Below are 72,089 nucleotides of genomic sequence, written 5' to 3'. Positions count from 1 at the left end.
GTTGATGAATTTGATCGTTACTGTTTGAAGACTTTGACTGAAGACTCTCTCAATTTCCTCAATCCTATTTCTTCAGTCATCTTGTCTTCAGCCTGCTTATCCTGTTTACACGCGACCTGTGCTCTGTGTATGTTTCATTTCATCATGATGACTATGCTACCGTCTTGTTATGCATGCACCTGAGTACTTATTCCGCTGCTTGTAGTTCGTCACTTAGCAAATTCATCAAGTTGAATTTCCTCAGTGACAAATTTGTAAAAATCACCTATTCACCCCCCTCTAGTCGATATAACGCACTTTCACACCCACATATCAAATTATCAAAGTAGCGAACACAAATCAAACCAACGTGATGAAAGTGATGTGACGAGATTCCCGTGTACCCTCAAGAACGCTTTGCTTATTATAAGAGACCATTTCGACATGTCCTTTGCCACAAAAGGATTGGGCTACCTTGCTGCACTTTATTTACCGTTACCATTACTTGATCGTTACAAATTATCTTGCTATCAAACTACCTGTTACCGACTATTTCAGTGCTTGCAGACAATACCTTGCTGAAAACCACTTGTCATTTCCTTCTGCTCCTCGTTGGGTTAATGGGCTCGACACTCTTTACTTATTGAAAGGACTACAATTGATCCCCTATACTTGTGGGTCATCACGTATTACCGGTATATTATATTGGTGGAAAATGTTTCATGAGGTGTTAAAAATATATAAAATGGTGAAAGCACAAGTGCTCCCTTGGTGGTTTTGGTAATTAATGTCAACATATCTTTTGTTGGACTAATAGTTCTATTTAGTATATTTCAGACAAGTTCAACAGTGGCATGGCAAGGACGAGAGGATGTGGACCCCCTGTTACGTCTCCAACGTATCTATAACTTTTGATTGCTTCATGCTATATTATCTACTATTTTGGACTATATTGGGCTTTATTTTCCACTTTCATATTATTTTTGGGACTAACCTATTAACCGAAGGCCCAGCCCAGAATTGTTGTTTTTTTGCCTATTTCAGTGTTTCAGATAAACGGAATATCAAACGGAGTCCAAACGGAATAAAATCTTTAAGGACGTGATTTTCTCACCGAACGTGATCCGGGAGACTTGGACTCTACTGCAAGGAAGCAAAGAGGTGCTCACGGGGGTAGGGGGCGCCCCCCCTAGGGTTCGCCCCCTGCCTCGTGGGCCCCTCGGTGCTCCACCGATGTACTCCTTCCTCCTATATATACACACGTACCCCCCAAACGATCAGAACAGGAGCCAAAAACCTAATTCCACCGCCGCAACTTTCTGTATCCACGAGATCCCATCTTGGGCCTGTTCCGGAGCTCCGCCGGAAGAGGGCCGTCATCACGGAGGGCTTCTACATCATCATAGCCTCTCCGATGAAGTGTGAGTAGTTTACCTCAGACCTCCGGGTCCATAGTTAGTAGCTAGATGGCTTCTTCTCTGTCTTTGAATCTCAATACAAAGTTCTCCCCCTCTCTTGTGGAGATCTATTCGATGTAATCTTCTTTTTGCGGTGTGTTTGTTGAGACCGATGAATTGTGGGTTTATGATCAAGTCTATCTATGAATAATATTTGAATCTTCTCTGAATTCTTTTATGCATGATTGGTTATCTTTGCAAGTCTCTTTGAATTATCTGTTTGGTTTGGCCAACTAGATTGGTAGTTCTTGCCATGGGAGAAGTTCTTAGCTTTGGGTTCGATCTTGCGGTGTCCTTACCCAGTGACAGAAGGGGCAGCAAGGCACGTATTGTATCGTTGCCATCGAGGATAACAAGATGGGCTTTATTTCATATTGCATGAATCTATCTCTCTACATCATGTCATCTTGCTTAAGGCGTTACTCTGTTTTTAACTTAATACTCTAGATGCATGTTGGATAGCGGTCGATGAGTGGAGTAATAGTAGTAGATGCAGAGTCGTTTCGATCTACTTGTCACGGACGTGATGCCTATATACATGATCATGCCTAGATATTCTCATAATTATGCTCTATTCTATCAATTGCTCAACAGTAATTAGTTCACCCATCGTAGAATACTTATGCTCTTGAGAGAAGCCACTAGTGAAACGTATGGCCCCCGGGTCTATTCTCATCATATCAATCTCCATCACTTTTATATTGTTTTGCTATTTAATTTCTTTTACTTTTTACTTTGCATCTTTATATCAAAAATACCAAAAATATTCTATCTATCAGATCTCACTCTCGTAAGTGACCGTGAAGGGCTTGATAACCCCTAATCGCGTTGGTTGCGAGTAGCTATCGCTTTGTGCGGGTACGAGGGACTTGAGCATGGGCTCCTACTGGATTGATACCTTGGTTCTCAAAAACTGAGGGAAATACTTACGCTACTCTGCTGCATCATCCCTTCCTCTTCGGGGAAAACCAACGCAAGCTCTAGACGTAGCAAGAAGGATTTCTGGCGCCGTTGCCGGGGAGTCTACGCAAAAAGTCAATATACCAAGTACCCATCACAATCCCTATCTCTCGCATTACATTATTTTCCATTTGCCTCTCGTTTTCCTCTCCCCCCAATTCACCCTTGCCGTTTTATTCGCCCTCTCTCTCCCTATCCTCCCTCTCTATTTGCCTCTTTTTGCCCGTTTGCTTTTTGTTTGCTCGTGTGTTAGATTGCTTGCTTGTCGCGATGGCTCAAGATACTACTAAATTGTGTGACTTCACCAATACCAATAATAATGATTTCCTTAGCACTCCATTCCTCCTCTTACCGATGCTGAATCTTGTGAAATTAATACTGCTTTGTTGAATCTTGTTATGAAAGATCAATTCGCCGGCCTTCCTAGTGAAGATGCCGCTACTCATCTGAATAGCTTCGTTGATTTATGTGATATGCAAAAGAAAAAAGATGTCAATAATGATGTCGTTAAATTGAAGCTATTTCCTATTTTGCTTAGAGATCGTGCTAAAGCTTGGTTTTCGTCTTTGCCTAAGAATAGTATTGATTCATGGAACAAATGCAAAGATGCTTTTATCTCTAAGTATTTTCCTCCCATTAAGATCATCTCTCTTAGAAACGATATAATGAACTTTAAACAACTTGATCATGAACATGTTGCACAAGCTTGGGAGAGAATGAAATTAATGATACATAATTGCCCTACTCATGGTTCGAATTTGTGGATGATTATACAAAAAAATTATGCCGGATTGAATTTTGCTTCTAGAAATCTTTTAGATTCGGCCGCGGGAGGCACTTTTATGGAAATCACTTTAGGAGATGCTACTAAACTCCTAGATAATATTATGGTTAATTATTCTCAATGGCACACTGAAAGAACTTCTCATAAAAAAGTGCATGCGATAGAAATTAATGTGTTGAGTGGGAAGATGGATGAACTTATGAAATTATTTGCTACTAAGAGTGTTTCTTCTGATCCTAATGATATGCCTTTGTCTACTTTGATTGAGAATAATAATGAATCTATGGATGTGAATTTTGTTGGTAGGAACAATTTTGGTAACAACGCTTATAGAGGGAATTTTAATCCTAGGCCATATCCTAGTAATCCTTCTAATAATTATGGGAATTCCTACAACAACTATTATGGAAATTATAATAAGATGCCCTCTGATTTTGAATCTAATATTAAAGAATTTATTTCTTCACAAAATAATTTTAATGCTATGATTGAAGAAAAATTGCTTAAGATTGATGATTTGGCTAGGAACGTTGATAGAATTGCTCTTGATGTTGATACTTTGAAATTTAGATCTATTCCACCTAAGCATGATATTAATGAGTCTCTAAAAGCCATGAGAATTTCAATTGATGAGTGTAAGGAAAGAACCGCTAGGATGTGTGCTTCCAAAGATGCCTTTATTAAAGCGTGTTCTTTCAATTCCTATGAAAATCAAGATGAAGATCTAAAAGTTATTGATGTGTCTCCAATTAAATCTTTATTTGGCAATATGAATCTTGATGAAACTGAATATGATCTTCCTTTACCTAGAAGGCGTTTTACAAATTCGGAGTGTTTAGATCTTAATGATGAAATTGATGAAAGTGGGATAGAAAGAAATAAAAATCTAGATGTTGCTTAACACACCATATTGGATTTCAAGGAATTTAATTATGAAAATTGCTCTTTGATTGATTGTATTTCCTTGTTGCAATCCGTGCTAAATTCTTCACATGCTTATAGTCGAAATAAAGCCTTCACCGAACATATTGTTGATGCCTTGATGCAATCTTATGAAGAAAAACTTGAGTTGCAAGTTTCTATCCCTAGAAAACTATATGATGAGTGGGAACCAACTATTAAAATTAAAATTAAAGATCATGAGTTTTATGCTTTGTGTGATTTGGGTGCTAGTGTCTCTACTATTCCCAAGACTTTGTGCGATTTACTAGATTTACGTAATTTTCATGATTGCTCTCTAAACTTGCATCTTGCGGATTCCACTATTAAGAAACCTATGGGAAGAATTAATGATGTTCTTATTGTTGCAAATAGGAATTATGTGCCCGTAGATTTCATTGTTCTTGATATAGATTGCAATCCTTCTTGCCCTATTATTCTTGGTAGACCTTTCCTTAGAACGGTTGGTGCAATTATTGATATAAAGGAAGGGAATATTAGATTTCAATTTCCAGTAAAAAAGGGCATGGAACACTTTCCAAGAAAAAAAATAAAATTACCATATGAAACTATCATGAGAGCCACTTATGGATTGCCTACCAAAGATGGCAATACCTAGATCTATCCTTGCTTGTTATGCCTAGCTAGGGGCGTTAAACGATAGCGCTTGTTGGGAGGCAACCCAATTTTATTTTTATTCCTTGCTTTTTGCTCCTGTTTAGTAATAAATAAATTATTTATCCTCTGTTTTGGTTGTGTTTTTTGTGTTTAATTATTGTTTGTGCCAAGTAGAACCGTTGGGAAGACTTGGGGAAAGTCTTGTTGAACTTGCTGTAAAAAACAGAAACTTTAGCGCTCACGATAACTGCTGTCATTTGTATTTGAAGAGTGATATTTAGTTAATTGTTTTTGCAGATGATTAATATATAAATTCCTCACGTACAGAAATTTATTTTATAATTTTTGGGGTTCCATATCTTGCGCTAGCTACAGATTACTACAGGCTGTTCTGTTTTTGACAGATTCTGTTTTTCGTGTGTTGTTTGCTTATTTTGATGAATCTATGGCTAGTAAAATAGTTTATAATCCATAGAGAAGTTGGAATACAGTAGGTTTAACACCAATATAAATAAAGAATGAGTTCATTACAGTACCTTGAAGTGGTCTTTTGTTTTCTTTCGCTGACGGAGCTCACGAGTTTTCTATTTTGAGTTTTGTGTTGTGAAGTTTTCAAGTTTTGGGTGAATTCTTTTGATGGATCATGGAACAAGGAGTGGCAAGAGCCTAAGCTTGGGGATGGACGGCACCCCCAAGATAATCCAAGGACACCAAAAAGTCAAAGCTTGGGGATGCCCCGGAAGGCATCCCCTCTTTCGTCCACTTCCATCAGTAATTTACTTGGAGCTATATTTTTATTCACCAACATGATATGTGTTTTGCTTGGAGCGTCTTGTATTATTTGCGTCTTTGTTTGTTAGTATGACACAATCATCCTTGCTGAACACACATTTTGAGAGAGCCATACATGAATTAAAATTTGATAGAATACTCTATGTGCTTCACTTATATCTTTTGAGCTAGATAATTTTGCTCTATGTGCTTCACTTATATCTTTTGAGCGTTACAATTTTGCTCTATGTGCTTCACTTAGACCTTTTAGAGCATGGTGGTGGATATGTTTTAAAGAAACTATTGATCTCTCATGCTTCACTTAAATTAATTTGAGAGTCTCTTAATAGCATGGTAATTTTCCTAATAATAATATGCTTGGTATTCAAGATTTGTGAAACTTTCTTTTGAGTGTGTTGAATACTAAGAAAAGATTGAAGCATGATAATTGTTTTGAGATATGGAGGTGATAATATTAAAGTCATGCTAGTTGAGTAGTTGTGAATTTAAAGAATACTTGTGTTAAAGTTTGTGATTCCCGTAGCATGCACGTATGGTGAACCGTTATGTGATGAAGTCGGAGCATGATTTATTTATTGATTGTCTTCCTTATGAGTGGCCGTCGGGGACGAGCGATGGTCTTTTCCTACCAATCTATCCCCCTAGGATCATGCGTGTAATACTTTGCTTTGATAACTTCTAAATTTTTGCAATAAGTATATGAGTTCTTTATGACTAATGTTGAGTCCATGGATTATACGCACTCTCACCCTTCCACCCTTGCTAGCCTCTCTAATACCGCGCAACTTTCGCCGGTATCACACACCTACCATATACCTTCCTCAAAACAGCCACCATACCTACCTATTATGGAATTTCCATAGCCATTTCGAGATATATTGCCATGCAACTTTCCACCGTTCCGTTCATGACACATTCATCATTGTCATATTGCACATCCCGGTACACCGCCGGATGCATTCACATAGAGTCATATTTTGTTCTAAGTATCGAGTTGTAATTATTGAGTTATAAGAAAAATAAAAGTGTGATGATTATCATTATTAGAGCATTGTCCCAGTGAGGAAAGAATGATGGAGACTATGATTCCCCCATAAGTCGGGATGAGACTCCGGACGAAAAATAAAAAAAGAAACTAAAGAGGCAAAAGAAGCCCAAATAAAAAGAGGCCACAAAAAAAGGCCCAAATAAAAAAATGAGAGAAAAAGAGAGAAGGGACAATGCTACTATCCTTTTACCACACTTGTGCTTCAAAGTAGCACCATGATCTTCATAGTAGAGAGTCTCTCATGTAATCACTTTCATATACTAGTGGGAATTTTACATAATAGAACTTGGCTTGTATATTCCAATGATGGGCTTCCTCAAATTGCCCTAGGTCTTCATGAGCAAGCAAGTTGGATACACACCCACTTAGTTTCTTTTTGAGCTTTCATATACTTATAGCTCCTAGTTGATGTGAGACTATCTTCTCCTTTTTGTCTTCTCCACAACCACCATTCTATTCCACCTATACTGCTATATCCATGGCTCACGCTCATATATTGCGTGAAGATTGAAAAAGTTTTGAAAAAGTTAGAGTATGAAACAATTGCTTGGCTTGTCATCGGGGTTTTGCATAATTTAAATACTTTGTGTGGGGAAGATGGAGCATAGCCAGACTATATGATTTTGTAGGGATAACTTTCTTTGGCCATGTTATTTTGAGAAGACATAATTGCTTTGTTAGTATGCTTGGAGTATTATTATTTTCAATGTCAATATAAACTTTTGTCTTGAATCTTTCTAATCTGAATATTCATACCACAATTAAGAAGATTTACATTGAAATTATGCCAAGTAGCACTCCGCATCAAAAATTCTCTTTTTATCATTTACCTACTCGAGGACGAGCAGGAATTAAGCTTGGGGATGCCTGATACGTCTCCAACGTATCTATAATTTTTGATTGCTCCATGCTATATTATCTACTATTTTGGACTATATTGGGCTTTATTTTCCACTTTCATATTATTTTTGGGACTAACCTATTAACCGAAGGCCCAGCCCAGAATTGTTGTTTTTTTGCCTATTTCAGTGTTTCAGATAAACAGAATATCAAACGGAGTCCAAACGGAATAAAATCTTTAAGGACGTGATTTTCTCACCGAACGTGATCCGGGAGACTTGGACTCTACTGCAAGGAAGCAAAGAGGTGCTCACGGGGGTAGGGGGCGCCCCCCCTAGGGTTCGCCCCCTGCCTCGTGGGCCCCTCGGTGCTCCACCGATGTACTCCTTCCTCCTATATATACACACGTACCCCCAAACGATCAGAACAGGAGCCAAAAACCTAATTCCACCGCCGCAACTTTCTGTATCCACGAGATCCCATCTTGGGCCTGTTCCGGAGCTCCGCCGGAAGAGGGCCGTCATCACGGAGGGCTTCTACATCATCATAGCCTCTCCGATGAAGTGTGAGTAGTTTACCTCAGACCTCCGGGTCCATAGTTAGTAGCTAGATGGCTTCTTCTCTGTCTTTGAATCTCAATACAAAGTTCTCCCCCTCTCTTGTGGAGATCTATTCGATGTAATCTTCTTTTTGCGGTGTGTTTGTTGAGACCGATGAATTGTGGGTTTATGATCAAGTCTATCTATGAATAATATTTGAATCTTCTCTGAATTCTTTTATGCATGATTGGTTATCTTTGCAAGTCTCTTTGAATTATCCGTTTGGTTTGGCCAACTAGATTGGTAGTTCTTGCCATGGGAGAAGTTCTTAGCTTTGGGTTCGATCTTGCGGTGTCCTTACCCAGTGACAGAAGGGGCAGCAAGGCACGTATTGTATCGTTGCCATCGAGGATAACAAGATGGGCTTTATTTCATATTGCATGAATCTATCTCTGTACATCATGTCATCTTGCTTAAGGCGTTACTCTGTTTTTAACTTAATACTCTAGATGCATGTTGGATAGCGGTCGATGAGTGGAGTAATAGTAGTAGATGCAGAGTCGTTTCGATCTACTTGTCACGGACGTGATGCCTATATACATGATCATGCCTAGATATTCTCATAATTATGCTCTATTCTATCAATTGCTCAACAGTAATTAGTTCACCCATCGTAGAATACTTATGCTCTTGAGAGAAGCCACTAGTGAAACGTATGGCCCCCGGGTCTATTCTCATCATATCAATCTCCATCACTTTTATATTGTTTTGCTATTTAATTTCTTTTACTTTTTACTTTGCATCTTTATATCAAAAATACCAAAAATATTCTATCTATCAGATCTCACTCTCGTAAGTGACCGTGAAGGGCTTGATAACCCCTAATCGCGTTGGTTGCGAGTAGCTATCGCTTTGTGCGGGTACGAGGGACTTGAGCGTGGGCTCCTACTGGATTGATACCTTGGTTCTCAAAAACTGAGGGAAATACTTACGCTACTCTGCTGCATCATCCCTTCCTCTTCGGGGAAAACCAACGCAAGCTCTAGACGTAGCAAGAAGGATTTCTGGCGCCGTTGCCGGGGAGTCTACGCAAAAAGTCAATATACCAAGTACCCATCACAATCCCTATCTCTCGCATTACATTATTTTCCATTTGCCTCTCGTTTTCCTCTCCCCCCAATTCACCCTTGCCGTTTTATTCGCCCTCTCTCTCCCTATCCTCCCTCTCTATTTGCCTCTTTTTGCCCGTTTGCTTTTTGTTTGCTCGTGTGTTAGATTGCTTGCTTGTCGCGATGGCTCAAGATACTATTAAATTGTGTGACTTCACCAATACCAATAATAATGATTTCCTTAGCACTCCATTCCTCCTCTTACCGATGCTGAATCTTGTGAAATTAATACTGCTTTGTTGAATCTTGTTATGAAAGATCAATTCGCCGGCCTTCCTAGTGAAGATGCCGCTACTCATCTGAATAGCTTCGTTGATTTATGTGATATGCAAAAGAAAAAAGATGTCAATAATGATGTCGTTAAATTGAAGCTATTTCCTATTTTGCTTAGAGATCGTGCTAAAGCTTGGTTTTCGTCTTTGCCTAAGAATAGTATTGATTCATGGAACAAATGCAAAGATGCTTTTATCTCTAAGTATTTTCCTCCCATTAAGATCATCTCTCTTAGAAACGATATAATGAACTTTAAACAACTTGATCATGAACATGTTGCACAAGCTTGGGAGAGAATGAAATTAATGATACATAATTGCCCTACTCATGGTTCGAATTTGTGGATGATTATACAAAAAAATTATGCCGGATTGAATTTTGCTTCTAGAAATCTTTTAGATTCGGCCGCGGGAGGCACTTTTATGGAAATCACTTTAGGAGATGCTACTAAACTCCTAGATAATATTATGGTTAATTATTCTCAATGGCACACTGAAAGAACTTCTCATAAAAAAGTGCATGCGATAGAAATTAATGTGTTGAGTGGGAAGATGGATGAACTTATGAAATTATTTGCTACTAAGAGTGTTTCTTCTGATCCTAATGATATGCCTTTGTCTACTTTGATTGAGAATAATAATGAATCTATGGATGTGAATTTTGTTGGTAGGAACAATTTTGGTAACAACGCTTATAGAGGGAATTTTAATCCTAGGCCATATCCTAGTAATCCTTCTAATAATTATGGGAATTCCTACAACAACTATTATGGAAATTATAATAAGATGCCCTCTGATTTTGAATCTAATATTAAAGAATTTATTTCTTCGCAAAATAATTTTAATGCTATGATTGAAGAAAAATTGCTTAAGATTGATGATTTGGCTAGGAACGTTGATAGAATTGCTCTTGATGTTGATACTTTGAAATTTAGATCTATTCCACCTAAGCATGATATTAATGAGTCTCTAAAAGCCATGAGAATTTCAATTGATGAGTGTAAGGAAAGAACCGCTAGGATGTGTGCTTCCAAAGATGCCTTTATTAAAGCGTGTTCTTTCAATTCCTATGAAAATCAAGATGAAGATCTAAAAGTTATTGATGTGTCTCCAATTAAATCTTTATTTGGCAATATGAATCTTGATGAAACTGAATATGATCTTCCTTTACCTAGAAGGCGTTTTACAAATTCGGAGTGTTTAGATCTTAATGATGAAATTGATGAAAGTGGGATAGAAAGAAATAAAAATCTAGATGTTGCTTAACACACCATATTGGATTTCAAGGAATTTAATTATGAAAATTGCTCTTTGATTGATTGTATTTCCTTGTTGCAATCCGTGCTAAATTCTTCACATGCTTATAGTCGAAATAAAGCCTTCACCGAACATATTGTTGATGCCTTGATGCAATCTTATGAAGAAAAACTTGAGTTGCAAGTTTCTATCCCTAGAAAACTATATGATGAGTGGGAACCAACTATTAAAATTAAAATTAAAGATCATGAGTTTTATGCTTTGTGTGATTTGGGTGCTAGTGTCTCTACTATTCCCAAGACTTTGTGCGATTTACTAGATTTACGTAATTTTCATGATTGCTCTCTAAACTTGCATCTTGCGGATTCCACTATTAAGAAACCTATGGGAAGAATTAATGATGTTCTTATTGTTGCAAATAGGAATTATGTGCCCGTAGATTTCATTGTTCTTGATATAGATTGCAATCCTTCTTGCCCTATTATTCTTGGTAGACCTTTCCTTAGAACGGTTGGTGCAATTATTGATATAAAGGAAGGGAATATTAGATTTCAATTTCCAGTAAAAAAGGGCATGGAACACTTTCCAAGAAAAAAAATAAAATTACCATATGAAACTATCATGAGAGCCACTTATGGATTGCCTACCAAAGATGGCAATACCTAGATCTATCCTTGCTTGTTATGCCTAGCTAGGGGCGTTAAACGATAGCGCTTGTTGGGAGGCAACCCAATTTTATTTTTATTCCTTGCTTTTTGCTCCTGTTTAGTAATAAATAAATTATTTATCCTCTGTTTTGGTTGTGTTTTTTGTGTTTAATTATTGTTTGTGCCAAGTAGAACCGTTGGGAAGACTTGGGGAAAGTCTTGTTGAACTTGCTGTAAAAAACAGAAACTTTAGCGCTCACGATAACTGCTGTCATTTGTATTTGAAGAGTGATATTTAGTTAATTGTTTTTGCAGATGATTAATATATAAATTCCTCACGTACAGAAATTTATTTTATAATTTTTGGGGTTCCATATCTTGCGCTAGCTACAGATTACTACAGGCTGTTCTGTTTTTGACAGATTCTGTTTTTCGTGTGTTGTTTGCTTATTTTGATGAATCTATGGCTAGTAAAATAGTTTATAATCCATAGAGAAGTTGGAATACAGTAGGTTTAACACCAATATAAATAAAGAATGAGTTCATTACAGTACCTTGAAGTGGTCTTTTGTTTTCTTTCGCTGACGGAGCTCACGAGTTTTCTATTTTGAGTTTTGTGTTGTGAAGTTTTCAAGTTTTGGGTGAATTCTTTTGATGGATCATGGAACAAGGAGTGGCAAGAGCCTAAGCTTGGGGATGGACGGCACCCCCAAGATAATCCAAGGACACCAAAAAGTCAAAGCTTGGGGATGCCCCGGAAGGCATCCCCTCTTTCGTCCACTTCCATCAGTAATTTACTTGGAGCTATATTTTTATTCACCAACATGATATGTGTTTTGCTTGGAGCGTCTTGTATTATTTGCGTCTTTGTTTGTTAGTATGACACAATCATCCTTGCTGAACACACATTTTGAGAGAGCCATACATGAATTAAAATTTGATAGAATACTCTATGTGCTTCACTTATATCTTTTGAGCTAGATAATTTTGCTCTATGTGCTTCACTTATATCTTTTGAGCGTTACAATTTTGCTCTATGTGCTTCACTTAGACCTTTTAGAGCATGGTGGTGGATATGTTTTAAAGAAACTATTGATCTCTCATGCTTCACTTAAATTAATTTGAGAGTCTCTTAATAGCATGGTAATTTTCCTAATAATAATATGCTTGGTATTCAAGATTTGTGAAACTTTCTTTTGAGTGTGTTGAATACTAAGAAAAGATTGAAGCATGATAATTGTTTTGAGATATGGAGGTGATAATATTAAAGTCATGCTAGTTGAGTAGTTGTGAATTTAAAGAATACTTGTGTTAAAGTTTGTGATTCCCGTAGCATGCACGTATGGTGAACCGTTATGTGATGAAGTCGGAGCATGATTTATTTATTGATTGTCTTCCTTATGAGTGGCCGTCGGGGACGAGCGATGGTCTTTTCCTACCAATCTATCCCCCTAGGATCATGCGTGTAATACTTTGCTTTGATAACTTCTAAATTTTTGCAATAAGTATATGAGTTCTTTATGACTAATGTTGAGTCCATGGATTATACGCACTCTCACCCTTCCACCCTTGCTAGCCTCTCTAATACCGCGCAACTTTCGCCGGTATCACACACCTACCATATACCTTCCTCAAAACAGCCACCATACCTACCTATTATGGAATTTCCATAGCCATTTCGAGATATATTGCCATGCAACTTTCCACCGTTCCGTTCATGACACATTCATCATTGTCATATTGCACATCCCGGTACACCGCCGGATGCATTCACATAGAGTCATATTTTGTTCTAAGTATCGAGTTGTAATTATTGAGTTATAAGAAAAATAAAAGTGTGATGATTATCATTATTAGAGCATTGTCCCAGTGAGGAAAGAATGATGGAGACTATGATTCCCCCATAAGTCGGGATGAGACTCCGGACGAAAAATAAAAAAAGAAACTAAAGAGGCAAAAGAAGCCCAAATAAAAAGAGGCCACAAAAAAAGGCCCAAATAAAAAAATGAGAGAAAAAGAGAGAAGGGACAATGCTACTATCCTTTTACCACACTTGTGCTTCAAAGTAGCACCATGATCTTCATAGTAGAGAGTCTCTCATGTAATCACTTTCATATACTAGTGGGAATTTTACATAATAGAACTTGGCTTGTATATTCCAATGATGGGCTTCCTCAAATTGCCCTAGGTCTTCATGAGCAAGCAAGTTGGATACACACCCACTTAGTTTCTTTTTGAGCTTTCATATACTTATAGCTCCTAGTTGATGTGAGACTATCTTCTCCTTTTTGTCTTCTCCACAACCACCATTCTATTCCACCTATACTGCTATATCCATGGCTCACGCTCATATATTGCGTGAAGATTGAAAAAGTTTTGAAAAAGTTAGAGTATGAAACAATTGCTTGGCTTGTCATCGGGGTTTTGCATAATTTAAATACTTTGTGTGGGGAAGATGGAGCATAGCCAGACTATATGATTTTGTAGGGATAACTTTCTTTGGCCATGTTATTTTGAGAAGACATAATTGCTTTGTTAGTATGCTTGGAGTATTATTATTTTCAATGTCAATATAAACTTTTGTCTTGAATCTTTCTAATCTGAATATTCATACCACAATTAAGAAGATTTACATTGAAATTATGCCAAGTAGCACTCCGCATCAAAAATTCTCTTTTTATCATTTACCTACTCGAGGACGAGCAGGAATTAAGCTTGGGGATGCCTGATACGTCTCCAACGTATCTATAATTTTTGATTGCTCCATGCTATATTATCTACTATTTTGGACTATATTGGGCTTTATTTTCCACTTTTATATTATTTTTGGGACTAACCTATTAACTGGAGGCCCAGCCCAGAATTGCTATTTTTTTGCCTATTTCAGTGTTTCAGATAAACGGAATATCAAACAGAGTCCAAACGGAATAAAATCTTCGAGAACGTGATTTTCTCACCGAACGTGATCCAGGAGACTTGGACCCTACTGTAAGGAAGCAAAGAGGTGCTCACGAGGGTAGGGGGCCCCCCTAGGGCGCGCCCCTCTGCCTCGTGGGCCCCTCGGTGCTCCACCGACATACTCCTTCCTCATATATATACACGCGTACCCCCAAACGATCAGAACAGGAGCCAAAAACCTTATTCCACCGCTGCAACTTTCTGTATCCACGAGATCCCATCTTGGGGCCTGTTCCGGAGCTCCGCCGGAAGAGGGCCGTCATCACGGAGGGCTTCTACATCATCATAGCCTCTCCGATGAAGTGTGAGTAGTTTACCTCAGACCTTCAGGTCCATAGTTAGTAGCTAGATGGCTTCTTCTCTCTCTTTGAATCTCAATACAAAGTTCTCCCCCTCTCTTGTGGAGATTTATTCGATGTAATCTTCTTTTTGCGGTGTGTTTGTTGAGACCGATGAATTGTGGGTTTATGATCAAGTCTATCTATGAATAATATTTGAATCTTCTCTGAATTCTTTTATGCATGATTGGTTATCTTTGCAAGTCTCTTCGAATTATCCGTTTGGTTTGGCCAACTAGATTGGTAGTTCTTGCCATGGGAGAAGTGCTTAGCTTTGGGTTCGATCTTGCGGTGTCCTTACCCAGTGACAGAAGGGGCAGCAAGGCACGTATTGTATCGTTGCCATCGAGGATAACAAGATGGGATTTATTTCATATTGCATGAATCTATCTCTCTACATCATGTCATCTTGCTTAAGGCGTTACTCTGTTTTTAACTTAATACTCTAGATGCATGCTGGATAGCGGTCGATGAGTGGAGTAATAGTAGTAGATGCAGAGTCGTTTCGATCTACTTGTCACGGACGTGATGCCTATATACATGATCATGCCTAGATATTCTCATAATTATGCTCAATTCTATCAATTGCTCAACAGTAATTTGTTCACCCACCGTAGAATACTTATGCTCTTGAGAGAAGCCACTAGTGAAACCTATGGACCCCGGGTCTATTCTCATCATATCAATCTCCCTCACTTTTATATTGTTTTGCTATTTACTTTGCTTTTACTTTTTACTTTGCATCTTTATATCAAAAATACCAAAAATATTCTATCTATCAGATCTCACTCTCTTAAGTGACCGTGAAGGGCTTGACAACCCCTAATCGCGTTGGTTGCGAGTAGCTATCGCTTTGTGCAGGTACGAGGGACTTGAGTGTGGGCTCCTACTGGATTGATACCTTGGTTCTCAAAAACTGAGGGAAATACTTACGCTACTCTGCTGCATCATCCCTTCCTCTTCGGGGAAAACCAACGCAAGATCAAGACGTAGCACCCCCCTTCAAAATGCTAAGGACATGGATTGGCAAAAGCTCAAGACTCTACATTTTTGGTTAAGTGGTCCAAGATCAGATTGAGTCCATAGGAAAGCCAATACTGTTAAAAGGGAATCAAGTTTTGATTATGATCTGTTTACTCAAGTTCTTAGTGATATTGCTCCAAAACCTCAGCCACTTATGTCCAAATATGTCCAAAACCCTACACTCCAACTCGGTCCCACCGAAACTTCCCTATCCGGGCCCACCGAGTTCATCTGGACACTGTCACACCCAAACCCTAACAAATCGGATCCATCAATATGGATCTCTGTCTCACCGAGATGGCCTTGCCAACTCCCTGGAACATGTTCCAATTATTTCAATCCTACCAAGTTTTGCGATCGATGCTGCCAAGATGGCTTGCCAACTTTCTGTTGCCTTATTGCTTCACTTCATTCCTACCGAGTTGATGCAATCGGTACCACTAAAACGAGGTTTACCCTAACCATTGCACATCGGTCCATCCAAGTTGTTTCCCGTCAGTTCCACCGAGACCTCCAACGTTCATATCTTCTGCACAGGTCGGTGCCACCGAGATTTTTGATTGGTGCCAGCGAGTTGAGTCAAAAGTCTATAATGGTTGGATTTCGTGTGGAGGCTATATATACCTCTCCACCCCCTCTTACTCAATCAGAGAGCCAACAAAACGTGCCTACACTTCCACTACTCATTTTTTGAGAGAGAATCACCTACTCATGTGTTGAGATCAATAGATTCCATTCCTACCATTTGAATCTTGATCTCTAACCTTCCCCAAGTTGTTTTCCACTCAAATCCTTCTTCCACCATAGCCAAATATGTGAGAGAGAGTTGAGTGTTGGGGAGACTATCATTTGAAGCACAAGAGCAAGGAGTTCATCATCATCACACCGTCTATTACCTTTTGGAGAGTGGTGTCTCCTAGATTGGTTAGGTGTCACTTGGGAGCCTCCGTATGATGTGGAGTTGAACCAAGAAGTTTGTAAGCACAAGGAGATCGCCTACTTCAGGAAGATCTACCTGAGTGAGGCAAGTCCTTCGTGGACTGATGGCCATGGTGGAATAGACAGGGTTGCTTCTTCATGGACCATTCATGGGTGGAGCACTCCGTGGACTCATGTAGTCGTTACCCTTCGTGGGTTGAAGTCTCCATCAACGTGGACGTATGATAGCACTACCTATCGGAATCACGCCAAAAATCTCTGGGTCTCCATTGTGTTTGTACTTTCCAATTCCCGTCACTTACATTCTTGCACTTGCATGCTTTACTCTTTCGGCTGCCCATACTCTTGCTATGCTTGTCTAAAATGCATTGTGTGCCTATTAACATGTGCTAAACTCAACCCTAACTTGAAGAATTCTAAAAACTATCATTTTTACTTGTTAAGGGTCTAATCACCCCCCTAGACCCCACTTCTCGATCTTTCAATTGGTATTAGAGCTTTGGCTCCATTGCTTTGGTTTAATCACTATTGGAGGAAGATGGATGAGTCTACGATCGAGAGCATTAGATAGAGTACCTATTGTTGATGGGGAGTTTTATGGTTCTTGGAAAACTGAAATGCTTGAGATCTTCAATGAATATAATTTGAGCAAGTATATTCTTAGCCCGTATGTGCCTCCCATTGATCCTTTGCATCCTACCCCCGATGAGTATCTTGACATGGTTCTCAATCTTAGAACTGTTAATCCTATCATTAGAGGATTACCTATAAATATGCTTGTTTGCTTGCAAAACCTTGAACGCGCATACACTATATGGAATTATCTTGAGGAACGCTTTCCAAATTATTCCTTGAAAAAACTAAATGAAATTATTCATAAGTCCATTGCCTTTTATAAGATGAAGCCTAGTGATCCTAAGTTTGATGAATGTCTATTTGAGCTCCGTGATCTTACGCGTGCTAAGGGTGATGTTGGAACCATTAGCAACATTTTCATGGAAACCATTAAAATTCATAAACTTGCACATTGTCATGGTCATAAATCTAATGAATCACTTGAACTACGTGATGGTCATGTTGATATTGAGCATGGCTATTATGATGAGGACGAAGAATTCGACATCGAATATGAGAAGAATATGAGGAATCTTAGTCTCATGGCAAATCTTCGAAATTACATGGTCAAAGGAAAAGGGTGGATTCTTCATAGTGGATGCACCGATCACATGACCATAGATAAAGACATGTTCCGTGAGCTTGATAAAAATGATGGTCCACGCAAGTATGTGACTTTTGGAGATAACTCCAAGGGTAAGGTACTTGGCCTCCTTATGCAATGATAGTTCTTTTCAAAATGTTATGCTCGTTGAATCTCTTGGTTACAATCTTCTTTTCATATCTAGATTAGCCGATTTTGGTTTCAATGTTCTATTTACCGAAGTAGATTGCTAAGTGTTTCATCGAGATAATCATAATATAGTCTTTACCAACATTCGTGGAGCTGATCTATACATTGTTGATTTCACTAAGAGAGCCCAAGCTTATAGTTGTTTAATTGCAAAACCTTCTAAAGGTTGGTTATGGCATAGAAGATTAGGACATGTTGGCATGCGAAATCTTGATAAACTCATTAAAGGTGATCATATCCTTGGTGTTAAAGATGTTATATTTGACAAGGATAGACTTTGTAGTGCTTGCGAGAAGGAAAACAAGTTGGAGGAGGTCATCCCGTGAAGAACATCATGACCATGAGAAGATCGCTTGAGCTACTCCATATGGATCTCTTTGGTCCCAATGCTTACAAGAGCTAGCCTTGGTAGTAACTCTTTCAGTTTGGTCATTGTTGATGATTTTTCCAGGTTTACGTGGGTGTTCTTTCCTGATGACAATTCGCAGGTTCAAAAGATCTTCAAGAACTTCGCTAGGAAGGCCCAAAATAAATTTGAAGTGAAGATCAAGAAGGTTCGGAGCGATAATGGAACGGAGTTCAAGAACGCAAATGTGGATACCTTTCTTGACAAAGAAGGCATCTCACATGAGTTCTCGGCTACGTACACACCTCAAAAAAATGGAGTTGTTGATATGAAGAACCGGAATCTTATTAAGATGGTGAGAACGATGCTAGATGAATACAAGACGCCAAGACAATTTTGGGCGGAAGCGGTTGAAACAGCTTGTCATGCTACAAATCGACTATATCTTCACAAGCTTCTTGGTAAAATGACATATGAGCTACTCGCTGGTAACAAACCCCAAGTTGGATACTTTTGAGTATTTGGTTCAAAATTTACATTCTTGATAAGCATCATCGTTCGAAATTTTCTCCTGAATCTCATGAAGGGTTTCTACTCGGTTATGGCTCAAACTCTCACACTTACCGTGTCTACAACAATTTCACCCAAAAGCTTGAAGAGACGGTAGATGTGAAGTTTGATGAATCTAACGGCTCACAAGTAGAGCAACCGCCAATTGATGTAGGAGACAAAGACCCCTTGGAAGCAATTCAGGATCTGTCTATCGGCAAGATCCATTGAATAGCGGTGAAGGAGAGCACTTCGTCCATTCAAGTGGAAGCCGCTACTTCACACCAAGGTGAACCACAAGTTGACATGGAGGCATCCACAAGTGGAACACGTCTGACGAAGGAAATGAGGAGGTACAACAAGATGATCCACCTCGACCTCCTTCTCCACCTCCACAAGCGAACAACGACACCGCCAACAATGAAGAAGAAGAATATGATGATTAGTATGTTCCACCACAGCCCAAGCAAAAGCTCTCACGAGTTAGAGCAAGAGTCTCACTCATCCCGTTGAATAAATCCCTGACGACATTAACACCGGGAGAATCACTCGCTCTAAAACTCGTTTGGCTAATTTTTGTGAACATTACTCATTCATCTCTAGAATTGAACCTATGAAGGTAGAAGAAGCCCTTGAAGACCCGGATTGGATAAATGCTATGCACGAAGAGCTAGGCAACTTTGAGAGAAACCAAGTGTGGACATTGGTTGAGAAGCCCAAGGATGATCAAAAATCATTGGAACAAAATGGGTGTTTCGGAATAAGCAAGATGAGGATGGACAAGTGGTACGCAACAAGGCCCATCTCGTTGCTCAAGGCTACACACAAGTCAAAAGTATGGACTATGGTGAGACATATGCCCCCGTTGCTAGACTTGAGTCCATTCGCGTTCTACTTTCTTATGCCAATCACCATGATATCACCTTATACCAAATGGATATTCAAAGTGCTTTTCTAAATGGTGAAATTGAGGAGGAAGTTTATGTTAAACAACCTCTCGACTTTGTTAATCCAAAAAATCCGCTCATGTTTATAAACTTCACAAAGATCTTTATGGTCTTAAATAAGCCCCTAAAGCTTGGTATAAATGTTTGACTAAGTTTCTCATTAAGAAAGGTTTTGAAATTGGGAAAATTGATTCAACTCTCTTCATTAAAAGGGTTAATGGAGAATTATTTGTGTGCCAAATCTATGTTGATGATATCATAATTGGTTCTACTAACCCTCATTTTAGTGAGAAGTTTGGAAGGTTGATGTCGGAGAAGTTTAAGATGTCTATCATGTGTAAAGTCAAAATTTTCCTTGGCTTGCAAATCAAGCAAACTAAGGAAGATACCTTTGTCTCACAAACAAAGTATGCCAAGGATCTATTCAAGAAGTTCAACATGCAAGAAAGCAAAGGTATGAAAACACTCATGCCTACTAGTGGACGTCTTGACTTGACTAAGGATGGCAAACCGGTTGGTCAAAAGGTTTACCAATCTATGATTGGTTCATTATTGTCTCTTTGTGCCTCCCGTCCCGACATTATGCTAAGTGGGTGCATGTGTGCATGGTATCAAGCTGCTCCAAAAGAATGTCATCTTAAGGTTGTGAAAAGGATAGTGAGATATTAGATTCATACCCCAAACTTTGGCATTTGGTACCCTAAGAGGTCATCTTTTGATCTTGTTGGCTACTCCGACTCGGACTATGCCAGTGACAAGGCTGATAGAAAATCCACTTCGGGTACATGTCAATTTGTTGGTAGATCCCTTGTCTCTTGGTCCTCCAAGAAACAAAATTTGGTATCATTATCCACCGTCGAAGCAGAATACATTGTTGCGGGATCATGTGGTGCTCAATTACTTTGGATGACCCAAACTCTCAAAGATTATGGGATACAATGTGAGACATGTTCCATTGCTTTGTGACAATGAAAGTGCTATTAAGATTGCACACAAACCCGTGCAACATTCTCAAACTAAGCATATTGAAGTTCGTCACCATTTCATTCGTGATCATGTTGCTAAAGGTGACATTAATCTTAAGCATATTCGTACCGACAAGCAATTGGCGGATACCTTCACTAAACCTCCTGATGAGAAGATATTTTGTCAATTAAGGAGTGAGTTGAACATCATTGATGCCTCAAATTTGGAGTAGAGCTTCTATTTGGATACATGCAAGGCATGAGCCTATGTGACTAATCCTTGATATTTCTCTTATGATGATGATCATTTATCTTGGATACATTTGCATCCTTGTATGGTATCTAACCCTTGTAGGTACTTGGATGAGCCTCATTCCATAAGATTGCAAATCACTCATATCTTGAGCAATCTTGTCATGACCAAGTATTTATGCTTTGGTTGTTGTGATCAAGGAACAAGTCTACATTCTACATATGCTTTGACAATATTCATATGATGTAATTCACTCTTGTCAATTTGGATACATAAGTGTTATTCCTTGCAAGACTAAACCATGTAGAAAGATGAGCTTCAAATACAAAACAGATGCTCCCAACTCAATACATATGAACATCCACCACAAGTTCGACTACATGATCAAGTTCAACAACGAACCCAAGGTATGTCCTTCCATCTTAGAGAAGCTTTGCTCCAAGTCATGAGTCAAAGCAACTAAACACGATGTGAATACATTAAGACACTTAAATGAAAATGGTCGTCCCATTTTGAGCTTAAACGATGAGTATGACCTATGATCAAGTGATATCACTTGACTCCTAAGTCAATATACTCTAACATAGGTGACTTTCTCGCCGACCCCCTCTAGATGAAGTTCTCTAGTGTTTCCTTTCCTTAGCTGCACTTCTTTAGCATTTCTTTTGCTATAGTGTTTTCCTTTTTTTAAAGAACTTCATCTAGATCCTTTTCTATTTTTTGTAATTTCTCTTTTCTCTAACTCAAATTTGAAAGTGCGTTATATCGACTAGAGGGGGGGTGAATAGGCGATTTTTATGAAATTCTTCACTGAGGAATTTGCCGGTGAGGAAATTCCTTAGCGAAGAACTACTAGCAGCGGAATAAGTACTCAAAAGTAAACACAACAGAATACAAGCATAGTCATCATGATGAAATGAAGACAGGCACAGAGTACAGGAAGCGTAATCACAGGATAACACGGGATGAAGACAAACAGATTGAAGAAATTGAACTGAGGAAATTGAGAAAGTCTTCAGTCAAAGTCTTCAAACACAGATATGAACAAACATACAACACAGTTATGAGGAAATGAAAGAGTTGAGGAAATAGAACCAGTAAGCTCGGTGAAGACAATGATTTGGTAGACCAGTTCCAACTGCTGTCTCAGTTGTACGTCTGGTTGGAGCGGCTGAGTATTTAAACTCGAGGACACACAGTCCCGGACACCCAGTCAAGGACACTTAGTCCAAGACACCCAGTCCTCACCGTATTCTCCTTGAACTAAGGTCACACAGACCTCGTCCAATCACTCGTGGTAAGTCTTCAGGCGACTTCCAAACCTTCACAAACTTGGTCACTCGGCGATCCACAATTCCTCTTGGATGCTCTAGACCATGACGCCTAACCGTCTGGAAGAAGCACAGTCTTCAAAGGTAACAAGCGTCGGATCCACTCAAGATCAATCTCTTCAGTGATGCTCAATCACTTGGGGTTTGTAGGTGTTTGGGTTTGGGGTTTTTGGTTTTTCCTCACTTGATGATTTTCGCTCAAAGTCCTCGAAGGATGGGTTGCTCTCAAATGACAAGTGTCAGTTTCTCTCGGAGCAGCCAACCAGCTAGTGGTTGTAGGGGGCGGCTATTTATAGCCTAGGGAGCAGCCCGACATGATAAGACATAAATGCCCTTCAATGATATGACCGTTAGGTGGATAGATATTTTGGAACAGCTGGCGCATGGCACAGCAACGGTCGGAATTTTGAGTAGCAAAATCCTCAGGGCTATCATGTTCCTCACTGTGTAGGCAATCCGCACTGGCGAATTCCTAACTCCTCAGTCAGGACAAATTCCTCAGAGACCAGAAGAACTTCGTCTCTGTCACTGAAGAAATTGACTGAACTGTATGAGATTTCCAATGGCTTCGCTCGAAGGGATTGGTAGGTGTAGGATTTTGAGTTGAGCATCACATGGAAATGTTTCCTTAGTATTTCCTTGACCCCCTTTAACAGTACAGTGTTTCCTATGACTCAAGGAAGAGGAAAAACAAAACTATGAACACGAAAGTCTTCAAGCTTCATATTTCTCGCATGAATATCAAGTCTTCACGGACACACCAATTTCTTCACTTTCAAAGTCTTCATGAAAGTCTTCAGAAATACCAAAATCTTCAATCGAAGATATTCATTTTTAGGGGTCGACTTTTCCTGTAAATATCAAACTCCTCATAGACTTATAGACCTGTGTACACTCACACACGCATTAGTCCCTTAACCTATAAGTCTTCAATACACCAAAATCACTAAGGGGCACTAGATGCACTTACAAAATTCATTGCAAATTCTATCAAAATTCCTTGAAAATCTTTGTGAACATTCTATTGCAAGTGAGCTGAGATGACAAAGTTTTCCCTCTGCATTGAACTCGACCACTCAGATCAAAAGCTTATCGGTTGGACCGAAGTGCAAGTAAAACTTGTACGCAGTTCATCGATTTCACCGAACTGGACTAATTCGGCTCCACCGGTATGGTCTATCTATGACTTCACTATCTTGGGGTCACCGATCGACACAAATCGACGCCATCGATTTCACTGCTAAGAAAGCATTTTGCCACATTTTACTTTTTATTCTTTCCGGCTCCACTCAATGATTCTTTCCCTCTATCTAGATCTAAAGTTGCATTCTGCCTAGTTGTGCCTCTGCAGGACCGCACTCACTTAACTCATACCCTTGAAGCCTACCCTTCTTAGAAATTGATGTCAAAGGGGGGAGAGAGATGTACATCAAAGCTTATCCTTACAGATAAATGCATATCAAAAGCTTATCATATTTTAAGCTCTTCTAAGAAAGAAAGAGAGATATGCACTATCATAAGAGGAGAGAATTCACATGTCTCTAAGAGGGGAGAAACATGCCAATTATTTTAATTGAGTATATTTTGCTTCAATTTATTTTGCTCTGATTTTATCTGACCCTACCACTCCCATTATCCAATGCTAGATTCAGGGGGAGAGGAAGATTATGTTTAGGGGAGAGAAAAATCCTTGGAAATTTATTGCAGATCTTTAATTCTTTGGGGACATGTCTATATTTAAACAAAGTACTCACTCCGTGACAGCCATCAAATTACATGTCATCCCAGTCTTGGTATTCTTGTGGATCTTGAGGTCTCTTTCTTGATTGAAGTTCTCTTGTGTTATCTAACCCTGTTTTCTCAAGCTTACTTCTTCAAGAACCAATTCAAGGACCACAAGGTAAGTATATGCATCTCACTCATGTGCATGATGATATCTAACTTTTGCACATATTATTTGCAAGAGGGAATCATAAACAAGAAGGTACATCTTTCATTCTTTTCGCTCTGATGCATATAGCCAAGATACATGTAACTCATTACTCATTATGTCATGTTGTGCATTCACATATCTTCTAATTCTATCATATACATGACTACACACATGTAGGGGGAGCTTATGCAAGTTACATGTTTCTTCAAAGCTTTAATATACTACTCATCACATTATTACTTGAAGCTCTGATGTATGTTGTAATCAATTACCAAAATGGGGAGGTTGAAAGCATAAGTGCTCGCTTGGTGATTTTGGTAATTAATAACAACATATCTTTTGTTGGACTAATAGTTCTATATAGAATATTTCAGACAAGTTCAATAGTGGCATGGCAAGGGTGAGAGGATGTGGGCCCCCCTTCAAAATGCTAAGGACATGGATTGGCAAAAGCTCAAGACTCTACATTTTTGGTTAAGTGATCCAATACCGTTAAAAGGGGATGAGGTTTTGATTATGATCTATTTGCTCAAGTGCTTAGTGATATTGCTCCAAAACCCTCAACCACTTTCTCTATCCAAATCTGTCCAAAACCCTAAATTCCAACTCGGTCCCACCAAAACTTCCCTATCCGGACCCACCGAGTTCATCTGGACACTGCCACGGCCAAACCCTAACAAATCGGATCCACCGAGATGGCCTTGCCAACTCTCTGGAACCTGTTGCAATTATTTCAGTCCTACCGAGTTTTCCGATCGGTGCCACCAAGATGGCTTGCCAAATTTTTATTGCCTTATTGCTTCACTTCGGTCCTACCAAGTTGATGCAATCGGTGCCACCGAAACAAGGTTTGCCCTAACCATTGCACATCGGTCCATCCGAGTTGTTTCCGCTCGATCCCACCGAGACCTCCAACATTCATATCTTTTACACAGGTCGGTGCCACCGAGTTGAGTCAAAAGTGTGTAACGGTTGGATTTCGTGTGGAGGCTATATATATATACACGTCTCCATCCCCTCTAACTCAGTAAGAGAGCCATCAGAACGTGCCTACACTTTCACTACTCATTTTCTGAGAAAGAACCACCTACTCATGTGTTGAGATCAAGAGATTCCATTCCTACCATTTGAATCTTGATTTCTAGTCTTCCCCAAGTTGCTTTCCACTCAAATCCTTCTTCCACCATAGCCAAATCTGTGTGAGAGAGTTGATGTTGGGGAGACTATAATTTGAAGCACAAGAGCAAGGAGTTCATCATCATCACACCATCTATTACCTTTTGGAGAGCGGTGTCTCCTAGATTGGTTAGGTGTCGCTTGGGAGCCTCTGACATGATGTGGAGTTAAACCAAGAAGTTTGTAAGGGCAAGGAGATCACTTACTTCGTGAAGACCTACCCGAGTGAGGCAAGTCCTTCGTGGACGATGGCCATGGTGGGATAGACAAGGTTGCTTCTTCATGGACCCTTCGTGGGTGGAGCCCTCCATGGACTCGCGCAGTCGTTATCCTTCGTGGGTTGAAGTCTCCATCAATATGGACGTACGATAGCACCGCCTATCGTAACCGCGCCAAAAATCTCCGCGTCTCCATTGCGTTTGCACTTTCCAATTCCCATCACTTTACATTCTTGCACTTGCGTGCTTTACTCTTTCCACTGCCCATACTCTTGCTATGCTTGTGTAAAATGCATTGTGTGCCTATTAACATGCGCTAAACTCAACCTTAACTTGAAGAATTCTAAAAACTGTCATGTTTACTTGTTAAGGGTCTAATCACCCTCCTCCCCCCCTTCTAGACCCATTTCTCTATCTTTCAAATGGTCTAGAAGTATTTATAACATTTTATATTTAATTTAAATATCTATGGGCCTAAAAAGGCCAAGAGGTGGAAGGAATTATGGGCCACGAATCATCCACACATAGGATGCAAATTAATTCTAGTACAAAAAGGTCTCAAATTCGACTAGATCCCGGATGTCAAACAAGTTTTTCATGAACGGGTCATGTACTCCCACACATACTTCCCCTTCAGCTTCATCCAATAGTGTGTGCACGTAAATGGCCATCCCTTTGACCTGTGGTACACCACGACGGCGCATGCGGGTTACATATAATGTGTACACCAACATTGAGTGAATGAATCAATCAACAACTTGAGCAAGAGGAAGTAAAACTTACCATTTCCTCCATGTCTGTGTGCAATGGCCACCTTGCCTTGAGCTGACTAACCAAGTTGCAAAACTTGATGACGCTGACCTGGATAGCGCGCCAGCGATACGACAACGGCCTCACTTTGCGTCGTTGAGTGATGTACATGTCGTAGTGTGAAATGTGCTTTTCGGCATGAAAATTTTCATGCACTTGCTCCCAGAAGGGCGTCCCTTTGGTCCTGCCTATGAAATATGTGGATACGGCCAGCCACGCGTAGCACAACAACTCATCATCCATGGTCGAGTAGCTCACCATCCTTCGAACTCTAAAAAACGATGTAGCATTTGAAAATAAGCTCAATGACATTTGACCGAACACCTGCCAGGCGTGGTGTCCGCCATGGAGAACGTCTATAGGGGCGGAGTGTACCTGGGTACAAACGGCTCCAGGGCTAAAAGCTCCGTCAGAACGGCGAGCGGTCGTGTAGGTGCTGGTTACGGATGTCCAGCAATGCCTCTGTGGCGACCGGAGACGAACAACAACGACGGCGGAGGTGGAGGGTGTAGATGCAAAGCAAGGGGGAGAAGAGGCAGAGTGGAAGGAAATGGGACCGGGAAGGGGATTGAGTGGGCCGGGGGTGTCGGAGTCCTATGTTTCGGGTGTCCGGACTCCCGCAAAGCTCCACACTTTTGTCTCTAATTTGCAGGAGAAACCGCGTCTGGATCGCCCTGCGGATCAATACAGACACGCGTTGGATGGCTTCCGCGGTCCCGACAGCGCAGCCCGGACAGTTGCGGACGTTTACAAGTCCGCCTTGGAGATGCCCTAACACCACTATACACAATGTGTGCTCTTGATTCCTTTGAAAAAGATCCGCTTGGAGCAATGCTAGACATACGTAAAAAAGTTATGTAAACTAACGGGCTGACCAATGTGGAGCATTATTATTGGGTGTAGGGAGAGGGACGGGCCCACCCCCCGAAAATCAGGGGGGAGATTAGTTGGTTGAAAGGATTACATAAAGCTTCGTAAAGAGTTATGTAGGTGTAGTATTATTGATCCGCTTAGGGCGGGTCTTAGGGCATGTAGCAAGGAGGCAGCACCGAGGTGCTACCTACATCCACCTAAGCTTGGAGAGCTTGAGCAATTGCCAATATCGATTACCATTCAATCTCATATGCTGCCTCACGGCATCTACAACCACATACAGTAAATCTGGCCCCTCAAATGATCCGCGGACATACCGGGCGCGTCCACGAATAGTGATTGTTCACACCTCATCTTTCCTCTTTCACAACCGGATTCCTCCATTAAAAATCCTTAAATCCATACAATATAAAACCTAATCTAAATCTTCGCCAGCACTCGTCTGCCTATGATTGTGTCCATGTGTGGAGGCCGGCTAAGCCCCTTGAAATGAAGGTGTGGTCACCGACGGGTAGAATAGGACATAGGACACGAACCAGCTCATGGGACTCGAGGAGCCGCCGTCTCCCATGGCATACTCTTCCTCATCGGAGCCCATGGCCTGCACGTCGCCAGTCAATGTGAGGTCCACAATAGATCCATCGTGGCCAGGGCCCAACACGTCCACCATGAGCAATTGTCATACCAAGGGTTGTCGGTCACCCTGTAGTGACTGTGCGGCGTGCAACTCTGCCTCACCGACCTCTATCGTGAGGGTTGTCGTTGCCTCGTGAGGAGGACATGTCATGCCATATTAGCCTTCCCATCGGACGGCCATAAGTTCGGGCATTTACCTCCGACTCGGTGCACCAACGAATGGGTTGCGCCTTCGCCATAGCGTTGGGGCGCCAGACGGACCACATTCCGACGAAGCAACGTCGACGCACCACGCGCCGGATCCAGACGCCACTTGGGCGGGCGCAATGGATTCCTGCCGAATTGATTCCGACAGTTGTTGGGCGGACTCCTCTCGGGATCCAGACGCCACTCGGGCGGGCACAATGGATTCCTGCCGGATTGATTCCGACCGCTTCAATGCCGACGCCAGTGAGCGGTCGTGTCCGCTCTGGCCGTGCATGAATGCGGGCACTGACGCTTTGGAGCGGCGCTAATCATTTTGGACACGAAGCGCGTGCGGACGAGGGAGTGGGTTTGAGTGGGCCAAGGCAGTCAGAAGTGGGCGTGGCAGCTGTCCAAACTCCTGCAAAGCATCCTCATGTTTGTCTTCAATTTGCGGGTGAAAATACATAAGGACCGTCATGCAGACCGATACAGATCCACGTTGAATGGCTTCCGCGGTCTAAACATCGCGGCCCGCAAGGTCTGAGGATAGTTGGAGATGCCCTTAGAATCTCTTTGATTCACGGGATTCCCAGAATGCGGGAAGAGAGTATTATGGACTAGTGAACAGTACAAGATTACGAAACTATAGGAATTTGGATGGAAAAGTGTCTGATAGCACCAAAAAGGAAAAATAATTCTATGTAAAAATTCCTAATAATTCCAATCATGCTAATCAAACGACCACCGTAGAGAAAAAGATCTAAACACCGTAAAATTCCTTGGAACCAAAGGAGCCCTAAGTTGACACGCTGCGCTTGGGCTCTGCAAGAGTAAGGAAAAGAATAGAGAAATGTTTTGAAAGAAACGAATATCCAATTTGGAACCGAGCTCATCTACACCAATGAACAGTAAAATAAAAATAAATACCAAAGAATTCAAAAAAAATCATAACTTTTTGTGGTGAAAGATGCTTGAGTGTGTGATTTTCGTGCCAAATTTCAAAGCATTCGGACATCTGAGTAGCTCTCGGACAAATTCAGGTCCGAATAGTATAAAACATAAACTTTTTCAGACCCCGAATTTGTCTTTTTTGCTAAGAGCTACTTAAATGTCCAAATATTCTGAAATTTGGCATGAACATCACACACTCAAGCAGCTTTAGCACAAAAAATATCAGAATTGTTTGAATTTGTTTTGTATTTTTAATGATTTTACTGTTCACTCCCGGGCTCATCCGAGCACGGGAGCTGAAAAGGCCCGTCCGAACCGCTATATAAAGATCAGTTTTAGGAGCTCCGTTGAACAAGATCAAACGGGATACGATAAATGCAACTTAGCCCGCCAAGCTTAGAACAACTTAGCAAAACATTCATGAGTCGAAGTCTTTTATTTTTTGGGATGATGTCCCCCCTAGTTTTTACTTCCATTTTTTATTCATGATGTAACTTTGTTGGCTTCTAAATAAAGTGCGCCGAATAGGCATTTCCCCTCAAAAAAAAGGCCAAGCTTAGAACACAATGGTTAGCTACATATAAACATTTTTTTTTTGAATTGTCATACGTGGAGAACTAAGTGGTAAACGGAGAGACAAAACTGCTTGCTGACCCACAAGCACCCGCTTCATCTAGAACACAGAAATTTCACAAGAAAAATACAATTCCTGCAGAATTCAAGAAAATTTCACGTGTTCCAAACAACACTCTAGAAGCTTTTTTCGCAAATCGGTATGTTTATAACTCTGGTCCTAAACCTGGTACATCACCGTATCATACATTCTAGCCAGATAAATATATATTCATGAATAAACTTCGCAATGCAATTAATAAACACGCTACAGCCATCAACATGTCTGCTGTAATTTAATTAATTAGGATGCAATAAAATATGATCAGTAAGCTTCGCCATAATAATCAAGAAACAAGCAGCAGCCGTCAGCCAGTTTGCTGCATTTTAACTAGGATAAGGTAAGTTCGTCAGTAAGCTTCGCCATAGCACTAAATAAATTAGCTAGTGGACTCCACGGGTATGTTTGACAGAATAATGAAAACAGCAAGATAACTACACTAACCAGCCTTTTCAGCATTACCATTTTCAGCAGGTCCCTCATTCTTCAGCTCATATGCCTGGTAAGGTACCTCGCTCATTGGCCGAGGGACAGGACGGTCTGCGAAGTCTTCAGGGAAGAACGTGAAATCAGGCCCAAAGTTGAACCTGACCTCACAATTTGGCTCATCAGGCAGTGAGTACATTGATGCAGCTGGGTAGTAGCGCCCTCCAGGAATATCCTCAAAGGCCGTGCCTTGGCATACCCCGTTCTTGAAGTAAACTATCTCACTTCCTACATTTGCAGTTAGATTGAAGTCAATAACAAGACAACAGGCCCTATGAATAGAGTTTGGAGAAGTTGGAAGCAGGAAGTGGCATGCAAGGGCAAGAAAACAATAGCTGGGATTCTTTATTTCAAATTGCAAAAACACCAAGGAAACACCTTTCTTATAGGGTCTGTTGACTGTATATGTACTGAACACCCCACTATTGAAAATCTCAATCAGAGCTACAAGGGTAACTAAATCCTTGTAAACATAACAATGAAATTTCTGATTTCACTAATGATGCAAGACATGAAGGTGCTATGATAGACTAGATATGCAAAAATGCATGAACAAGAAATTAACCACAACGTCATAAACTTTGAATTCATACCAATGGGCTAACAAAGACATGGTTTGATTGAGAATCAGAATGTGCAGAAGCAACCGAACCAGAATAACTATGATGTGCCGGAAAAGCAGATGATACATTCGTATGAAGGGGTGGTGAGTAGTGGAGTCCACTGTGCAGAAGGGGCTAGCAAAGGTCAGAATTGCAAAGCTTTTCGTGGAACATGGACATTGAGAGCTTACATTTTGATATCTGAAACAATATACACCATCCTTGACAGAAACTAATTTAGTAAATTCATATAAGAATTGAGAAACTTGTATGAATTGCAACTGCTGCGTTTTAGGCGATGTCATTTGACAACTAAATGCCACTTGATTGATTTTCTTTTTATGCTTTAGTCAATGGACAGTATGCTGCATCCATCATCATGCTTCTGCATCAAATGCCGCTCCATACTTCAAAGGAAATAATATCACCTATTAGGTTGACTAGGTGACTACCTATGGGAAATATCACAATATGAGTGAGTGAAATGAAATTAACGACGCGTTTGGTTCCTGCTCAGGTAATGTAATGGGTTTCGGAAATAGGTAAGTGTCGCTTCTGATTCTTCTTTACAGGATACTGACTTTGTTTGGTTCGTTCGGTCTTGTCCAGTTTCGTAACCACCTTCCGCTCAGCTGGTTCCGACTTTGCAAAACCGCACATCGGAAATCGCTACTACAGAAGGCGTAGTATGCAAACCAAACGCATTCTGCACTTCCAGAAAGTGTGGGAATTGGAAACCGCACCAAATTCGCCGAACCAAACACGTCGTAAGTTCTAGTATGTGCAATGGAGATTTGGAACACATATAAGTATCCCAGTGCCCACACAGGTATTTGGAACTTGCATAAGTCATAAGGTTGAAAAAGACAGAATGCACCCATTTCAAAAAGAGGCTTCGTAGCTGCTGCTGCAGTTGTGAAGCATGGACAGTACGAGGACAAATGACAAATGAGATAAGCACATAATTGCTGCATACGACGATCTATAAACTTTTCTAGTAACTAACATACATACAAAATCGAGTAGCCATATATTCACAATTTCACATTAAAGAATTACTCTGTTGAATATGTTATCCTAAAACCTAAGTACTCCATTCCTGCAGTTTAGCATAAAGAATGAACATATGAAGAGGAACCTTAAGAAAGATTACTCACCAGGAACTGGATCCGGCGTCTTTTTCTCATCCTTGAGACCTTGTGCATGGAAAGGCATCCCCTTGTACTTAACCAGGTCAGGTTGTTTGGGCTCATACAGCTCGCCCTGAGGCAGAGAAATGTAGAAGCCTAGGACATCTCCTTCACCATACCCTTCATTGGCGTACTTGTCCCTCCAGGCCTTGTACACCTTGGAGCCATCAACGCTGCGGTAACTGAAACCAAAGCTGTCGCAACCCACAGGTGTCTGGATGTCAGCCTTGTTGGTGGCCCAGCCGAGACGGGTGGCGCCGGAGCTACCAAGGTGCATGACCTTGACCTCAAAATACCAAGCACCGGATGCAATGCCACGGGTGGCACGTATCATGCGGTAGCCCTTGGTGCTGCCTGCGGTTAGGCGATCCTCCGAGACCTCGATCTTCTCGGACTTGTAGACACGCGAGAGGAGCACAGGCAGTTCGGGCCCGTCGTCGTTGCGTTCGGCCGCGAGGCGGGGTGCCGGGGTGAGGAGGAACTCGTCCTCGCCACAGGAGGGCCTGGGGCGGCCGGCTCCGCTGGCGCCGGCGCCGCCGGCGACGGCGTGGCCGGGCGGCTTGGCCTTCTTCTTCCCCTTGCGGGAGTTGGGCCTGGTCCAGACGCAGTTGCCGCCCTTCTTCTTGGACTTCTTGGTTGGCGGAGCCGGGGGCGCGAGGGTCATGTGCTTCCTGGCGGCGCCCGAGGGGTCGTTGATCCCGTCGTCCTCGGCGTCATCCACGGCCGCCGCGTAGAGCGGGGCGACGGCGGAAACGTCGGCGTCGGAGGCGGTGTTGGCGTCGGAGAAGGGGGTCTCTGGATCCGCGGCGGAGGCGGGGGTGTCGGGGAGGTTGGGGGTCCTGGCGGCGGCTTCGGGGGTCGGGGCGTCGGTGGGCGGCAGGAGCAGGTCGGAATCGGACGGCGGCAACATCGCGGGAGAGGGAAAGGCGGCGTCGGCCATCGGGGGAAGAGGGGCAGTAGGGAGCTGGGGATTGGGAAGCGGCTCGAGGGTTTGGGTGTGATTTGGGTGGCGACGGTTTCGATTTTGCCTGGGTTTTGTTGGGGCTCAGGGGAGTCGCCAGCAGGAGCGCGGCGCCAAAGCTTCCTTTTTCTGGTTCGTGCTGCGGGGCGGGGATGGCGACGTGTTCACATGTCATCGGCGGCAGCGCGCTCGCGAGGAGCAACGGCAACGCCCGAGGCCGGAGACGTGAGCACCCCGCACGCACAGGCACAAACAAGCCCTGCACCCCATCCCATCTGCCTGCCTACTCTCTCTTTTCTTTTTAACACGGGAAGAGACGGGAAATACACTTGTATATGCACCTTATATGGGGATTTTTTTTAATATTTTAATAAAAAGTCAAAATAGGTAAGAACTATTTGGACAAAACACTTGACTTACTTTTGCACTGATATATAAATGTCGACGAAAAAAATACAAAAGTTGACCTCACAGTAAAAAAGACAAAATTTATTTCCTATTATATGTCACTATTCACACTATTTCAGCCAAAAAATTGTCTTTTTGAAAAGAAGTCAAAAGGATATATTTTTTTGGATTTTATTTCTCACGAGTACAATAGAAGGTCAAGTTTATTTCAAAAATATTTTCAGGAATTTTTGACTTTTTGCTGAATTACTAAAAAAAATTCTATATAGGGTGCATATGTTCCCATACACCAAAAGTTCTCCTCCGGGAAGGGACTTATTATCAAGTGCAGCGATTCGGTGCCCATACTTATATATACCTGGTCAGAAAATAATTTACAAAAGCTTAAAAAATATTTTTGGATTGTAGATAATTTATTGCATGAGGTCTGCTTCGATTTCTAGATCATTTGGACATCTAAATTATCGACGTACTGGAAATTGCGTGTCTCCAGACTTGCCTGCCTGCGGGCCACGGCGTGGCTCTGCAAGCGGGCCCGTACGGCCCATCTTCACCAACAAGCATTCAAGATCCTCGCGAGAGGCCAAGCCTCGCGAAGCGGACGACATAAGACCTCCTCAAGAGCGGCCTCTCAGGCTGGCTCGTGAGGGGCGGAGAGATCAAGGTCAGGCAAACCTCGCGAGGTTCCAATGACGTGAGCCATGACGATCGAGATTAGACGGGCGCTAGGCGGGTGCCAGCGCGCACAGTGTCATTGTTTCCTTTTTGGTGCTAAGGAGGCAAGCACAGACAAAGAGTACCAAGGCGGCAAGCAAAAGGTTTCCATATCGGTGCAACGAGACCAAGACCAGCAGGACGGCAGGAGGGAGGTCGCCGTGAAGCCCAAAACGGCGTCACCATCAGAGCCTTTGGTAGGCGAAGACTATTTTTGTCAGGATAAACTGTACTAGTTGTCCCCTTTCAAATCGGCCGTTGTTAGCTCCATTCCCGCTCAATATTTGAAGAGAGGACCAGGCCTCTATAAATAGGACTAGCCACCACCATGGCTAGGGGATGGACCCCATCTTGGATCGGAGCCATTTCATCCTTAGCCTCACACCCACCAAGCACAAGAACACCTCTCCTTAGGAGGCTGTTTTTCCCCTTGTACTGTTCATCATCAGCCCAAGAGGCAATCCATCACACCACACTGGAGTAGGGTATTACACCACAACGATGGCCCGAACCAGTATAAATCTTGCGTCCCTTGTGTTGCGAGTTCGTCGAGCTACCCTTTGAGATCGCGAAGTGCTTGAGGGCGTGATCTGTGAGGGAGAGATCTTCGCGCGCACCCCAGTGTTTGAACCTTAAGGGTTTTGCTGGAACCCGAAATCCAACAATTGGTGCGCCAGGCAGGGGTACGCCGGAGTTTTCCTTCCGTCGGTTCGCGCTCCACCGTCTTCGCGCCCATTCTCCATGGCTGGCACCGCCCTTCCGGCTGGATCTACGGGTGCCCACGACGGCGCTCGGGGGCTCTGAGCCTTGCTCCCGCCTTGCGGCAAGTGCAATGGCCACCCAAGTTCAAGCCGGAGATGCCGCCGCGCTACGATGCCGCAGCGGACCCGTCGGCTTTCCTGCTGGCGTATGAGGAGGCCGTCCTTAAGGCCGGGGCGACGACAAGGTCATGGTCAACTGGCTTCCCATGGCCCTCACTGGCGCACCGCGCGCCTAGCTGTTCAACCTCTCCGGATCCACAGTGGCATCTTGGGAGGAGTTGTGCGGCCTCTTCGCTGTGGGCTATTCGGCACCGGCGCACCACGCGGTTGCGACCCTCCTCGGCGGCTCATAAGCACCACCCTCTGATCGTCACGTCAAACCGTTCTTTCGCCAAATCGGTGCCACTTCCAAGCGCCCGGGGGCTCCGCTGGGCTGGGCCGCACCCGAGGCCGACCTCACCTTCGACTCAGGGGATCATCCCGCCTCCACCGTCGGCTCAGGTGTGCTCCCAATGCTTTGCACGCCTACCATCTGCCACGTGTCCATCACCAAGACGCTCATCGACGGCAGCGCCGGCCTCAACGTGCTCTCCGTCGAGGCCTTCAGCCTTCTTCACGTACCGCTCGAGCGGCTCCGCCCTAGCAAGTCTTTCTCAGGGGTTGGTGGAGGCTCTGCCCGCTCCCTGGGTCAGATCCGCCTCCCCGTGACCTTCGGCACGCGCGACAACTACCGCACCGAGCTCATCGACTTCGACATCGCCCACATCGGCCTCCCGTACAACGCCATCCTCGGGTACCCGGTCCTGGCTCAGTTCATGGCGGCTACCCATCCGGCCTACAACCTCATGAAGATGCCCGGGAGCAAGAGTGTCCTCACAGTAATTGGTGACACAAAGGAAGCCTTAATGACGCTCAAGCTCGCCCTCAAGGCCGCCGCAACAACGCAGCCCGCCAACGCGGATACCTCCAAGGCCAAGGGAGCCGCACCAACCAAGAAGAAGCAGTTTTTCACTCAGGACAAGGCAGAAACCAAGCAAGTGCCAGTCGAGGAGGACGGGTCCTCGAGGGCAACCTTTACCATAGGCGCCAACCTCGAGCCTGGTCAAGAGGAGGCGCTGGTGAAGTTCTTGCGCGCAAACAAGGAAGTGTTCGCTTGGGAGCCCGATCAGCTGGTGGGGGTCTCAAGAGGGGTGATAGAGCACCACCTGAAGGTGTGCCCCAACGTGCGCCCCGTGAAGTAGAAGGAGAGGCGGCAGACCACATAGAAGCAAGCTTTCATCGTCCAAGAAACCCGCAAGTTGGAGGCTGCGGGTGTCATGTGCGACTGCATCGACCAGATTGTCGACTCCCTGCCGAGTGCGACTTACTGTGCTTCCCGGATGCATTCTCAGGATATCACCAGATCAAGATGGCGGTAGAAGATGTGGAGAAGATAGCCTTCCTGACCCCGTGTGGAGTGTACTGCTACACTTGCATGCCTTTCGGACTGCGCAACGCAGGCGCAACCTTCCAGCGGCTCATGCACATCGCGTTGGGTCAGCAGCTCAGGAGGAACGCTGAAGCCTACGTCGACGACATCGTGGTGAAGTCTCGGGAGGCGAGGACCTTGATACAAGACCTGGAGGAGACCTTTGAAAGCCTCTGCCAGGTGGACTTGCGGCTCAACCCGGAGAAGTGCGTGTTTGGCGTCCCTTCCGGCAAGCTGCTGGGCTTCCTTGTGTCCCATAGGGGGATCGAAGCCAACCCAAAGAAGGTCAAGGCCATTGAAGACATGAGTCCACCGCAAACCCTTAGGGAAATGCAGAAGCTTGTTGGACGGGTGACTGCGTTGGGACGCTTTATTTCCAAGCTGGGAGAGCATACCCTACCCTTCTTCAAGTTGATGAAGAAGAAGGGCCCATTCGAGTGGACCCCGGAGGCCGACCGACCATTTCAAGACCTGACCAGCCCTCCAGTAATGGTGGCGTCGCGACCTCTTGAGCCCTTAGTGCTTTATCTTGCCGCCACTCCCTACTCCGCCAGCGCGGCTCTAGTGGCGGTTCAGGAATAACACCAAGCCAAGGGCGCATCACGCCAAGCTACGCCCCCAGCAGGGGCGACGCAAGACCAGGAGGGCGCCACAAGGACCGCAGCAGCGACAGCAGAGGATCAAGCTCAGCAGGACGACGCCCCCGAAGCCGCAAAGGCCCCGACAAGCGATCAAGCGTTGGGGGCTCCACCACCTAAGGAGGCACCCCAACTCCTAGAAGGCGCAAGCCTCATCAGTGTGCCTACCCCCGTCGAGCACCCGGTACACTTCGTCAGCACAGTGTTGCGAGATGCGAGAGCATGGTACCCCATGCCTCAGAAGCTCCTACTCGCACTCCTGGTGGCCTCGCGCAAGCTGCGTCACTACTTTCAAGGCCACCCCATCAAGGTCGTCTCGGCCTACCCACTAGAGAGGGTGCTCAGGAGCCCCAACTCCGTCGGGAGGGTCGCCGAGTGGAACATCGAGCTGCAGGCATTCCAGTTGGAGTTCAGCACCACCAGGGTTATCAAGAGGGCCGCGCTCGCCGACTTTGTGGAAGAATGGACGGACGCCCCGGCGCTTGAAATAGGCGAGGACCGGTCCCTCTCGCCGGGAAGCAAGGCGCCCAACGGCTGGGTCATGTATTTCAATGGTGCCTTCGCGCGCTAAGGCGCGGGGGCTGGAGCAGTGCTCATCTCACCCACTCAGGACAAGCTCTACTACGCCGTGCAGCTCTGCTTCCAGTAGGGCGAGAAGGTCTCCAACAACATTGCAGAGTATGAAGGCTTCATAGCCGGTCTGAAGGCTATGGCGGCACTGGGGGTGAAGCGTCTCACCATCAGGGGCGACTCGCAGCTCCTCATAAACTTCTCCAACAAGGTATACGAGCCGAAGGACGAACACATGGAGGCATACCTCACGGAAGTACGCAAGGTGGAGAAGCAGTTCTTGGGCCTGGAGTTGCAGCACGTGCCCCGAGGAACCAACAAGGAAGCCGACGACATCGCCAGAAGGGCATCCAAGCGACAGCCCCAAGAGCCTGGCGTCTTCGAGGAGCGGCTCTTCAATCCATCGGCGGCACCACCGCTTTCAAGGATAGCGCAGCCTCAGGAGGAGCTCCCGCAGCCACCTGTCACGGGAGCCCCAGCCTGTGGCCCGACTTCGGGAGCGCGTCTACTCTTGGCGCTCGAGCCCCAGGAGGGATGCTGGACCAAGGAATTCAAGGAATACCTGATGCAAGAGATGCTGCCAGAGAAGAAAGAGGACGCGGAGCGTGTGGCCTGGCAAGCCACGGCATACTGCATCCAGGACGATGAGTTGTACAGGAAGCGGCCAAATGACGTTTCACTGCGTTGCATCTCCAGGGAACAGGGGAAGGAGCTGCTAGCCGACATACACGGCAGGGACTGCGGGCACCACTCGTCGTCACGAACCCTCGTCGGTAAGGCATTCAATAGCAGATTCTACTGGCCTACGGCACTCAATGACGCAGCTGAGCTGGTGAAGTCCTGCGAGGCCTGCCAATTCCACGCCAAGCAAATGCATCAATCAGCTCAAGGCCTCCAGACCATTCCACTCTCGTGGCCGTTCGCAGTCTGGGGACTGGATATCCTGGGCCCGTTCCCTCGGGCGCCTGGGAGCTATCATACCTCTACGTCGCCATTGACAAGTTCACTAAGTGGGCGGAGGTGGAAGCCGTCCGCACCATCCCAGCTGGCTCCACGGTCAAGTTCATCAAGGGTCTCGTGAGCCATTTTGGGGTCCCCAACCGCATCATCAACGATAATGGTTCGTAGTTCACCAGTAATCTCTTCAGAATGTACTGTGCTAACCTTGGAACGCAGATCTACTACGCTTCAGTGGCGCACCCCCGGAGCAATGGTCAAGCCGAATGTGCCAACGCAGAGGTCCTGAGAGGACTCATGACCAGGACCTTCAAGAAGAAACTCGAAGCCTGCGGCAGGGGCTGGCACGACGAGCTCCAGTACGTGATGTGGTCCATCCGCACCACCACCACCAAAACAATGGGCGAGACCCCATTCTTCCTCGTCTACGGAGCAGAAGTGGTTCTTCCTCATGAGGTCATGCATCGCTCCGCACGGGTCCTGGTGTTTGATGAGACACAGTAGGACGCCACGCGGAGGATGGACCTCGTGCTGGGGGAGGAACGCCGCCGCGAAGCTGCACTGTGGGCGGCAAGATACCAGCAGGCGCTGCGGCGGTACCACTGTCGCAGCGTCCGCTCCAGGATGCTCGAGGTGGGTGACCTCGTCCTGAGGCGGGTGCTCTCCAGGAAGGGCTGCATAAGCTCTCACCCATGTGGGAGGGCCCGTTCAAGGTCGTCCATGTCTTCAGGCCTGGCACCGTGTGCCTGGAGACACAGGACGGGGTACCCATCCAGAACGCCTGGAACATCCAGCACCTCCAGAAGTTCTACCCATGAAGAAAGGCCCAACGCCTGTGAAGCAAGGCCTCGTGCCTGTGAAGGTCTCCGCCCGTGACACTCTCATGTAATAATGAGTGGGGTTGTACACGCCACGGAGTCTCAGGAGTGTTGCCCTTGGGCCTCGGGGGCTCCCTCCCATGTCTTAGTGGCAGCACTTAGCTCCACGCTGGTGAGAAGACATGAAGACTAGACTAGGTGCCGGATGCGGCTTTTCATTTGCTTTCCGAAGTTGGATCGCCCCTCTTCTAATTGAAGTTTGCTCCTGGTGTTCTTCGCTGATTTGGTTCGGTCGCCTTCTGCCTCTGTTTCCGTCTTCAGTTTAGCCTGTGCTCTCTCTCGCATTCCTCGCGAGGGGGCTGGACGGGTGCCCTCGTGAGCATTTTTCCTTTTCTGCCTTTCATTTGTTTTTCGCGAGGCACCCTCGTTCAAGCTCACAAGCTGGCGCACCTCTCCTAATCCGTGCCCCTCGGGTACCGTGATATGAAGCACTGGGTCAAGGCCAGTGGCACATGTGATCAAGGCTCGGGTGAACGATAAGCCTCTTAACGATTTTTTTGCAGTTCCTAAGCGCCTACCAGGACAAGGAGGCCTCGGCAGGCACCAGGAAGCAAGCGCCTCGCGAGGAGGAGGCTACTCCGAGCAAGGCAAGCTAAGTTATCCCTACATAAAACGACGATGTTGTGAAAGGATCGAGAAGAGGTGTCTAGAGGGGGGGTGATTAGACACTAATTGCCAAAAGTTGCAGTTTTTAATATTCTGAAGTTTAAGTGGAGTTTAAGAACAAGTTTAACAAACACAATACATATCAAGCAAGCATGCAATGAGTATATGAGCAGCGGGAAGTAAAGCATGCAACTTGCAAGAATGTAAAGAGAAGGGTTTGGAGTATTCAAACGCAATTGGAGACACGGAGGTTTTTGTCGTGGTTCCGATAGGTGGTGCTATCGTACATCCACGTTGATGGAGACTTCAACCCACGGAGGGTAACGGTTGTGCGAGTCCACGGAGGGCTCCACCCACGAAGAAGCAACCTTGTCTATTCCATCACGGCCGTCGCCCACGAAGGACTTGCCTCACTAGCGGTAGATCTTCACGAAGTAGGCGATCTCCTTGCCCTTACAAACTCCTTGGTTCAACTCCACAATCTTGTTGGAGTCTCCCAAGTGACACCTAGCCAATCTAGGAGACACCACTCTCCAAGAAGTAACAAATGGTGTGTTGATGATGAACTCCTTTCTCTTGTGCTTCAAATGATAGTCTCCCCAACACTCAACTCTCTCTCACAGGATTTGGATTTGGTGGAAAGAAGATTTGAGTGGAAAGAAACTTGGGAAGGCTAGAGATCAATATTCATATGGTTGGAATGGAATATCTTGACCTCAACACAAGTGTAGGTGGTTCTCTCTCAGAAAATGTGTATTGGAAGTGTAGGTATGTTCTGATGGCTCTCCTCGCAAATGAGGAGTGTGTGGAGGGGTATATATAGCCTCCACACAAAATCTAACCGTTACACTCAATTTACCAATCTCGGTGAGACCGAAGGGAAAAACTCGGTCGGACCGATTTAGTAAACCTAGTGACCGTTAGGGTTTTCGGTGGGACCGACTAGTTCAACTCGGTGGAACCGATGTGCTAGGGTTAGGGTAAAACCAAAACTCGATTTGACCGATTACTCAAACTCGGTGGGACCGATTTGGGTAATAAGCGAAACAGAGAGTTGACCAAGAAAACTCGGTGGGGCCGATTGCATATCTCGGTGGGACCGAAAATATTGCAACAGGTAACAGAGAGTTTGCAAGCCCATCTCGGTGAGACCGAGATCCCATCGGTGAGACTGAACTGATTAGAGTTTCTGGCAGTGGCTATGTTAACTGAACTCGGTGGCTCCGGATAGAAAGAATCGGTGGGGCCGAGTTTGACTTTTGGTTTAGGTCATATGTGGATGTGGGAAGGTAGTTGAGGGTTTTGGAGCATATCACTAAGCACTTTGAGCAAGCAAGCCATTACGCAACACGTCATCCCCTCTTGATAGTATTGGCTTTTCCTATAGACTCGATGTGATCTTGGATCACTAAAATAGAAAATGTAGAGTCTTGATCTTGAAGCTTGAGCCAATCCTTTGTCCTTAGCATTTTGAAGGGGTTCCACATCCTCTAGTCCATGCCACTCCATTGTTGAACTTATCTAAAACATACTAGGTAAAAGTGTTAGTCCAACAAGAGATATGTTGACATTAATTAGCAAAACCACCCAGGGAGCACTTGTGCTTTCAATCTCCCCCTTTTTGGTAATTGATGACAACATACATCAAAGCTTTAGATAATATATAGAGAATAGCAAGTAAAGCTTTGGAAAGACATGTAACATGCATAGGCTCCCCCTACATGTATGCAATCATGTGAATATTGAATATAGGAGCATGTGAATGCGTAAACATGACAGAGTAAGCAATGTGTTACATGTATCTTGGCTATATGCATTAGAGCAAATGATGTGAATGTGAGAAATGTACCTTCATGCTCATGAGTCCTTCTTGCAAACAGTATGTACATCAGCAAGAACTTCTCATTCACATGACTATGATGCATATACTTACCTTGTGGTCCTGAGTTGGCTTAGGATGGGATGAACCTACGCAAACAAGGTTAAATAACACAGATACACCTACTGACTAGAGCAAACAAGAGAAACCACAAGAGAACCAAGACTGGGATGACATGTAGAGTGAGTACTAAGTACCACATTGGATATAGACATGCCCCCAAAGGTAAAGATATGTAATAAAATTAGAGATTTCCTTCCCTTAGACGTCTTGCTCCCCCTGAATCTGCATGGGATATTGGGAGAAGATAGGGAACAGAAAATCAGAGCAACAAAAAAAGAAACAACAGAGCTTGAGCTAAAGCAAGCAACCAAACATGTCTTTCCCCTCTTAAAGACATGTGACATCTCTCCTCTTGAACACCAAGCATCTAGGGTCTTTGATGATATTACTTTCTCCTAGTTGAGAAACTCTCTCCCCCTGAGTACTCTCTCTTTCTCCCCCTATAGGAAGGATTAAGCTTTGATGTGATCTCTCTCTCCCCCTTTGACATCAATTTCCAAGAAGGGCTCTTCTGGACATGTGATACAAATGGGTTGGTCCTTGAGTCACAGAGCAAAGTAGCATGTCTAATATGATGCTGGTAGAGGACAAGAATCATTGAGTGGAGCTGGAGCAAACAGAAATCAGGAATAAGTGGCAAGTTGGTTTTCCTGTGATGAAATCGGTGACTCCGAGTTGTGTGCTTCGGTTGCACCGAAGGATTTCGGTTGGGCCGAAGATAACAAACCGGTGTGACCGAGTTCATCAGAGTGAAACCACTTGTCACCTCAGCTCACTAGACAAGTAAGATCTCACAAGGATATGCAAGGAATTAACTGAAAGATTTGCAATGAATTGGATGCAGAAAATGCAGAACAAAAAGGAAAGAAAAGAAACTAAAAGTTCTAGATGAAGTTTTTTTGAAAGGGGAAACAAATATGCAAATGCAAAAGCACGGAGAAACACTAGAGAACTTCATCTAGAAATGGTCGGTGACAAAGTCACCTATCTTAGAGTATATTGACTTAGGAGTCAAGTGAGAGCACTTGATCATAGATCATACTCATCGTTTAAGCTCAAAATGGGTTACCATTTTTCGTTTAAGCCTTTTGATGTATTCACATCTTGTCGAGTTGCTTTGACTCATGACTTGGAGTAAAGCTTCTCTAAGATGGAATAACATACCTTGGGTGGTGGTGTTGATCTTGTTCATGTAGTTGAACTTGTGTGGGTTGCTCAAGGTTGATGTAGTTCATCAAGGGTTGGGAGCACCACTTGGAGTTTGAGTTCATCTACCTACATGGGTTAGCTTTGCAAGGAAGAGCACTTGTGTATCCAAAATGACAATCACGAGACTCAACATGGAATTTGCCAAAGGATATGTTTGAATGGTTTCGTGCTTCCTTGTCTTCAACCACCATTGTGTAGAGACTTGGTGATGTAGAGATTGCTCAAGATGTGAGTGAGTTGCAATCTCATATATTTAGATTCAACCAAGTACCTACACGGGTTAGATAACATGCAAGGTACAAATATATCCAAGACATATGAATAGCATCATAAGAGAAATATCGAGGATTAGTCATAGGCTCATGCCCCGCATGTATCAAATGGAGTTCCTACTCCGAGTTTGAAGCATCAATGATGTTCAATTCACCTCTCAACCTGCAAAACACTTTCTCATCAAGTGGTTTAGTGAATATATCCGCCAATTGCTTATCGGTGCGAACATGCTTAAGGTTAATGTCCTCTTTTGCAACATAATCTCGAATGAAATGATGACGAACTTCAATATGCTTAGTTCGAGAATGTTGCACGGGATTGTGAGCAATCTTAATAGCACTTTCATTGTCACATAGCAATGGAACATGTTTCACATATATCCCATAATCTTTAAGAGTTTGGGTCATCCAAAGTAATTGAGCGCAACATGAACCAGCAGCATTGTATTCCGCTTCGGCGGTGGATAAGGATACCGAGTTTTGTTTCTTAGAAGACTAAGACACAAGAGATCTACCAAGGAATTGACAAGTACCCAAAGTGGACTTTCTATCAACCTTGTGTCCGGCATAGTCCGAATCGGAGTAGCCAACAAGATCAAAAGAGGACCTCTTAGGATACCAAATGCCAAAATTTGGTGTATGGATTAGGTATCTCACTATCCTTTTCACAGCCTTAAGATGACATTCTTTAGGAGTAGCTTGATATCGTGCACACATGCACACACTTAGCATAATATCGGGACGAGAGGCACATAGATATAACAATGAACCAATAATAGAGCGATAAACCTTTTGATCAACCGGTTCACCATCTTTGGTCAAATCAAGATGTCCACTAGTAGGCATGGGTGTAGTCAAACCTTTGCATTCTTGCATATTAAACTTCTTGAATAAGTCATTGGTGTACTTCATTTGAGAGACAAAGGTACCTTCCTTAGTTTGCTTGATTTGCAAACCGAGAAAGAATTTGAGTTCACTCATCATAGACATCTCAAACTTCTCCGACATTAGCTTTCCAAACTTCTCACTAAAATGAGGGTTAGTTGAACCAAATATGATATCATCAACATAAATTTGGCACACAAATAGTTCTCCATTAACCCTTTTAGTAAAAAGAGTAGAATCAATTTTACCAATTTCAAAGCCTTTTTCAATAAGGAACTTGGTCAAGCATTTATACCATGCTCTAGGAGCTTGTTTAAGACCATAAAGGGCTTTGTGAAGTTTGTAAACATGATTAGGTTTCTTAGGATTGACGAAGCTGGGAGGTTGCTTAAAATAAACTTCCTCTTCGATTTTGCCATTTAGAAAAGCACTGTTAATGTCCATTTGGTACAAGGTGATATTATGGTGATTAGCATAAGCAAGTAAGATGCGAATGGACTCAAGTCTAGCAATGGGAGCATATGTCTCTCCATAGTCCATACCTTCAACTTGTGTGTAGCCTTGGGCGACGAGACGTGCTTTGTTGCGAACCACTTGTCCATCTTCATCTTGCTTGTTGCGAAACACCCATTTGGTACCAATGATGTTGTGGTTGTTGTCGGGTTTCTCGACTAATGTCCACACTTGATTTCTCTCAAAGTTGTGTAGCTCTTCATGCATAGCGTTTATCCAATCCGGATCCTCCAATGCTTCTTCAACCTTCATAGGTTCAATGCTAGAGATGAATGAGTAATGTTCACAAAAGTTAGCTAAACGAGTTTTAGAGCGAGTGATTCTCCCGGTTTGGATATCATTGTAGATTTGCTTGACGGGATGATCCCTAGCAATTCTTGCTCGAACTCGTGAAAGCTTTTGCTTGGGTCGGGGTGGAACATCCTCTTCATCTTGTTCTTCTTCTTGTCCTTCTTCATTGTTGATGTTGTCGTTCTCTTGTCGTGGTGGAGAAGGAGGTTGTTGATGTTCATCTTGGTGTGCTCCCTCGTTTTCTTCATCTTGGCGTGTCCCACTTGTGGATGCTTCCGTATCAAATCTTGGTTCACCTTGTCGTGAGGTAGAAGCTTCCACTTGGACGGACGAGGTACTCTCCTTCACTTCCGTTGGACGAATCTTGCCAATGGACAAGTCTTGAATTGCTTCTGAAGGGTCTTTGTCTCCTACATCAATTGGCAATTGCTCTACTTGCGAGCCGTTAGATTCATCAAACTTCACATCTACCGTCTCTTCAACCTTTCGGGTGAAATTATTGTAGACATGGTAAGTGTGAGAGTTTGAGCCATAACCAAGTAGGAAACCTTCATGAGATTTAGGAGCAAATTTAGAACGACGATGCTTATCAAGAATGTAGCACTTTGAGCCGAATACTCAAAAGTATCCAACTTGGGGTTTGTTACCGGTGAGGAGCTCGTATGCCATCTTGCCGAGTAGCTTGTGAAGATACAAGCGATTTATTGCATGACAAGCTGTCTCAACCGCTTCCGCCCAAAAGTGCTTTGGCGTTTTGTACTCATCAAGCATCGTTCTTGCCATCTCGATAAGAGTCCGGTTCTTCCTTTCAACAACTCCATTTTGTTGAGATGTGTACGTAGCTGAGAACTCGTGTGAAATCCCTTCTTCGTCAAGAAAGGTGTCCACATTTGTGTTCTTGAACTCCGTTCCGTTGTCACTCCGAACCTTCTTGATCTTCACGTCAAACTGATTTTGGGCCTTCCTAGTGAAGTTTTTGAAGATCTTTTGGACCTGCGATTTGTCATCAAGAAAGAACACCCACGTAAATCTTGAAAAATCATCAACTATGACTAGACCAAATGAGTTACCATCGAGACTCTTGTAGGCATTTGGACCAAAGAGATCCATGTGAAGTAGCTCGAGTGGTCTTCTTGTGGTCATGATGTTCTTCGCGCGGTGACTTCCTCCAACTTGTTTCCCTGCTTGACAAGCACTACAAAGTCTATCCTTGTCAAATATGACATCTTTTATTCCAAGGATATGATCACCTTTAACAAGCTTATCAAGATTTCGCATACCAACATGACCTAGTCTTCTATGCCACAACCAGCCTTTAGAAGATTTGGCAATTAAGCAAGTTTTAGGTTGAGCCTTTTTAGTGAAATCAACAATGTAAAGATCTCCTCTACGTATACCAGTAAAGACCATTTTATGATTATCTCTACGAAACACTTGGCAGTCTGCTTCAGTAAATAGGACATTGAAACCGAAATCAGCAAGTCTAGATACGGAAAGTAAGTTTTAGCCAAGAGATTCAACGAGCATGACATTTTGTATGGAGCTATCATGTGAGATGGCCACCTTACCAAGGCCAACCACCTTACCCTTTGAATTATCACCAAAAGTGACATACTTTCGAGAGCCGTCATTTTCAGCAAGCTCACGGAACATGTCTTTATCTCCGGTCATATGATCAGTACATCCACTATCAAGGACCCATTCCTTTCCTCCAGCCATGTAGTCGCGAAGATTTTCCATAAGACCAAAGTGTCTCATCGCATCATCGAGATCATAGTCACTGTCATCATCATCATCATCATCCGAGTATTCATGTTCAACATCATCTTGTGATTGATCAATTCCTAGAGAGGGCAATTCATTAGATAAATGATCATTTCTATAGTTATCTTTATGAATTCTAATAGCTCTGGAAATGATATTACTAATGATTCCAACATCTCCTTTGGCACTCGTAAGATCAGTAAGCTCAAATAAGCAGTCACCAAATTTGGGATCATTGGAACTCATCTTAATCAAAGCAATAGACTTATGGAGGATTTCATCTAGATCTTTCAAGGAGTAATTAGGAAAGAGTTCCTCAAGGAATTTCCATATGGTGTAGGCACACTTAAGAGTCGGCAAACATCCAATCAAGTTTCTAGGCAAGCCTCTAGTGATAAGATTAACAGTTCTAAGATTGCGAATCATGTCAATATCTTCATCTAGGGTAGGGTGCAAAGGATCAACATGAGGTGCACAAGGGCTAGTAATGTAATTGTTCAAATGATATTCATTGAAAATCTCAAGCATTTCATTTTTCCACTCATGAAAATACTCTCCATCAAGAATAGGCACTCTATGTCTAAGACTCCCCAAAGTAGACACATCCATCTTCCTCCAATGGTGTTTAAACCAAGGCAATGGAGACCAATGCTCTGATACCAATTGAAAGGATCGAGAAGAGGTGTCTAGAGGGGGGGGTGATTAGACACTAATTGCCAAAAGTTGCAGTTTTTAATATTCTTAAGTTTAAGTGGAGTTTAAGAACAAGTTTAACAAACACAATACATATCAAGCAAGCATGCAATGAGTATATGAGCAGCGGGAAGTAAAGCATGCAACTTGCAAGAATGTAAAGAGAAGGGTTTGGAGTATTCAAACGCAATTGGAGACACGGAGGTTTTTGTCGTGGTTCCGATAGGTGGTGCTATCGTACATCCACGTTGATGGAGACTTCAACCCACGGAGGGTAACGGTTGCGCGAGTCCACGAAGGGCTCCACCCACGAAGGGTCCACGAAGAAGCAACCTTGTCTATTCCATCACGGCCGTCGCCCACGAAGGACTTGCCTCACTAGCGGTAGATCTTCATGAAGTAGGCGGTCTCCTTGCCCTTACAAACTCCTTGGTTCAACTCCACAATCTTGTTGGAGGCTCCCAAGTGACACCTAGTCAATCTAGGAGACACCACTCTCCAAGAAGTAACAAATGGTGTGTTGATGATGAACTCCTTGCTCTTGTGCTTCAAATGATAGTCTCCCCAACACTCAACTCTCTCTCACAGGATTTGGATTTGGTGGAAAGAAGATTTGAGTGAAAGCAACTTGGGAAGGCTAGAGATCAAGATTCATATGGTTGGAATGGAATATCTTGACCTCAACACAAGTGTAGGTGGTTCTCTCTCAGAAAATGTGTATTGGAAGTGTAGGTATGTTCTGATGGCTCTCCCCAAAAATGAAGAGTGGGTGGAGGGGTATATATAGCCTCCACACAAAATCTAACCATTACACTCAATTTACCAATCTCGATGAGACCGAAGGGAAAAACTCGGTCGGACCGATTTAGTAAACCTAGTGACCGTTAGGGTTTTCGGTGGGACCGACTAGTTCAACTCGGTGGAACCGATGTGCTAGGGTTAGGGTAAAACCAAAACTCGGTTTGACCGATTACTCAAACTCAGTGGGACCGATTTGGGTAATAAGCGAAACAGAGAGTTGGCCAAGCAAACTCGGTGGGGCCGATTGCATATCTCGGTGGGACCGAAAATATTGCAACAGGTAACAGAGAGTTTGCAAGCCCATCTCGGTGAGACCGAGATCCCATCGGTGAGACCGAACTGATTAGGGTTTCTGGCAGTGGCTATGTTAACTGAACTCGGTGGCTCCGGATAGAAAGAATCGGTGGGGCCGAGTTTGACTTTTGGTTTAGGTCATATGTGGATGTGGGAAGGTAGTTGAGGGTTTTGGAGCATATCACTAAGCACTTTGAGCAAGCAAGCCATTAAGCAACACGTCATCCCCTCTTGATAGTATTGGCTTTTCCTATAGACTCAATGTGATCTTGGATCACTAAAATAGAAAATGTAGAGTCTTGATCTTGAAGCTTGAGCCAATCCTTTGTCCTTAGCATCTTGAAGGGGTTACACATCCTCTAGTCCATGCCACTCCATTGTTGAACTTATCTGAAACATACTAGGTAAAAGTGTTAGTCCAACAAGAGATATGTTGACATTAATTACCAAAACCACCCAGGGAGCACTTGTGCTTTCATGTTGCGACACAGCACAGGAACGGTAAACATAGCATAATACTTGAGAAATCATAGTTGGTTGCATGCCCCTCGGGGACCATACTAGTTTCTTTCTTAAAATAGGAAGGAAAGGAAGAACGAAACAAAAGCGACGCGTGCCCCTATAGCGATCCGCGAGGGCGGGCTCTTGGCACCGTCCCGAGCTCAGCCAGACCCCTTCTCACGCTTCACGGAGGTGCGGCGACGAGATGACCCACTGTCACCTTCGAAGCGGGTGCGGTGGCTGGTCGTAACCGCCGCTGCTGGAGCTGTCGCTTCAGGAAGAGCCGCCGTAGCTGGACGAGACATGGTCGGCCCCAAGGGCGGGTTGGCCCTCATCCTCATCACGACCATCGCCAAGGCCGAGCACCTCCTCGCCGTCGTTGATCTCGGGGCAGCACCCGACGCGGCGACCATCTTCCCCAAACACCCTCACGTAGAGGGCCGCGTCACCATCATACTTGAAATAGAGAGTGCATCGCCTGCCCAGGCCATGCGCGAGAGCAAACGTCTGCCAGCCGCGGGCCAGGGCTATGTTGCCCGTGACGGAGACCTCAACCGCGACCCAGGAAGCCCTGCTGCAGCAGCCATCCGCCTGTAGCTAGAGCCCGCCTGGACCTGAGGCCAGCAGCTCGTCAGCGAAGAAGCGCGAGAGCTGAAGCCAGTTGCCGGCCGGGTTCTCCGACCAGACGACGAACTCCGGCAGCACCTCCGCCGAGTGGAAGCGCGGCCGGGGAGGCCGCGCGACCACGGCACGTCTCCCTTCATCAACAGGACAACCACGACCGGAGCAACCCCTGTCACACGAAGCGGCACCACCACGGCTGCACGGGGCCGGTGCGGGGGTCGCGGTGTGCTTGCAGGGACGGCCACGTCCACGCTTGGGCACCGGAGAGCCGGGCCCCTCGCGAGGGGCCTTCCCCTTCTCCGTGGTGGAGAACCTCCTCGACGGCGCCATTGGTGTCGCAACTGGCGATGGAGCAAATGGGGAGAAGCGAGCGGAATGGGAAGGGACGGGCGACGGGGGCTCTGCTCCCCTCCCCATTTGTAGCAGAAGAAGGCCTACCAGCACCCCCCACGATCACAGGTAATGAGGGTTTTTCCTTGCATGCAGCATGGACTCGTCAAATCGGGCAGTTGCCGAGGCGACGTGCGGAAGTGGAGACGCCCATGTCCAATCAATCGCCACGTGTCGACCAAGGCCGCAGGCTATTGGGGCCCGCGGCGCTCTGCACTTGCCCTTTGGCTTCGCCTCGAAGCCAAGCCTGAGCGTGCCTTGGGCCCGGGAGCTACTGTCGGTGTTCTGGGAACGGGAGTCCCCAGACTTGCCTGCCAGCGCCCCACGGCGTGGCTCTGCAAGCGGGCCTGTATGGCACATCTTCACCAACAAGCATTCAAGACCCTCGCGAGGGGCCAAGCCTCACGAGGCGGACGACACAAGACCTCCTCAGGAGCAGCCTCCCAGGCTGGCTCGCGAGGGGCGGACAGATCAAGGCCAGGCAAACCTCACGAGGTTCCAATGACGTGAGCCATGACGATCGAGATCAGGCGGGCGCCAGGCGGGTGCTAGCACATAGTGTCCTTGTTTCCTCTTTGGTGTTAAGGAGGCAAGCGCAGGCGAAGAGTACCGAGGCGTCAAGCAAAGGTTTCCATATCAGTGCAACGAGACCAAGACCAGCAGGACGGCAGGACGGAGGTCACCGTGGAGCCCAAGACGGTGTCACCACCAGAGTCTTTGGCATGCGAAGACTACTTTTGTCAAGATAAGCTGTACTAGCTGTCCCCTTTCAAATCGGCCGTTGTTGGCTCCCTTCCCGCTCAATATTTGGGGAGAGGACCAGGGCCTCTATAAATAGGACTAGCCACCACCATAGCTAGGGGATGGACCCCATCTTGAATCGGAGCCATTCCATCCTTAGCCTCACACCCACCAAGCACAAGAACACCTCTCCTTAGGAGGCTGTTGTTTCCCTTGTACTATTTATCATCAGCCCAAGAGGCAATCCACCACACTACACTGGAGTAGGGTATTACACCACAACGGTGGCCCGAACCAGTATAAATCTTGCGTCCCTTGTGTTGCGAGTTCGTCGAGCTAGCCTTTGAGATCGCGAAGTTCTTGAGGGCGTGATATGTGAGGGAGAGATCTTCGCGCGCACCCCAATGTTCGAACCTTAAGGGTTTTGCCGGAATCCGAAATCCGACATAAATAGCTCTCAGCAAAAAAGATAAATCAGAGCAACTCTAGTAGACCCCACATCCCGCCGGCCCGCAAAACACGTTTGTAGTTCGCCCAAAATGGCCTTTGCGGGCCGGCGGGGGCAGCCAAGGATCAAGACCCCTCAAACGGACCCGTATAAAAGTATATTCGCGGAATATGTTTTTTTACGGGTCGACTTTGTGGGGTCTGCTCTTTGCGCCACTGCATCCCGCATCTCATCGGCCCGCAAATATCACATCCAACATAATACAACAATCGAAAGCAAAACTAAATTATTCAAATGAAATATAATACAATAATCATCCACATTACAAATAATTATTCAAATCACCATAGCAAATTTAAATAATGCAATACAAAACTTGTCATGAATACAAATACAAATGAATACAAAAATTAGTCACTGTCCAACCCTTTGCCAATGGTGCTCAATGAGATCCTCCTGAAGTTAAAAGTGTGTGTTTGCATTTTCAATCTCCTTGTATGTCCGAAGAAAAGCTCTAACGCGGTTAGGGTCTCTAACTGGTTTGACACGGCTACCCACATTGTCGTAGAGGAATTCCAAGTTCATTCCTCTCTCATCTTCAAGAATCATATTGTGCAGGATAACACAACATGTCATGATATTTTTCAAGGTTTTCTTATCCCAAAAACGAGCAGGACCACGGACAATGGCAAACCTGGATTGCAAAACACCAAATGCTCTTTCAATGTCTTTTCGGGCTGCCTCTTGCACCCTTGCAAATTCACATTGTTTTTTAGTTTTGGGTTCTTTGATGCTCTTGACAAATGTGCACCAAGGAAGGTATATACCATCTGCAAGATAGTACCCCTTTGTGTATTCATGCCCATTGATAATGTAGTTGCAAGCAGGAGCATCACCACTAGCAAGCCTAGCAAACAAATGAGACCGTTGCAACACATTGATATCATTGAGAGTGCCCGGCATACAAAAAAGTAATGCCAAATCCATAAATCCTCGGATGCTACGACGTCTAGCACAATTTTTGCATCACGAGACTTTCCACAATACATTCCTTGCCATGCCTTGGGGCAATTTTCCAAGTCCAATGCATACAATCAATGCTACCTAGCATGCCAGGCCAACCTCTCCTCTCACTAGATGCCATCAATTTCTTTCTGTCATCTTTGTTGGGTGCCCAAAGATACTCAGGACCAAAGACACGGATGATCACTTTTGCAAATCTACGCACAGACTCAATTGTAGTATCTTCACCAATGCGAAGGTACTCATCGGCATAGTCAGTTGGAATGCCATATGCAATCACCCGCATAGCTGCGGAGATTTTTTGATATGCACTAAATCCCTTTAGGCCCGCAACATTTCTTCTTTGAGTAAAATACCGGCAATTTGCCTCGCAAGCTTGAACAATTTTCATAAAGAGGGATGGGCGCATTCGGTACCTTCTCCGGAAGAGGTGCGGTGGATATGTAGGATTCTCTGCGAAGTAGTCTTGCATCAACATCTCATTCCCAAGATGACAATTCCGAGGAATGGAAAGACGCCCAACGGTGAATCCTCGCCTCCTCTTCCGGTTCTCGTCTTTGTGCTCCTTCACAACAAGTGCCATGACTAATGTCTGCTGCCGAAAGTTCGCAAGCATGGTCTCAACATCCAAGTCGTCCGAATCGGATGAATCAGAGAGAAAGAACTTCTCGCACGGGCTCAACTCCATCTACATGCGTACCGGCACGTCAATCAACTATACCGCTCGCTCACAAAAATCACAAAAATACGCACTAACTAGTGGCGGATGCGGCGGGTGATCTCGGGCGGCGACGAGAGGGCGGGCTCGACGGTGGTTGATCCTCGGCAGCGGCAGCGACGAGGGACAACTCTTCTCGCCGGATCTGGGGGGGGGGGTCGGTGCAGCATCTCGGTGCGGGAGGGTGTGGGGTGGCCCCATAGCGCGATTGCGCCCGCAGATTTGGCCGGAATCGCCGACGGCGAACGGGCAAAAGCAAGGGCGGTCGATGGCGGATGGAGGGGGGAAAGGCACGCGGGCTGAAATGTCCCTCCCGCCAACTGCTTCTCTGTGATGCAGGGCACCGCAGCCATGAGGGGGAAACCCGCGTATTCCCGGGTTGGGGTCGGGATTTGGCCGCGCCCCTCAATTTTTTTGCGGGCCAAGGCAGGATGCGGGGTCTGATCGGGCAGGTTTTTCCGCCCCTGCCCACATTTTGGCGATTATTTTGCGGGTCGGGGGCGGATGCAGGGTCTGCTAGAGTTGCTCTCAGGTGAGAATAGTAAATGAGCAGTAAACTTCTTACAAACGCTAAATTTATCTTTTTTTGCCAAGAGTTGCTTAGATATTCAAATGATCTGAAAATTGGAGTGGACGTCACACATCAAGTCATCTACCATGCGGAAAATTATTTGAATTTTTAATTTTTTCTAGTATTTGTTTTGATTTTTTTCCAGTGCGGGTGCAAATGAGCCTGGGCTCAGAATTGTATTCCTTATTATCAAAAGTGATACAACTCCACATAAAGGACCCTAATAAAACAGAAATTTACTACCAGGTCCTCCTGAAATGTAACCAACTAGATGGCATTCGGGCCAAGAAGCTGCCGACAACATTGCCGAGACGCTATGGCCACCATCCTGACGATCGAATATTTGCCAACATAGGGCAAGGAGAAGAAGGTCTCCCATTTGGAGGTTGAAGGTGGGGGTGGGGGTGGTGGGAGGGGGCCTTTGGTCTTTGGCAACATCGAGCAAGGGGAAGAGGCACTCCCACTTGGAGGTTGAAGATGGGGACTTTGGTCTTTGCCAACAAAACAATGAGACGTCAAGATCCTTCCAGGCATAGTGGAGACTCTTTAAAGGTTGATCTGCACCTCCAGTAGATGAGGTCGGTGCAGATGAAGAAGATGGAAGTAGACGCACCAAGAAGCCAGCTTCAATCCTCCATGGAGCCCTAGATAAAAGATGGCATGAAGCAACCTCACCTCCTGCTTCGGCACCGTCACCATGATGACTGAAGAAGAGGACCAGGCATGGCTGGATTGGCCACATTTGGTTGCTCCGCAAACTCATTGATGGATATAATGGTGGATTTCAGCCCAAGAGATAGCTTGCACCCTGAAAGATGACTGTGGGATCTGATCGGCAGCCATCAGATGTAGTCCAAGTGCTCCGGCAAAGAACTGCGGTATTGGAAAGATGTCATTAATGTTGATTGTACCTAAGCCTTCCTTTCATTAATAAACTATAAAAGTTGGGAGCTTAAGTTGGTACTCACTTAGGTCTATCAAATGCTACTCTATAACTGGGTAGTTATAAAGGTAGTTTTCGGGTGAGTCATGAGAGATATCGCAAGATGTGGCTGACCAAGATGGGAATTGCTCCTCCTACTTGAAGAGATATTATCTGGGCCATATTGAGTGATCAGATTCAGAAAGCATGGACATATAGCTTGGGCTATGTGTTAACCCATTTCGGGGATTTGTATCACGGTTTTAAGAAGAGAGGTCGAGCTACCAACAAGGTGATAAGTACTTGCCTTGAGCTCGACAACATATATCACGAGGCAAAAGAAATGCCGCATATGACACGTTATCAAGGTTCTCAAACGACTTTATGCAGGCATGTGAGTTGGCGCACTCTGCTAGCAGCCGCTACCAACTATCAACTCGGGCCATGTCCATGTGTATGTGAAACGTAGGGTCACACACTTAAGGGGCTAGAGCCTAATTCAGACTAGGATCTGAAATAGACTAGATTTAGAGCTCTAACGTTCATCTAAAGTAGAAGCCCATTAGGGAGGTCTATATAAGGGAGAGTGGGTGATGATACGCTAGTGGAAGACTGAAGGAAATATGCCCTAGAGGCAATAATAAAGTTGTTATTTCTATTTCCTTATATCATGATAAATGTTTGTTATTCATGCTAGAATTGTATTAACCGGAAACTTAGTACATGTGTGATACATAGACAAACAGAGTGTCACTAGTTTGCCTCTACTTGACTAGCTCGTTGAATCAATGATGGTAATGTTTCCTAACCATAGACATGATTTGTCATTTGATTAACAGGATCACATCATTAGAGAATGATGTGATTGACTTGACCCATCCGTTAGCTTAGCATGATGATCGTTTAGTTTGTTGCTATTGCTTTCTCCATAACTTATACATGTTCCTATGACTATGAGATCATGCAACTCCCGAATACCGGAGGAACACTTTGTGTGCTACCAAACATCACAACATAACTGGGTGATTATAAAGGTGCTCTACAGGTGTCTCCGATGGTGTTTGTTGAGTTGGCATAGATCGAGATTAGGATTTGTCACTCTGATTGTCGGAGAGGTATCTCTGGGCCCTCTCGGCAATGTACATCACTATAAGCCTTGCAAGCAATGTAGCTAATGAGTTAGTTATGGGATGTAGCATTACGGGACAAGTAAAGAGACTTGCCGGTAACGAGATTGAACTAGGTATTGAGATACCGACGATCAAATCTCGAGCAAGTAACATACCGATGACAAAGGGAACAACGTATATCGTTATGCGATTTAACCGATAAAGATGTTCATAGAATATGTAGGAACCAATATGAGCATCCAGGTTCCGCTATTGGTTATTGGCCGGAGACGTGTCTCGGTCATGTCTACATAGTTCTTGAACCGTAGGGTCCGCACGCTTAAAGTTTGGTGACGATAGGTATTATGAGTTTATGTGTTTTGATGTACCGAAGGTAGTTCGGAGTCCGGGATATGATCACGGACATGACGAGGAGTCTCGAAATGGTCGAGACATAAAGATCGATATATTGGATGATTATATTTGGACATCGGAATGGTTCAGGGTGAGATCGGGCATTTACCGATGTACCGGGAGGTTACCGAAACCCCCGGGAGGTATATGGGCCTTATTGGGCCATAGTGGGAGAGAGGAGAAGGGAGCAAAGGATCCCCCCCCAAGACCAATCCGAATTGGGAGGGTGGCCGGCCCCCTCTTTCCTTCCTCCTTCCTCCCCCTTCCTTCTTTCCTAATCCAACTTGGGAAGGGGAGGATCCTACTCCCGGTGGGAGTAGGACTCCCCTTGGGGTGCACCTAGGAGGCTGGCCCCCTCCCCCTCCTCCACTCCTTTATAAACGGGGGAGGGGGCACCCCATAGACACACAAGTTGATCATTGATCTTTTAGTCGTGTGCGGTGCCACCCTCCACCATAATCCACCTCGGTCATATCGTCATAGTGCTTAGGCGAAGCCCTGCGCCAGTAGCTTCATCATCACCGTCATCACGCCGTCGTGTTGACGAAGCTCTTCCTCGACACTCTACTGGATCATGGGTTCGTGGGACATCACCAAGCCGAACATGTGCAGATCGCGGAGGTGTCGTATCTTTGGTACTTGGATCGGTCGATCGTGAAGACGTACGACTACATCAACCGCATTGTCATAACGCTTCAGCTTACGGTCTACGAGGGTACGTGGACAATACTCTCCCCTCTCGTTGCTATGCATCACCATGATATTGTGTGTGCATAGGAATTTTTTTGAAATTACTGCGTTCCCCAACAGTGGCATCAGAGCCAGGTTTATGTGTAGATGTTATATGCACGAGTAGAACACAAAGGAGTTGTGGGCGTGGGTATATACATATTGCTTGCCGTCACTAGTTGATTCTTGATTCGGCGGTATTGTTGGATGAAGCGGCCCAGACCGACATTACGCGTACGCGAGACTAGTTCTACCGATGTGCTTCGCACACAGGTGGCTGGTGGGTGTCAGTTTCTCCAACTTTAGTTAAATCGGATTCAATGAACAAGGTTCTTTCTGAAGATCAAAAATCAATCACTATACTGCGCTGTGGTTTTTGATGCGTAGGTAAGAACGGTTCTTGCTCAGCCCGTAGCAGCCACGTAAAACTTGCAACAACAAAGTAGAGGACTGATACGTCTCCAACGTATCTATAATTTTTGAATGTTCCATGCTATTATATTATCTGTTTTGGATGTTTATGGGCTTTATTATACACTTTTATATTATTTTTGGGACTAATCTATTAACCGGAGGCCCAACCCAAATTGCTGTTTTCTTGCCTATTTCAGTATTTCAAAGAAAAGGAATATCAAAAGGAGTCCAAACGGAATGAAACCTTCGGGAGAGTTATTTTTGGAACGGAAGCAATCCAGGAGACTTGGAGTATACATCAGGGAAGCTTCGAGGTGGCCACGAGGCAGGGAGGCGCGCCTGCCCCCTGGGCGCGCCCCCCACCCTCGTGGGCTCCTCATGGCTCCCCTGACCGACTTCTTTCGCCTATATATATCAATATACCCTAAAAACATCGAGGAACAGAATAGATCGAGAGTTCTGCCGCCAGAAGCCTCCGTAGCCACCGAAAACCAATCTAGACCCGTTCCGGCACCCTGCCGGAGGGGGGAATCCCTCTCCGGTGGTCGTCTTCATCATCCCGGTGCTCTCCATGACGAGGAGGGAGTAGTTCACCCTCGGGGCTGAGGGTATGTACCAGTAGCTATGTGTTTGATCTCTCTCCCTCTCTCTCGTGTTCTTGAGGTGGTACGATCTTGATGTATCGCGAGCTTTGCTATTATAGTTGGATCGTATGATGTTTCTCCCCCTCTACTCTCCTGTAATGGATTGCGTTTTCCGTTTAAAGTTATCTTATCAGATTGAGTCTCTAAGGATTTGAGAACACTTGATGTATGTCTTGCATGTGCTTATCTGCGGTGACAATGGGATATCACGCGATCCACTTGATGTATGTTTTGGTGATCAACTTGCGAGTTCCGTGACCTCGCGAACTTATGCATAGAGGTTGACACACGTTTTTTTCTTGACTCTCCGGTAGAAACTTTGGGGCACTCTTTGAAGTTCTTTGTGTTGGTTGAATAGATGAATCTGAGATTGTGTGATGCATATCGTATAATCATACCCACGGATACTTGAGGTGACATTGGAGTATCTAGGTGATATTAGGGTTTTGTTTGATTTGTGTCTTAAGGTGTTATTCTAGTATGAACTCTATGATAGATTGAATGGAATGTATAGCTTCATGTTATTTTACTACGGACTCTTGAATAGATTGATCAGAAAGGATAACTTTGAGGTGGTTTCGTACCCTACCATAATCTCTTCGTTTGTTCTCCGCTATTAGTGACTTTGGAGTGACTCTTTGTTTCATGTTGAGGGATAGTTATATGATCCAATTATGTTATTATTGTTGAGAGAACTTGCACTAGTGAAATTATGAACCCTAGGCCTTGTTTCAACGCATTGCAGTACCCTTTGTGCTCACTTTTATCATTAGTTACCTTGCTGTTTTTATATTTTCAGATTACAAAAACCATTATCTACTATCCATATTGCACTTGTATCACCATCTCTTCGCCGAACTAGTGCACCTATACAATTTACCATTGTATTGGGTGTGTTGGGGAAACAAGAGACTCTTTGTTATTTGGTTGCAGGGTTTCTTGAGAGAGACCATCTTCATCCTACGCCTCCCACGGATTGATAAACCTTAGGTCATCCACTTGAGGCCCAACAACTTCTACAAGAAGAAGGTTGTGTAGTAGACATCAAGCTCTTTTCTAGCGCCGTTGCCGGGGAGGTGAGTGCTTGAAGGTATATCTTTATATCTCACAATCAAATCTTTTAGTTTCTTGTTTTATCACTAGTTTAGTTTATAAAAGAAAACTACCAAAAAATGGAATTGAGTTTGCCTCATACGCTTCATCTTTTTAATATCTTTCGTGAGAATGATGGAAAGGAGAATTGTGCTCAAATGCTAGAAGAAGAAGTCTCTAAAATGTTTGGCACTAAATCTTTGAATGATGAGCATGATTGCAATGTTGTTAGTATGAACTCCTTGAATATCCATAGTACTAATGATGATTGCACTAGTCATAATGAAAATGTCTCTTATAAGCATGTCAATTTTTGTGGAGTGCATAGAGTTTGCAAGTACACACTAAATAGGGAAGATATATTTTTCAAGAGGCATAAGTATTTGGAAACTAAATGGTTGCAAGAAAGGCTCGATGTTTGTGCTGAAAATTTAAAATTTCTTCACCATACTTGTGAACTTTGCAATGAACATGGTCATTTAAATCTCAAATGCAAATTGTTTCATGATCGCATTGTGTCCAAAAATTGTGATGATTTGATTTCCCTTGCACATCATAATGAACTTAGTTTGCTTTTGGGTTATGAAGAAATGAAACGTATAACTAAGCATATTCCAGAATATAACCTTGAGAAATTCCTCGATATTGATCTAGAAGAAATTTTTATGTATTGTGTGGTGAATTGCATTAAAAATCCTTATATTGTCAATTACATAAAGAAAAGAAAACAAACAGAGGATGAAGAGAATACTAATTAAAGGGAAGAGGCCTCCCAATATCCTCCTATTATTTCTTATGATGAATTAGGTAACGAGGAGGAGCCTTCTATTCAACCAATCTCATTAGTAAGGAGCTCCGAAAAGAGGATTAAACCCACACATGATGTGAAGAAGAAAAAGAAAAGACGGAGAAGCAAAGGTAAAAAGGTATCTCTCCCAAATGATGTTGCTCCTATTACTCATTGTGATGATGATAATTGCTATACTATTGGTGCAATCCATACTATTAATGATGAGAGTGATTATGCTTATGATATGAAAAGGCCCAAGCTTGGGGATGCTATGTTTAATGAGAATGACATATTTGAGAATATATTTGTTGCAATTAATGTTTGTCCCAAGCTTGGGGATGCTATGTTTAATGAAGATGATATTTCTAGCTCCCAAGTTTTGATATGCAATTTTTTTATGATGATAGCATGACCCCTACCTATGATGATTATATTGATGAAAGTGGGCTTGGAAGAGTGTCAACTTTAGGAAGTAATGATCCCACTATTTTGGAGGATGTAAAATCTTATTCTGATAATTATGAAAGTGGATTTAGAGAGGTCATGCCTTTATTTAGTAATGATTCCACTATCTTGGAAGAGGTTTCAATCGATTATGATGATAACAAAGTTGCTACTTATGATGATTATTGTGATGATACTTATGCTATAAAAAGTAATGATGATTATTGAGGGAGTCCTGGATTAGGGGGTCTCCGGACAGCCGGACTATACCCTTTGGCCGGACTGTTGGACTATGAAGATACAAGATTGAAGACTTCGTCCCGTTTCCGGATGAGACTCTCCTTGGCGTGGAAGGCAAGCTAGGCAATACGGATATGTAGATCTCCTTCCTTGTAACCGACTCTGTGTAACCCTAGCCCCCTCCGGTGTCTATATAAACCAGAGGGTTTAGTCCGTAGGACAACATACAATCATACCATAGGCTAGCTTCTAGGGTTTAGCCTCTATGATCTCGTGGTAGATCAACTCTTGTAATACTCATATCATCAAGAACAATCAAGCAGGACGTAGGGTATTACCTCCATCAAGAGGGCCCGAACTTGGGTAAACATCATGTCCCCTGCCTCCTGTTACCATCCGCCTTAGATGCACAGTTCGGGACCCCCTACCCGAGATCCACCGGTTTTTTACACCAACATTGGTGCTTTCATTGAGAGTTCCACTGTGTCGTCACCGTAAGGCTTGATGGCTCTTTCGATCATCGGTAGCGATGCGGTCTAGGGTGAGGTTTTCCTCCCCGGGCAGATCTTTGTATTCGGCGGCTTCACACTGCAGGCCAATTTGCTTGGCCATCTAGAGCAGATCGAGAGCTACGCCCCTGGCCATCAGGTCAGATTCGGAAACTTGAACTACACTGCCGACATCCACGGAGACTTGATCTTCAACGGATTCGAGCCCGTGTCAGGTGCGCCGCATAGTCACGACGAGCATGACGTAACTCTGCCGTCGGACAGTATTCGGGAGATCGCATCTGCAACTACTCCGGCCATCAATCTGGAGCAAATCACGCCATCCGAGAGCGGAGGGATAGACCCCGCCATGGAGGCCGCACTCTCAGTGACGATAGAGCCGAATACTGACTTCACCCCTTATGAGAGCCGTGTCGCCGAACCACTGGATTCGTCTCCGGCCACGGACTCCGAGCCGCTTGCATCCGCGCCCATCGAATCCGACTGCGCGCCGATCATGGAGTTCACCTCTGCGGATATCTTTCAGCACTCACCTTTCGGCGATGTGCTAAATTCATTAAGTTCTCTCTCCTTGTCAGGAGAACCTTGGCCGAACTATGTCCGGCTAGAGCGGGATGCGGACGACGAAGAAATTCGCTGCCCACCCACCACCCACTTAGTAGCCACTGTCGACGATTTAACCAACATGCTCGACTTCGACTCTGAAGACATCGACGATATCGACGATGATGCAGGAGACAAACAGGAACCACTGCCCACAGGGCGCTGGACCGCTACCTCATCATATGATATATGCATGGTGGACACCCCCAAAGAAGGCAATGGCGATGAGACAGCGGAAGATAACCCCTCCAAGAAGCAACCCAAGCGCCGACGTCAGCAGCGCCGCTCTATGTCCCGCCACAGGAAAAGTAGTGATACCGGCACAGGAGATAATAACACTCCAGATAGTGCCGAAGACAACCACAATCCCCTCCAGCACGATGTAGAGCGGGAAGATGAACAAGCTAGCCCTCCAGAGCAGGCGGCAGATGGAGAACCAGAAGAGGACAATTACATGCCCCTCTCCGAAGACGAGGTGAGCCTCGGCGACGAAGAATTTATCGTACCTGAGGATCCCATCGAGCAGGAGCGCTTCAAGCACCGGCTTATGGCTACAGCAAATAGCTTGAAGAAAAAGCAACAACAACTTCAAGCTGATCAAGACTTGCTAGAAGAAAGATGGACCGAAGTCCTTGCGGCCGAGGAATACGAACTCGAGCGCCCCTCCAAGAGTTACCCAAAATGCAGGTTGCTACCTCACCTCGAGGAGGAAGCATTGAAACCTCCATCACCAGTGTACGATGCGGCTGACCGGCCACCGCGTGGCCGAGCCAGAGAGGCGTTTCAGCCTGAAGTTCAGCCTGCACCCCGCCGCCGCTCAATCAAAAATACCAAGGCCCGGGGCAACACACAGGACCTGCGAGACGTATTGGACAGCAGGGCAAAACTTGAAAGGTCAATATATGGGTCACGGGCACGCGCGCCAACACAGGACGATGATCATCGCGCCGGATACACCAAAGGTAAACCCGGCCGGGCCGAATACAGCAGACAAGACTCATATGAACTGTGTCGTGATATAGCCCGGCACAGAGGCGCCGCACACCCCCTATGCTTCACTGATGAAGTTATGGATCAGGAATTCCCGGAGGGTTTTAAACCCGTAAATATCGAATCGTATGATGGTACAACAGATCCCGCTGTATGGATTGAGGATTTCCTCCTTCACATCCACATGGCTCGCGGTGACGATCTACATGCCATCAAGTACATCCCACTCAAACTCAAAGGACCAGCTCGGCATTGGCTGAATAGCTTGCCAGCAAACTCCATCAGTAGTTGGGAGGATTTGGAAGACGCATTCCTTGACAACTTCCAGGGCACTTATGTGCGACCACCGGATGCTGATGACTTGAGCCATATAACTCAGCAGCTAGGGGAATCGGCCAGGCAATTCTGGACACGGTTCCTGACCAAGAAAAACCAAATTGTCGACTGTCCGGATGTAGAGGCCCTAGCGGCATTCAAGCATAACATCTGCGATGAGTGGCTTGTTGGAAATATGCCCTAGAGGCAATAATAAAAGCATTATTATTATATTTCCTTGTTCATGATAATTGTCTTTATTCATGCTATAATTGTGTTAGCCGGAAATCGTAATACATGTGTGAATAACAGACACCAACATGTCCCTAGTAAGCCTCTAGTTGACTAGCTCGTTGATCAACAGATAGTCATGGTTTCCTGACTATGGACATTGGATGTCATTGATAACGAGATCACATCATTAGGAGAATGATGTGATGGACAAGACCCAATCCTTAACATAGCATAAAGATCGTATAGTTCATTTGCTAGAGTTTTTCCAATGTCAAGTATCTTTTCCTTAGACCATGAGATCGTGTAACTCCCGGATACCGTAGGAGTGCTTTGGGTATACCAAACGTCACAACGTAACTGGGTGACTATAAAGGTAGACTACGGGTATCTCCAAAAGTGTCTGTTGGGTTGACACGGATCAAGACTGGGATTTGTCACTCCGTATGACGAAGAGGTATCACTGGGCCCACTCGGTAATGCATCATCATAATGAGCTCAAAGTGACCAAGTGTCTGGTCACAAGATCATGCATTACGGTACGAGTAAAGTGACTTGCCGATAACGAGATTGAACGAGGTATTGGGATACCGACGATCGAATCTCGGGCAAGTAACATACCGATTGACAAAGGGAATTGTATACGGGGTTGCTTGAATCCTCGACATCGTGGTTCATCCGATGAGATCATCGTGGAGCATGTGGGAGCCAACATGGGTATCCAGATCCCGTTGTTGGTTATTGACCGGAGAGTCGTCTCGGTCATGTCTGCATGTCTCCCGAACCCGTAGGGTCTACACACTTAAGGTTCGGTGATGCTAGGTTATAGGGATATGTATATGCAGTAACCCGAATGTTGTTCGGAGTCCCGGATGAGATCCCGGACGTCACGAGGAGTTCCGGAATGGTCCGAAGGTAAAGAATTATATATAGGAAGTGTTGTTTCAGCCATCGGGACAAGTTTCGGGGTTACCGGTAATGTGCCGGGACCACCGGAGGGGTCCCGGGGGTCCACCGGGTGGGGCCACCTGCCCCGGAGGGCCACATGGGCTGTAGGGGGTGCGCCTTGGCCTACATGGGCCAAGGGCACCAGCCCCAAGAGGCCCATGCGCCTAGGGTTTCAAGAGGGAAGAGTCCCACAAGGGGAAGGCACCCCTAGGTGCCTTGGGGGGGAGGGAAACCTCCCTTGGCCGCCGCCCCCTAGGAGATTGGATCTCCTAGGGCCGGCGCCCCCCCCTTGGCCCTCCTATATATAGTGGGGGAAGGAGGGCTTTTTGACCGACGCCTTTGGTTGCCTCCTTCTCCCTCTCCAACACCTCCTCCTCCTCCATAGAGCTTAGCGAAGCCCTGCCGGAGTACTGCAGCTCCACCACCACCACGCCATCGTGCTGCTGCTGGAGCCATCTTCCTCAACCTCTCCTTCCCCCTTGCTGGATCAAGAAGAAGGAGACGTTACGCTGACCGTACATGTGTTGAATGCTGAGGTGCCGTCCGTTTGGCGCTAGGATCTCCGGTGATTTGGATCACGTCGTGTACGACTACCTCATCCCCGTTCTTTGAACGCTTCCGCTCGCGATCTACAAAGGTATGTAGATGCATCCGATCACTCGTTGCTAGATGAACTCATAGATGGATCTTGGTGAAACCGTAGGAAAATTTTTGTTTTCTGCTATGTTCTCCAACATGGCTTGCCCGCCACCTCGGCCAGGAGAAGCCGAAGTCTATGGCAGCCCTCACGACACTCATGACCCGCTTTTGCGCAGGCGAGGATAGCTGGCTGGCTCGCAGCAACAACACATCAAGGAATCCGGGCACTTCAATACCAAAGATGCCAACGGCAGACCACATCGTAACAGACCAAAGCGTCGCAACAACGGCGATAACAACGATGATACAACAGTCAATGCCGGATTCAGAGGCTCTAGATCCGGTCAGCGGAAAAAGCCATTTAAAAGAAGTACTCCAGCTCCGTCCAGTTTGGATCGCATACTGGATCGCTCGTGTCAAATCCATGGCACCCCCGACAAGCCAGCCAATCACACCAACAGAGAATGCTGGGTGTTCAAGCAGGTCGGCAAGTTAAATGCCGAAAACAAGGACAAGGGGCTTCATAGTGATGATGAGGAGGAGCCCCGGCCGCCGAACACGGGAGGACAGAAGGGGTTCCCCCCCACAAGTGAAGACGGTGAACATGATATACGCAACCCACATTCCCAAGAGGGAGCGGAAGCGTGCACTAAGGGATGTCTATGCGATGGAGCCCGTCGCCCCAAAGTTCAATCCATGGTCCGCTTGTCCGATCACCTTTGATTGCAGGGACCACCCCACTAGTATCCGTCATGGCGGATCCACCGCACTGGTCCTAGACCCCATCATCGACGGATTTCACCTCACTCGAGTCCTTATGGACGGCGGCATCAGCCTGAACCTGCTCTATCAGGATACAGTGCAAAAAATGGGTATCGATCCCTCGAGGATCAAACCCACGAAAACCACCTTTAAGGGCGTCATCCCAGGTGTAGAGGCCCATTGCATGGGCTCAATCACATTGGAAGTGGTCTTTGGATCACCGGACAACTTCTGAAGCGAGGAGTTAATCTTCGATATCGTCCCGTTTCGCAGTGGCTATCACGCACTGCTCGGACGAACAACATTTGCAAAATTTAATGCAGTACCACATTATGCATACCTCAAGCTCAAGATGCCAGGACCTAGGGGGGTCATAACAGTAAATAAAAACACAGAACGCTCGCTCCGCATGGAAGAGCACACTACGACCCTCGCAGCAGAAGCACAAAGCAGCCTTTTAAGGCAAACCACTAATTCGGCGTTACAGCCCCCGGACACCTTCAAGCGAGTCTGGAGTAAACTGCAACAGGATCGCCTGGCACGTTCAGAGCTCGCCTAGCAATTCGGCCCTCGTCCCAGTCCCAGTCAAGCGACGAAATCCGTGCCGCGCGTACATAATTACAAACTAAAAATACCATGGACATAGGCGGGGGCACGATCAGGGCACGTCCCGCAATGCGGCTTAACCGCCCTAGGGGCTGTATACCTTTACCATTTCTTTTCTCTTTCAGGGCCTAACTCTCTGGAAGCCCTTTCCGGCAGTACGATTGCCGGAACATTACGAGAAGGAACAACCAAGGCGGCAAGAAGCTAAGATGTACACGGGAACCCCCAGGTGGTCTCTAATAATAATTGATATACCCGCTTTCTACTATCCATACGCAGCTTGCCCTTGGATAGGACATTTCGAATAGTCCTACTTTCTGCTTATTGCACTACTTGTACCAGTACGCTTAGATGTATTATTTAAATAACAACGCATAGCATTAGTCCATTATTGCATTATTTATCCTTTTTTCCTTATATGTCCATTTACGACAATCCGCACCCGTACATTCGGGTACGGTCAGTACGCCAGGGGCTTTTGTTTACCCCATAATACGGCGCAAGAAGTCCGAACACTTTCGACAGTGTGGCACCCCAAACTTATAGCACTGTATGCTCAATAGTTGGGTTTTCCCGGCTCCCATGCTTTGGTACCTTACGTTCCGCTATATCGGCTAAGGTAGCGGTGGGAGAACTACCGTGATTGTGTCCTGGTTCTTCCGGACTAGCACCTCAGTAGAGAAAGCCGAAAACTGACTGTCATGATAAGGCGAGAGACTGGTCACTGTTCGAGAGGTCTCAAGTCCTTAAAGACTTTTTCCGCTTCGGGCGAGGAGTCGGCCTTGCCCGGCTAAGGCGTGTATAGCGCCCCAAATCCGGCCTTTCGAATACTAGGAGCTTCGCCAAGATTTAAAATTGTAGACTTCTATGGCTAAGTGGGAGTGATAAAGCCTTATAGTCCGATTGCCTGGTTCGTTGCGCTGAACACCTCCCTTGAAGGACCCAAAATTGGGGTAAAGAGTGCTCAGGTTTATCCCGAACACCCCAGTACTAGTTACATGGGGGCAGAAGCCGACGACTGGCCAACTCTCAGATTTTATAAACGGCCGCACAGAAGGTAATATTTTAAATTAAAAAAAGCGTTGCATAACGCAAATGAACTTGTTTCACATTACAGGATCACATGAGCATGTTCATTCAAAAATTACATCCTTGGCACATTCATCCGCCACAAGGCGGGAACCCTTCAGGACACTCTCATAATACATCTCGGGGCAGCGATGCTCCTTGCCCTCCGGCGGCCCCTCCTTCACCAGCTTCACGGTGTCCAGCTTCGCCCAGTGCACCTTCGCCCGGGCAAAAGCCCTGCGCGCACCCTCGATGCAGACGGACCGCTTTATGACTTCAAGCCGTGGGCAGGCATCCAGAAGCCGCCTCACCAGACCGAAGTAGCTGCCGGACAGGGGCTCGCCGGGCCACATCCGGACTATAAGGCCCCTCATGGCCTGTTCGGCCGCCTTGTGAAGCTCGAACGGTTGCTTCAGCTGGTCACTCAAGGGCATTGGGTGTTCGGTCCCAGTATACTGAGACCAGAACAAATTTTCCGTTGAGCTCCCCTCCCCAGCTCGATAAAACTCCGCGGCATCCAGTACACTGCGGGGAAGATCTGCGAACGCTCCTGGAGAACTCCGAACTCGTGTAAGAAAAAGGAAAGTTTCCTTCACATGCTTGCTTTGCATAATGAATGCCTTACCCGCTGCTATCTTCTTCACCGCATCAATCTCCTGGAGGGCCTTGTGGGCTTCAGCCTTGGTGCTCCGGGCGCTTTCAAGCGCCTGCGCGAGCTCGGACTCTCGCGTCTTAGATTCAAGCTCAAAGGACTCATTTTTTTTGGCGAGAGCCTCAAGCTCTTGCTGCACCTCTCCCACTCGGGCTTCTTGCTTCTCCCGCTCGATGCGCTCCTTGGCCACTTTGTCTTTGGCCTCGGACAGTGCCTTCTTCAGGGTCGCCACTGGCAAATTCATGATGATCCTATTATTTTACAACTGAACTTCTTTTCAAAGCATAGACAAGGTATTGCTTACCTTTGCTCTCCTCGAGCTGCCTCTTGGTAAGGCCGAGCTCGTTCTCGGACCGCTCCAGGTCCTGCTTCAGTGCAGAGACCTCCGCAGTACGTGCGGCAATGGCCAACAGTGAAGCATGCACATACACATAGACATATTCTGATTAGACTCCTGAGTCATCATTTGATCCTCTATTCGGACTTTCTTCTCGAACACCGAACAGAGCATCAGGGGCTACTATCTATGCAGGAATATTTTCTTATATTTTGATTGCTTACCTCAAAGCATGTTAGGAGGCTGGTGCAAGCTTTGGTCAGTCCATTTTTGGCGGACTGAACTTTCTCGATCACCGCACTCATGATAGTGTGGTGCTCTTCGTTGATGGAAGCGCTGCGAAGCGCTTCCAGCAAGTTGTTCGGTGCCTCTAGATGGACAGAGGACACCGACATGGGCGGCTGGCCCCCCTTAAAGGGGGATCGCCTGCCGGAGTCCGAAACCATCGAAGGTTCCTGCGCAGTGTTCGGCTGGGGGCCGAACTCGGAGCCCGTGGGAGTTTTGCTCCCTTTGTACCCAGGGTCCGGGAGGATGCCTCGAGGCGCCCCCAGGACCACCTCCCCTTGGCTCGGTGCCTTTCGAGACAACACCTCGACGTTGTCCGTAGGGCGAGGGGTGGAGGCGGTCGGAAGAGAACCACTGTTCATATCCGACGAGTCCAATGAACCGCTCGACAAGGATACGTCGAGATGAGCTCGGGACAGACTGCATAATCATGTTCGGCATGAGGAGAAGCAGTGCAATAAAACATACCATGAATTACTATGGTGTCCCGATACTTACGACTTCACTAGGGGCTTGACCCTGGGTAGCCACTCGTCGCCGCTGTAGGCGGCCGTCGTGGATCAGTCCAGAGGGAGGGTCCTTCCCTTCTTGGACCCTTCAGCCTCCCCAGTTGGGTCGGACTTCCTTTTCTTGTCTCCCCCGGCTGGGGGGAGAGAACTTTCCTCCTCCTCCTCCTCCTCCTCCTCCTCCTCCTCCTTGTTTTCGTGGGAGGAGTGCGCGTCGGAGTCATCGGACGATGAGTCCGATACAACCTTGCGCCGGAGACCCTTTCGGATCCCCGTGGCCTTCTTCTTGGTCTTCTTCGCCGGCACCTCGTAAGGTGCCGGAGCCAGCATCTCCGTTAGGAGAGCATCTATGGGATCTTCAGGCAGGGGGGTGGGTAATTGAGCTGCTCCGTTGTCTTTATCCATTCCTGTTAATGGCATGGGAGCTTAGATCCCGCACATCATTTAACTGGGGCAAATAAATACCCTATGAGATACAAAAACTTACCGGATTGGCATGGCGCTTTGTGCTGAGTCCGCGGTCCTCGGTGAGGGAAGGAGGTACCTCGGCGCCCTTGAACAGCACCCTCCAGATGTCCTTGTGCGTCGTGTCGTAGAGCTCTCGCAGCGTCTAGTGCTGGGCCGGGTCGAACTCCCACAAATTGAATGCCCGTCGTTGACACGGGAGAATCCGGCGGAAGAGCATGACTTGGACCACATTGACGAGCTTGATTTTCTTGCTCATCATGTTCCTGATGTAGGTCTGGAGTCCGGTCAGCTCTACCGAAGAACCCCAGGACAGGCCCTTCTCTTTCCAGGAAGTGAACCGCGTGGGGATTCCGGATCAAAATTTGGGGGCCGCCACCCAGTTGGTGTCGCGCAGCTCGGTGATGTAGAACCATCCCGATTGCCACCCCTTTATGGTCTCCACATAGGAGCCTTCGAGCCAGGTGACGTTAGGCATTTTGCCCACCATGGTGCCTCTGCACTCTGCTTGCTGGCCAACCACCACCTTCGGTTTGACATTGAAGGTCTTCAGCCATAGGCCGAAATGGGGCCTGATGCGGAGGAAGGCCTCGCACACGACGATAAACGCCGAGATGTTGAGGATGAAATTGGGGGCCAGATCATGAAAATCCAGCCCGTAGTAGAACATGAGCCCGCGGACAAACGGTGGAGAGGAAATCCCAGTCCGCGGACGAAGTGGGTAAGAAAAACTACCCTCTCATGGGGTTCGGGCGTAGGGATGATCTGCCCTGCATCTGGCAGCCGGTGGCGATGTCCGCGGCCAGATATCCGGCTTCCCGTAACTTTGTGATGTTCTCCTCCATGACGGAGGATACCATCCACTTGCCCCCTACTCCAGACATGCTTGGAGTGGTTTGAGAAGAAATACGCGAACTTGGGCGCTGGAGATCGAGTGTGCGAGAATGGGTAAGCAAGGAGGAAGAAGGCATGGGTGAAAAGAGTGAATCCTAATCCCTTTATAAGAGCGGAAGAGGCGATGCGCCTCCCCACTTGCCTAGTAAAATCGCTTATTCCCCAAGCGCCATAATTGATGGCGCGGTTGGGTTACCCACGTTCGTATTGATGAGAATCCCGTAATAAGGGGAACACGATCTCTGCTATGACAAGACGTGTCAAGAAAACCGCCTCACGATATGTGCGGTGCTGGTTGAGAAAAAAGGTTCGGATAATGACTGGGCCATGGTGTGATGTCATGTTATCAAAACGTGTCAGCAGATTAGATTTGTGGAAATATTATTCTCTCCACGGTGGTATGTGGAACTTGTTTTGCAGAGCCGGACACTATCCTTGTGTTCAAAATCTTCCATGGAGTATTCGGAGGAGGAACCCGCCTTGCAATGCCGAAGACAAAACTACGCACCGGACTCATCGTCATTGAAGCCTGGTTCAGGGGATACTAAGGGAGTCCTGGATTAGGGGGTCTCCGGACGACTATACCCTTTGGCCGGACTGTTGGACTATGAAGATACAAGATTGAATACTTTGTCCCGTGTCCAGATGGGACTCTCCTTGGCGTGGAAGGCAAGCTAGGCAATACGGATATGCCGATCTCCTCCCTTGTAACCGACTCTGTGTAACCCTATCCCCCTCCGGTGTCTATATAAACCGGAGGGTTTAGTCCGTAGGACAACATACAATCATACCATAGGCTAGCTTCTAGAGTTTAGCCTCTAGGATCTTGTGGTAGATCAACTCTTGTAATACTCATATCATCAAGAACAATCAAGTAGGACGTAGGGTATTACCTCCATCAAGAGGGCCCGAACCTGGGTAAACATCGTGTCCCCTGCCTCCTGTTACCATCCGCCTTAGACGCACAGTTCGGGACCCCCTACCCGAGATCCACCGGTTTTGACACCGACAATTATATTTATAGAACTTGTCATGATTATGATTACCCTTTTTCTGAACATTACTCCTTTAATGTGGAAACAATTTATAGTATTCGAGTTTCTTATGATACTCCCACTATTCCGATTGAGAAGAATCTTGCTTATGTGGAGAGTAGTAAATTTTCTATGCTTGTAGATCATGAAAAGAATGCTTTATGTGATAGTTATATTTTTGAATTCATTCATGAAGCTACCGAAAATTATTATGAGGGAGGAATATATGCTTGTAGGAATTGCAATAATATCAAGTTTCCTCTCTATGTGCTTAAATTTTTGAAATTATGCTTGTTTTGCCTTCCTATGCTAATAGGAAGTGGGTTAGACTTAAATGTGCTAGTCAGATTCTTCATGATGCTCTCTTTATATTTCAGTTCTTATCTTTTATGTGAGCATCATTGAAATCATCATGCCTAGCTAGGGGCGTTAAACGATAGTGCTTGTTGGGAGGCAACCCAACTTCATTTTTGTTCCTTGCTTTTTGATTCTGTTTAGTAATAAATAATTCATCTAGCCTCTGTTTAGATGTGGTTTTATGCTTTTAATTAGTGTTTGTGCCAAGTAGAACCTTTGGGAAGACTTGGGGAAAGTCTTTGCGATCATGCTGTAAAAAACAGAAACTTTAGCGCTCACGAGATTTGCAGCCATTTTTTACTGGAGAGTGATATTTAGTTAATTATTTTTGCATATTATTAATAGATAAATTCCTCA

The 72,089-nt window shown here is 45.3% G+C and overlaps 1 protein-coding gene across 1 annotated transcript; it reads right to left on the bottom strand.

The window, feature by feature from the left end:
* Positions 1 to 30,009: 30,009 nt before the first annotated feature.
* LOC125508360 (protein TRAUCO) lies at positions 30,010 to 33,352 on the bottom strand. The gene is made up of 2 exons (XM_048673056.2): positions 32,060 to 33,352; positions 30,010 to 30,528 (listed from the first exon to the last, which is right to left on the bottom strand). Exons 1-2 carry the CDS (start codon positions 33,030 to 33,032, stop codon positions 30,254 to 30,256), a joined length of 1,248 nt encoding a protein of 415 aa, XP_048529013.1. The 5' UTR covers positions 33,033 to 33,352; the 3' UTR covers positions 30,010 to 30,253.
* Positions 33,353 to 72,089: the final 38,737 nt, after the last annotated feature.

The sequence above is a fragment of the Triticum urartu genome, chromosome 5A (assembly GCF_056163025.1).
Source record: "Triticum urartu cultivar PI428250 chromosome 5A, HENAU_Tu73, whole genome shotgun sequence".
NCBI lineage: Eukaryota > Viridiplantae > Streptophyta > Magnoliopsida > Poales > Poaceae > Triticum > Triticum urartu.
The sequence above is the reverse complement of the archived record's forward strand: the minus strand, read 5'-3'. Positions and strand labels throughout refer to the sequence as shown.

What these genes read in the sequence shown, in the direction of transcription:
- LOC125508360 (XM_048673056.2), bottom strand. Translation starts at nt 33,032, where the DNA reads ATGGCCGACGCCGCCTTTCCCTCTCCCGCGATGTTGCCGCCGTCCGAT. An exon ending in GACGCCGGATCCAGTTCCTG is followed by an intron (nt 30,529 to 32,059) that starts GTGAGTAATCTT and finishes CTGCAAATGTAG; the next exon opens with GAAGTGAGATAGTTTACTTC.